This window comes from Phragmites australis, chromosome 15 (assembly GCF_958298935.1).
Source record: "Phragmites australis chromosome 15, lpPhrAust1.1, whole genome shotgun sequence".
Classification (NCBI taxonomy): domain Eukaryota; kingdom Viridiplantae; phylum Streptophyta; class Magnoliopsida; order Poales; family Poaceae; genus Phragmites; species Phragmites australis.
The window spans coordinates 29,694,163-29,766,251 of NC_084935.1; the positions used below are offsets into that span (position 1 = coordinate 29,694,163).

The window sequence follows — 72,089 nt, forward strand, 5'->3', positions numbered from 1 at the left end:
TGGATGAAAGTGGCTTATATGAATTATCTAGAAAATACTTTTATGTTGATGTACGTTCACGACGGTTGCGAACTATGCGGTTTATATTTTTGCATTTGAAGTATATCATGTGCATTGCATTTCATATGCATTGGAAGTTATGTCGTAAAGATTACGACCATACCGGTACGTATCGTACATTGCTCGAGGATGGGTGCAATGTAAAAGAAGACATATCATTGCATTCATATACACTGTTGTTTGGAATTGAATGTTGGATATGTTGAAGTTGCATTGGAGGTCATTATGAGAAGCGACGCTTCTCCGTGGATATGTTCATTGTGGAATGACTTGTGGATTTATGAAGATATTGAAGTCCTACGTGGATTTGCATTGCATAGTATCCATATGTATTATATTGTGTTGCAGTAATTTTTCATATATAATTTGGTTGTGATTAATGGTATGCAAATGTTTTGAGTAATCTTACTAATGGTAGAAGGTATGTGGTTATGAGTGGGTTATTCTTAAACCTATCATTTATTATTAATATGGCTTGAACTCTATTCATGACATCTTGGATGATGATATTTTCTTAAAGTCCTATTTAATTCTTAGCAGTTGAAGTCAATTATAGATGTTGATAGCACGTCATATGGGATAGATAGTTTTTTTTTATCTGGCTTATGTTATATTTATGTTTGCTATGCACATGTATTTATTGATCTATTTTTAGAAGTAATAGTTTAATCCTCTTAAAAATGAACATGATGAATAATATAATGTCTTTACTACCTATGTAAGTTTTAAATTGATGCTTTAAATATTATGGTTTAAATAGCTTGTTAAAGTAGTTTATTTGCTAAGATTATCCAATCTCACCCTTATATTTTCCCTCCCCATGTTGTCTTCTTAAAGCTAGCTTGGAGGAAAGAGCTTAGCAACACGTCTTACACGTTCCTGACATCACTTACACCATACAAAGTAGTGTCATAATAATAATGTACTAGATGCCGATATTATTGCTTGTCTATCTTGAAAACGTCCTAGAGAGGTCAAGCTCTTGTTCTTTTCTGTCACTAGGATATTGTTACATGTTAGTGTGATGTTCTTTGATAATATATATCTCTATTTGCTGTTGCTTCCACGTTGCCTCTCATTTCTAAGGAGGTGTTGCCGAATTTTTTTTATAGATCGGCATGCTTGTAGCGTAGTTTAGTAGTATTCCAGACTTTTTTGTTGACCCTAGGATGTTACAAGAAAGTTGGTCATAGGAAGGCAATACCTCAGAAGGATCAAGTTTGAGGTCGTTGTCGTTGTTGTTGTCATTTGCCATGAAGTAGAGGTCGATGAAGTCCTTGACCTTCTTCATACTCTTCACTTGTGGTTCCTCCTCCTTCGAGCTCTCCTCCTCACTTGAAGAGGTGTTGATGTCGCTGAGAGCCACCACGAATGCCCTAGAAACCATCTTGGCCGCCTTCTTGTCCATCTTGTCGTGGTTTTTCTTGAAGAAAGGCTTTTTATTCTTCTTATTATGCTTGTTGTAGTCATGGTTGTTGTCCTCCTTCTTGAGCTTGAGGCACTCCGTCTTGAAAGTGTGCGGTTTCATCACACTCAAAACAAGCGCGAGAAATCCCTCTCATCCGGTCTCTTCTGTTGTTGTAGAAGTGAGTAAACTTCTTCATAATGAGTGCAAGGTCCTTATAATCTGGTGTGTCCACCTGCTTTTCTGTGATAGAAATCAAGGAAGACAAAGCAAATCCACTCTGTAAAGTGTTAGCACAAGAAAAACTCTGATTGTCACCACTTGTTCCAGAAACCAACACCATGTTCTGAGACAGAGGGTTTCCAAAACCGATCCGAGCCGCATTGGCTATCTCGATAGGCTTGAGCTTGCTGAAGAGTTCATCACAAGTTAACGTATCATAACATGGTGACTCTTCAATGCTCAAGATCTTAACTTCACATATACTATGGTCAAAAACATAGAGAAGCGTCATCGCTCTCTCGTAATTAGAATAGGGCAAAACACCAGTGGATCTAAGGTTGCTACCAATTCCATCAAAATGAACAAACATAACATCTAAAGACTCTCTAGGGTTCTGTATAAATATCTAGTATTCTTGGTTGTACGTGCTCTAACGCCTAGCCTTGATCTGGTTAATACCCTCATGAAAGACACTAAGAGAGGACCTAATCTTGCGAGCAGTGCATAGGTGCTGAACTCTATCAAACCCATTACGACTCAGGCTAGTGAACAATATATTACGAGTGTTGTTGTTGGTCTCATATTGTGCAATTTGGGCCAGAGAAGAACAAGCAATAGGAATCACATAGTTGGAGTCTATAATCTCCCATATTGCACTTCCTTGGCTTAGAAGATAAACCTCAATGCGCACCTTCCAGTATGAAAAATTTCGACCATCGAAGAATGGAATCTTTCCACTTCTATCCAGGTCGTCTATGGGTCACAAAGCCGATTAAGATCAACAAGTGATCAAACCGGCTCTGATACTAATTGTAGGACCGAGATAGGAGTCTAGAGTGGGGTGAATAGGTGCCTAATAGATTTCTTGCGAAATAGATGACCTATACCTTGTTTACCCAACGCTCGTCAAAAACACACAACAGAAGCATAAACATTAGAGAGACAAAGTGAGAAGAAAAGTTTCAAGGAAACATGACTCTACATATGGAATATAAACCATATGTTCTATTCAAGACCTTTCTATATGTTTTTGTGCACAAAAGCTTGAAACTTGGATGAAGAACAAAGAAAAAAGACAGTCACCAAAAAAAGCAACTCTCCAAGTTGTTGATCTAGAGGCAAGGGGATTCGAGACCCTCTCAAATACATGAGCATATGAATGTTTATGCCTTTAGCAACAAGAAAAATTACTTCACAAAGGTGAAAAAAATAACAGCTCAAAAGGAAAACGAAAATCATAACCGGAAAAGGAAAACTTGCAAACTTGCAAGGGTACCAATAGAAGGACAGGAATTCAAACATATGCAAAAATACAAACTTTATTACTTAAAAAGGTCGACTCTATTTTAGGCGGATTACAAGTTATTTCTCTCACAAAAGCTCGAGCCTATTATAGAGACTAAGCATATCCTCTTCTCTTCTCCAAAATCTATCACTAGGCTCTCATATGGCTAGCTCACCTCTCTCTACAGCCCTACCCCTCTACTTATAGGTCTAGGGAGGTTTCTTGGCCCTTAAGTTTTCTTGTTCGCAAAATACCCCTCATCGGTACTACTTCTGAACGTAATCGTCTATTCGCAGGACCAACCAACAAAAGAGAAAACACAAATAACTAAGAACACATCAAATAATAGCAAAGCACTATAAAAAGCCTACTAACATAAAGTACTCGTTGCTACGATCGTGTGAGCGTAAGAATCATCTAAAACGGAGCTCGTATGAAAAAGTTATAAAGGTTTGAAGTTACTGGGGTCTTTTGTAAAAAGGCATGGGTTATTTAGTAAAAATAGAAAAGGTCTAGGGGATTATTTGTAAAATTTTAGGGACTTATATGTAAATAAATAAAACTATAATGGGTAAATGTAAAAAACTAGGGCTTTTGTGAAAATAGAAAAGTTTAGGGACCTAAATGCAACATTACCTAATTAAAAATTAGAAAACTGTTGTTGAAACCAGCTGAGGGGGTAAAGTGATCCGGTATTGAAACTTTGGGGGAGTAAACTGAACGGTTTTATACTTTAGCAAGTTATCCGAACTACGCCGAGTAAAATGAACTTCTTCCTAAATAATATATCTTTCATATTCAATCATGTAAATTCTCATATATCTACCCGAGTACCCTTTATTGCAGTTCAGCCTTCTTCAATTTGACGACATTCTCGATTCGGACATATGTTTGTGTCGCTTGGTCGCTAGTCGGGGTATTGTTCATGGTCGGAGGTACTGTTTACTGGTTGGAGGTACTACACATTGGTTGCAGATTTTGTTCACTGGTCAGAGGTACTGCGCACTGGTTGCACATTAAGCCAATCATTCTTGCAATGGTCACTATAAATGCTAAATCTTGTCATCAACACATACCCCTCTATTTTTTTTGGTAAAACTTGCTTGCTAAATAACACTTGCACAAAAATAGTCACGAACAATCTATAGTCCATTTTCATCTACCACTTAGGACAATGATAAACAAATATTGGTCATTCCTATTCATATATCTCTTAAAGCATCTGCCAATAGCCAAAATAAAATCTCTAGCAAGCAACAATAATAATAACCTTTCAAACATTTGCTCCTGTTCTGCCCCCAATTATTTTGGTTTTCTAATATATAAATATATATATTTAACAACAATGTTCTTGATACGGTTGTGATCACATACATGTTGCTTTGGTAATACCCAACTGTAGTGTAAATATTCACAAAATGGCATCCAAATATCACACCATAACCATGGAGAATAACAAACATACATAGGGATAGTTTCCACTATGAGGACATCGGTGGAGTAGGTAATGCATATAGATGATGTGGTTGCCAATGGTTTTGATGATCATTTGCAAACCTATAATTTCGCGGCCATTTACTGGATCCCTTCGCCTTCAACTTTGCCTCATGTGTAGTTCTAGCAATGGATGCTTGAACACCATTCTTAGTCTGAACTTGTGTGCTACCTCCGGGAACTCACACCTTCTTCGTGAAATTAATCACACTAGGACCATGCTTTTGGTTAGTCACAACAGCTGTCTTTTCACTTTATTGCTTTGAACCTGGACCGAAACACATACATTCGGCTGCATCATGTAACTTTGAGATGCTGGACCTTTTCTTTTTGCTAAGCCTAACATCAATAATTTTTCTTTTATATATTGCTTTTCCTTGTTGTACACTAATGCTAGAGCCCGAACCAGATGTGTGTTTGGCTTGATCACATGAAGCATGTGCATGTTTATTAGTCACTGGCATAGCTCCTTCAAGTGAATTCACATTTATCAGCTCCTTGGGTACAATAGTCAGCTTCTCATCACTTGAAGGCAAATCTAAATGTATATCCTTGTTACTATCTCTTTTAACACGATAAACTTGTTTGATCACTTTTATCTTCCTTTGATCTCTGGATTGATTCCTTTGATCAAAATAGTCATTCTTATCATGTGATTATTTTTTGAATACTGGCCTTCTTAGAGCTACAAACGCTGGGTAAGATTGTCCAAAATGTGTTGGAGGCATCCACGGATCATACCAGCCTCACGACGAGTAAGGGAAAAAATTAACAAAAGGAGGCCCCCACGACATTGGCATTGGCAGCCCGAGAGAAGGATATGACATTGTTGCATGGAAGTCTTCCCCTGCTAACCTCGATCTTCAAACTTACGTTTTGGAGGCATCCTTGATCACTTAATATTATTTGGTTGATTATCAGCTTTTTGACCGGCCTTACCACCTATATATTTTAACCAAAAGTTATTTGAATGTCATCTTCAGCTTTGCATTTGATGTAGTTGTAGCAATTGATGCTTATGACTGCTTATGGCCTTGATCGGTCCCTCGACGTTAGGCCAATACTTGCTCCTTCTTCATTGCATAGGTCCCTCAGTGTCAAGCCCTTTTCTTGCCCTTCTTCACTCACATGGTCCTTTGTAGTTAAGCTGTTTGCCACCCATTCACCATCTTGCCATTTTGAGTCATACATATCCTCACATCAACAATATGTATTCACTGAATTCCATTTCTTCAATAACATAATCTTTGCTTAAATATTTGCTTTTATATCAATCTTGTGATCAAACAAGCTTTCATATTGACTTTCCCTAAATTGCTAAGCCCTTGATCAATTTTCTTCTTTCTTGATTAAGAATATCATCCATACGATCAAGCAACCTATCATTGTAATTCCTTTTGATTTACCATTGCCCTTGATCACATATCTCTTCATCATAAATATACACTCATGTATTCTATTTCTTCAACTTAATCTTCATTTCAATATCTTTCTTCGTATTGATGTTGTGACCAAGTAAGCTTCCATATAAACTCTTCTTGATCAACTAAGCCTTTGATCACTTGTCTTCTTTCTTGATCAAGATACCAATTTTATGACCAAGCAAGCTCTCAACTAAATTTTCTTTGATTTGCAAATCTCCTAAAATACTAAGCCATTGATCACCTTTTTTGCAATCTTGATTAATCTTTATGCACTTTCAATTTCCCTTTGATTATGCAAGCAAACAACCAATAAGACCATACAATTGCACTTGCATCATTATCTCTTTTGCTCTTTTTAATCTTTGCTCATTATTTCTTTACTTTTGCATATTTCATATGACATAAGCTTGACTTTATTATTTGCAAGTAAACATTTATTCAAGTTCAATAAACTTATTAGTCCTTTAATTATTTTGTCATTCAACCACCAAAATCCACTAGGGGGCCTAGATGCACTTTCAATCTCTCCCTTTTTTGTTATTGATGATAACACAATTAAAGATTATAAATGATTGATAAAATTAATATTTTGAATCCTATGATATAAAGAGTTCTCCCTAAATGTGTGCATTGAATGAATTTCAAATTTTGGTCTCAAATGCCAGATACACATATTTAAGGTAAAGTGTGGGAACTCCCCCTATATCTTAGCATCCATAGGGCGCACAAGGTGTGTGAATAAAAATATCCATAATGTGTATGACAAGATATACATAACAATAGAAAGCTTAGTCTTTTTCAAACCACGGACAATCCGTAGTCAGATGTGGAGCCTCCACAACTCCAAAAGTGTGGAACCTTCGTACAAATTTGCGAACTCTCCACAAATTTTGCATAAATTAAAAAAAGGCACCACAACACAAAACATATGACCATATACTAACATGATGAGTACCTTAGTTCATAAACAAGTCCAACAAGTTTAGCACACACCATGTAAATTTGAAAAAGAAACTTATATACCTCCCCCTTACCCCTTTAAATCTACGATTCAATGTTTCCCCCTTACACTCTCTCACAAAATATCTCTTCCTTTGGCATCAATCTTCAAAAAGATCTTTCTACCAAAAGAAAAAAATTAAGGTAAACAAGTAAAAGCAAGAGTGGCGTAATGGTTTAGCATATAGGATTTCTCCCTATTTGTTCTACCAAACAAAATATGCAACACCTTAAGATAAAGTTTTGATAAATCAATAAATTTAGCTCATACCTCACTTAGATGATATTTTTAACACAAGACAAACTCATATCATCATCATAATAAGAGGTATCAACCAAATACATAAATAATTCTCTAATCGCCACCAAAAGATAAACTCATGGCGTGACTCAAAATTTTGCATACATATGCACACACTATCATATTAGAGCCTAGATGCATAAAGGTAATACAATAGTTTATGGAGCGATGCACATTTGTTCTAAGCCTCACAATCTTCGTTTAGGTGAAGACAACCCAATAACTTGTATATGATCAATTTTGAAACCCATATGCTATCTACTTTTGATATTACCTTGATTTACTCTCAAAGACAAGAGATGGCATTAAATTACACAAGCTAGACTTTCACATTTAGTGACCCTTTGAATGTGTAAGGTAAGTGGACCCTCGTAACATAGACCAAATTTTCCTTTTTTTATAATGCATACATATGTATATGGAAGACACGTACATATGTACTTTTGATCAATTAAAGTCCAAATAGGGGAATTTAAGCTATATTATAGAGCTATACAAGAGATAAAAATGTAATCCAATTGAAATCAAGATATACTTTTACCAATTTGGATTGAGTTAATGTAGTATATCCTTGAGAAACTACCTTGAGAAACTCATTCTCACCAAGAGACTATATAAATTCACTAGAAGAAAATGTTAGTCTCAAAGACACAAGATATATGATAGGCTCTCTCCTTAATATGTGCATCAAGTACTTGAATTACTTGGGACAAACACTTGATTTAATTTAGAGTCTAGAGAAGTTTACCCTACATCTTGGTCAAGGCATAAGAAATTTGCAAAATTAAAATTATGCCAAGAAACTCTTACCGTCACATAGGCATATAGATCACCATATGATATAGGTAATTTTGATAATCCTTATATGATGCTCTTATCAAGTGAAGCTTCATTTATTTGAGTGATGAATTCCTTTCACTCGATGTCTTGTGGTGAATTCGAGTTTCTCTTGCATGTCCGAGCTCCAACTTGAATTCCTACTTTTTTTTCCTTACCTAAAGCAACTCACAAAGATAAAACAAGGTAAAATTCATAAAATTTGCATATCAGAACTAATATATAGGTTCAATAGCCTTTGTAAGTATATCAGAACTATCGCAAACATCGGTCTGATGCCCAATAGCTATTCCTTTTAGACCGACACACCCAACAATAATCAGTTGTTTCTTTTCTCCTTCAAACTGATCGTTAGTTGTTTTAGCGCAAATTCAAGTGGTAACAAAAAACCTCAACCGTATCCGACCAATCAACAAGAGCCGGCTTTTGTTCTTTTTCCATATCAAATTGCCCCCTAATATTTTTATGACATATAGGTTGCTCGTTTGTAGGGCCGATTTGGTGTCACGTCAATTGATTGTTGCGGCCTAAAAGAATAGTGTTGTGGTGCATTATAAGTATATTGTGGCACTTGGTTCGGCTTCGTATATGTATATGTTACAAAGAACTATTAAAACTATTATCTGACAATAAACCATATGTAATGCCTAAATCTTAAGATGGTATGGGAGGTACGTTATATGCTACACGTGGTATGAAGGCATCAATATGCCTACTGAACTTTCATCTATTCATCTATAATTAATAGTGACATATGGAGCCAAATTAGATATACTAAACATCGTATACGGTGGAGAAAAAGTATAGGGTGTAACCTCTGATCTAATAACATTTGATGTAGCATGTAATGACTCAAAATAATTTGCTAAACCTATCATATCAATTTGGCCATAATAATTGTTCATGGGCATACTAGTTTGTAGCATTCTAGGTGATGTAAATATTGTCGATGAATTAAAAGACGCATGCTCATGTTATATGTTGCTAATAACATTGAAAATTGAAGTACACATATTGTTTTGCATTGGTTGTTGCATATTATCAATACGTTGTAATTCTAAAATTGAAGATTTAATACCCAACATATAATCTAAATTTGTAGCCGATGCACTAAATTCATTAAACATAGGCATAGCAACACCAATAGACCTATTTATTGCACTTGCAAAATAATCTTGAGAAACAGGTAATATATTTGCAAATTGTACCTCAGGCTTAGTGTAGATAGATGGCGCGATGACGTTGTCATGGTTGATCCTAAGTCCATATTGAACGAGATTACGTGGGATAGGCAAAAGATGAAAGATAATATAAATTATTTTTGATCGATTGGTCGATTATTTCAATCGACGATGATCCTTTCATATTTAAATGGCAGCAAGTCTTAGCGTATAAGATCATGACTCATAATACAAACTGAATAAAACTTACAGATATGATTCGACTATGTTTTCTGATTGCTAATCTTTCTTGTTCAATCACGTAAATTCTTATATATCTACTTGAGTACCTTTTATTGTAGTTCGGCCTTCTTCGATTCGACTACGTTCTCGATCTGAACATCTGTTCATGTCGCTAGTCACTAGGTACTATTCATGGTTGGAGGTACTATTCACTGATCGGGAGTATTGTTTATGGTTAGAGGTATTGTTCACTTATCGGAAGTACTGCGCACTGGTTGCATATACTATTTATTGGTCGTCCATTAAACTGATCATCCCTGCAATGGTCACTATAAATGTCAAATCTTATCAATAACAATAAAATAGGATTGAAAATAATTTTAAAATTAGTACATCATATAAGAATAATATTAGTAATTTTTCTGATTTTTGGAATTTATTTAAGGCCTTAACAATTATTAGAATTATAAAAGTAGTTTTTTAGAATTTTAGTTTAAATTCTACATGAACTTTTTAGGTGAATCCAATTAAAATAGGTTGCACATGAATTATAGAACACGTACAAAATGTTTTAAGATTTTTAAGCAAGAGAAGACCAATTTTTTAAATAAAAAAATTCAAATACTATTCACACAGGACGGTCCGGACGACTAAGTATTTCGACTGATTTTAGCGTATCTAGTGGTGCAACATCTAAAGGAATATGCTAGGAATAATAAAATCTCATCCTAGATGAGCCCTCTTGCGCCCAACTAAACGCACGGAAGGTTCCTCATTCTGGATGATTCCGTTCTAAACGAGGCTCGTACGTCCAACCAAACACACTCTTGTTATCGGGACCAACTACACCATGGGCTTGGCCGATGACGGCCCAACTGATCAACCTCCTCCTCCTTCCGCCACAAGATTCAGACCAACAACGGATAATGATACGGGCTAATCTATTACATATATTAAACGACTAAGATTTAGAACAATTCTAGTGGGCCAAGCTACTGTAGATACTATTTATGTAGGTCTTATATATGTGTACGTACATATATATGTGCACGTGCGTACACATATATACATATATGTATATATACATATACATATGTATATGTATACAATTTTTTTGCAAAATTCTAGAAAAATAGCGAAAGTAAAATGCATAGAAAAATATCTAAAACTCAAAAATATATAAAACAAATTTATTTAGGTTCGTATTACTGTCGTCTACGTGTTAAAATTATGTGCATGCATGTACCATTAATTTTCTTTTAATTAAATAAATGTATTAAATATTGATAAATTTATAAATAAATATTGAGATGTTCAAAATTAGTAAACCTAATTTTTATAATTTTTTTATCCCACTGTGTGTAACGAAGAAACGGAAGCGACTTAAGACACGCCAATCCACCTAATAAATAAATACCTGCTTCGCCAAGCATTCCCCTCCCCTCCCCTCCAAATCGAAATCGAAATCGAAATCAAAATCAAATCATCCCCCTTGTGAATTCTGTATCGCACCGCATCGCATCGCAATTCTGGTTCCAATTCGACTCCCCACGCCCACATCTAGGGTTTCGGCCGCCGGAGCCCATGGACCCCGCCGGCGGAGGAGGAGGCAGGGCCGGGTTCGAGCGGGCGTGCCGGCTGCCCAACACCGTCCACTCCGAGATCGCGCCGGCGCTGCCGCTCCCCACCCTCCCGCCCGCGCTCGGCTTCGACGGCCTCCGCGACGACGAGCCCCTCGCCGCGCCTGACCGCCCCGACATGATCATGCAGGCCGCCAACATCGCCCGCATCCTCGCCGAAACCGACGTCTCCCACCTGTAAGAATCACCGTGCCCTTCCCTCTTCACTCTCCTTCGTCGCTCCTCTCCACCGCGCGCTCATTCTTGCGCGCTTTCGCAGGGGCTTCACGGAGGCGGACAACGTCGACGTGGATCCCATCCAGTGCTCCTGGCTCTGGAGGGAGGTGCTCAAGCATAACCCCGACGCCTTCAAGGTCAAAGGGCCTACTCCCCCGCCGCCTTCGCAAGGTAAACGCTCTGCAAATTGAGCCTTCCTTAGCTCAACCTAGCTTTAGCATCTCAAAACGCCTGCTGCTTTTCCGCGCATTGAATGGACAGTGTAGTCATCTGGACTTTGGAGTTCCTAGCTTCTTCTTCTTCTGCTGCTGCTGCTTGTACTATTAGCTTACAAGTTTCAACTTTGGGATGCGTCTGTGAACACTACTTTGCAGTGGTCTGCTTTGGACTGAACATTTCTTAAGTTGCTGTATCGTGCTGCAGTTTAGCACTGTTTTCTTTATGCCCTAGTGCATGTTTGACTCTCCGCTCTGGTAGAGCTTAAATTGCTTTTCCCTTTTCAACAAGTACAGTTTCATGCCATGCAATCTGGTAGAAAAAAAATCCTATTCCTATGCTCGTTCGTTGAACTAAGTGAGTGCAGTGTACCATTTTGATTTTTGTGTGGGAAGCAGTTATGTGTACAACCCTCTGTTTTCTATGCCCTAGTGCATGAGGATGGTTGACTGGGCTCAAAGTTTAGTTTGATGACATTTGGTATAGCATTACCATTTCGAGACCTGTGTGCGGCTTAACTCCCCACCATGGACTTAATGCCCCTATGCAATCGTGCTTTTGAACCTGTGTCAGCCCCACCATGTTGTTTAACTCTTGATGAGGTGATCTTACAGGATGTGCTGCTGCTGTGCCTTTTGGTTTGTGCATATCTGTGTAGTAGCGCTGAGATGCTTCCAGTTCCATGGACGAGTACGAAGACATGTGCATGAATAATAGTGACGTACAGCTGAACTGTGAACACTCATGCACAGTTGCATAAACACTTGTGCATTTAGTGGTAAAACAAACCTTGTGTGCATTGTCTATTCCCTAAATGTGTGTCCATAAATAGTTCAGTAATGACCCGGGTACCTGGATATGGCATGTATATTCGATTCCGACTTAGACTTTGGCGTCTTACTTGATGGGTTTAGAGAAACAGGGTTCATTGGCTTATCTAATATAAATAGTTTCAGTGCTATAAATCAAGCTGCTCAAGTCCCAACTAAGTTTTAGGGTTACGTCCACCAGGACCACCGCCCCACTATGGCACTCAACCGCCTACATCCTCTCATGTGCTGGACTTGTTCAGAATGAAGTATTTACATGTTCCCAGATGGCACTAATCAAATGCCATCTAGTTCATTTTCGTTATTTGGTGCATCTATAGGTAAATTTTGGGTCGTTCAATGCAAGTGTCACGTCACCTATCTTTAGCATTAATGCCATACCACAGTATGCATAAATATTTCCTTTTTTTTGGGTAATAGTTAAAACCACTGGAAGGCCACTTACTGAAAATACTAACTCTTAAGGTGTGGTGGACTCTCATTCACATCTTACTGCTATATAGAACACTGGAAAATTTATTTTTCATGATCTGATAGATGAGACGTTGACACGGCATGCCACATTGCTTATAGCTGAGACAATGATTCATAAATTGGCACAAGGGCTAGTGGGATAAAAAAAGATTTGCAGACGTTCTAGGTCCCACCTGACCATCATAGGGTGGAGCTCAGCCGGAGGAAATAGCATACAATTAGGCTGCAATAGGAGTACAACAATACAAGAACCTCCAGGTTTGAGAAACAACAAGCACGCCGAGATAGATCAAAAGAACTGCGAAAAGAAGAGCAGCGCAATAGTCGGATAAGAGTCCACCACACCTTAAGAGTTTGTACATGGTGGGACCAACTCGAGCTACAATGTAGTAGTGGGGCCAACCTAACCTTCAGACTTCAGTGAAATTAGAGGGACTTAATTTGCTAGTTTCCCTTAATTTAATAGATCTATTCTAAAACTCCCTTAAAACAACTGCGCTCCTATTACTGCATCCGTGGATGTAAACTGTCTTGTACCAAGGATCATCTAGAGATGTTAATTTGCATTAGACTACTGCATCATACGCGTGCTGTTTATGGGAACACGGCAATCTATAGTTCGTAGCAGTAGGAAGTTTGAATGGAACTGTTCGGTCGTGGCCTTGTAGGTTGTGAGTGCGAACATTAATATGTATGCAATGCCAAAAGCTTGCGATGTTTTCATTACTTGCTTTTTATTTAAGCAATCATCCATGATAATCCCTATTTTTTTGCGAAACAACAATTCATAGCCTAATTAATATTCAGATATCCAATTTTGTTGGAACAATAATATGTTAACTATTTTTCTGATGACCTGAACACAAGAATTAGAGTGTTGGAAGTGTGGATACTTGCTATTGATAACCTGTTTCCATTCCCTCTATCGGACTTGAATTATTAAGGCAGAAATTTCTGAGTCCTTTCCATTTTGGCTGCTCGTATCTTGGCAATATCGTGCTAAGTTGTTATTTTCGGTCTCCTTTTTTTGTTATCATGTCAAGCTGCCAACTCAAAATCATTGTAGCAGTGCGCTAATTTATAATCTATCTGCTAGTTCTACCGTGTAATAACAGTATCAAGAAATTAATATTGTTTATATTTGAAGAGTATGAGTCAATACAGCATCTATTAAATGTTAGCCAATTATTTCTATGGAGTTGTAAATGCTCTGGATTTTAACTCTGTAAAGCTTTTATCTTGTCATATGTAATTTTTTGTTATGTTGGTCAAGTTTTTCAGGTTCTCTTGAAGGCCCAAAATATCAAAATCAAGAACGTGGGAAGCATTTTGAGCATCTTGCACCTAATCTGAATAAAGCACGGAAGGAACCTGCATTTCCTCTGGATGACATCGACACACATAGAGAGCATTTTCGTGTATGTTAGATACCATCACTTTCTTAATAAGTATGTTAGATACCATCACTTTCTTAATCATGTTAAGTTCCTTGTGCTAAGAAGCTTTCTGTTGTAGAATGAACTAACCCCGGATTCAGTTGCTTCAAAGAAGCCAAAAGTTAGGAAGAAAGAAATTAACAATTCTGCTTCAAGATCTGGTCACAGCATTCCTAATAGTCAAGGTTTATTCTCGTTGATATAACCCTGCCCCATCTACCTTCCTTTTTAATGTTAATTTTTATAAAATCAGCTGACCCTGGTTTGGATTATATATTTTAGAAGTCATTGCCAACTTCTGTGAGATGGTGGAGGATTTCTGTGGAAGAGCCGAAATTCCTGATGATGCAGATGGCGGTGACTGGTTATCAATCCCACTTAATGATGTTAAGGTTCTTGTGAATGAAATTACATCTATTCGATCGAAGAGGATATTGCATGAGGTTCCTATGGATACGATTACGAGGTTATTACATGTGATAGACCGCCAGATCCGTTGTTCTCAAGGTTTGTCAATAGACGTGAAGGAAAATGTGAGTTACTTACCATGTCATTAGTACTTCTGCATTTCAATTCAAATTTGCACTATGTGTTCTGATTGTTTTATTCTGTTTTAGAAATCGTTGATTAAATTGCTGCACATTATAATCTAACAAGTGCTTGGGTGCCTTCAGCCTGATGCTGCAGATGCTGAACCCTTGGTTTTCTCTACTTTGGAGTCCATTCATGCGGCATTAGCAATTATGACCCACCATGATATGCCAAAGCAGCTGTATCAAGAAGAAGTATGCAAATGCTGAGTTCCTCTTCCATCTTGTTATGAAACAGCATTGTTGAAGTTGCTGACTCTTTCCTTTTTTTCTTCTAAAAAAACAGCTTATTGAGCGGATTCTTGATTTCTCAAGGCATCAGATCATGGATTGTATGGCAGCAAGTAACCCAACCTTCCGAGCTCTCTACAAACCAGCTGAAAATGTCGCAAATGACGGTAATATCAAACTACATAAATCTAATGCTGATATTTCTGTATTAGGCTTTTCATGATTGTGCAGTCACATCGCTTTCTAAGTTGGTTATATATAATTCTGCGTTCTTTATGCCTTTTGTACTATAGCGTTTCCTGGGAGACAATATTGTCCAGTGTTGTTTAAGTTCATTATGCCCAACCAACCTGTGTGCAATAATTTAGTGCTCTAGGCATGATGACCATTAGTGATTACTAGATTTGCCAGTCGTGGTTGAATTATACATCACTCAGTTTTGCATTTGTATCTTTCTCTTTTGGTCAAATCTAGGAGATGATGATGAAGACGACATGGAAAATGGACCGGTTAGCAAAAAGAGACGCACCACTACTAATCTAAGCATGAGAAAATCTTCAAACAGGTATGTGATCAATTTTCACTTCAAATATTTTCCTATTATAGTTTTTAATGGGGTATTATGGGACACTAATAGAGTTCATTTTTCTTTCTCTATGTCAGAGTTTCTGCTTCTGTTTACTCTGCTGTGCAGAAACTATGCTTGATATTGGGCTTTCTTAAGGAACTACTTACAACGGTGCGCTTATCAGATAGTTGTATTCTGCAGTTAGCAAAAACCTGCTTTACTACATTCTTGGTGGACAGTATGCAGCTTTTACAATTGAAGGCGATTGGGGTTATTTGCACGGTAGTGCTTTTGCTTATTTGCTCCATCATTTTCTTCTCATCCAGTTTTCAAAGTATCTGCTCACTAAAGATTCAAATCCTTACACAGGTTTTTTCATCATACACGCAACATAGAAGTTACTTGGTTGATGAAACACTTCATCTTCTTCGTAAGTTGCAGTTTTCAAGAAATGCTGTTAGAACCTACCATCTAGCAGATGAAGAACAAAAGCAAATCCAGATGATAACAGCCCTGTTAGTTCACCTGGTTCAATTTAGTGCAATTGTTCCTGATAGCTTAAAGGGAACAGTAGATTGGAGCACTATCATTGATGCCTCAGTTGATACTAGTTATCCAATTAAATGCCATGAAGCAGCAACAGAGGCTTGTTGCCTTTTTTGGACTAATGTGCTTCAACGTTTCACTGCTGCTAAATCTCAAGATACGTCAGAAGCCAAAGGAATTATAGATAATCTTGTTCAGGATTTGCTGACGATGCTAAACTTGCCCGAGTATCCAGCTGCTGCTTCTATCCTTGAGGTAACTTTGCTCAGCACTACTGTTCCTAAATTTGAGATGTTAAATGTACGCATGAGCTGCCATTAGCACTAATTCTTGAGATTTCATGCATCACTTTTTTAATCACAGTATTTGCAATGCCCTCGAATACCTTTTGAATTTTGTACAGGTTCTCTGTGTGTTGCTGCTTCAAAATGCTGGACTGAAATCGAAAGACACTTCTGCTCGGTGCTTTGCTATTGATCTTCTTGGTGGTATTGCATCAAGATTGAAGCGTGATGCTGTCACATGTAGCAGGGAGAAGCTCTGGATATTGCAAGAGGTTGCTGATGCAGGTAGTGATGGCTCAAAGATATTGAAAAATAAATGCTGTGTTTGTCTTGGTGGAAGAGGTATAAATATAGCCTGTGATGTTTGCGGAAGATGTTTCCATTCAGATTGTTTTGGGGCTGGTATCCAGGATAACTTACAGTGCGATAGTGTATGTCCCTTGTGTTCTTGCAAACAACAGCTCAGTGTGTTACAGTCGTACTGCCAGTTACAAATAAAAGAAAACGGCAAAAGAACTGCTGCCTCGCTTAGTAAGAAATCTGGTACACCTGCTGAGGTGCCAGCAGTGGATATTGTTCAACAAATACTACTGAGTTATCTCCAGGAAGCTGGTCAACAAGATGATGGGAACCTGTTTACTCGATGGTAAGTTGTGTGGAATCTTAGTCTTATTTGTGCAAGTGTTTTTGGATTTCGGAGATGGATGATAATTTTGTATGCAGGTTCTATCTATGCATGTGGTACAAAGATGACCCACATTCTCAGGAGAAGATTATCTACTATCTCGCCAGATTAAAATCTAAGGAGATTCTGCGAGATTCCGGCAATGGTTTGGTGATATCTAGAGACTGGGCTAAGAAAATTTGCTTGGCACTTGGCCAGAAGAACTCATTTTCTAGGGGTTTTGATAAAATTCTTTCCCTTCTTTTGGTATGCGGTTGCTTCCTGATATTTTATGTTACTCTAGATGTTCTGGAGTTAATACCCAATGTTTTTTCAGGCTAGCTTGAGAGAAAATTCTCCTGTAATAAGAGCGAAGGCCTTACGAGCAGTGAGTTCATGTGTGACTTATAAAACCATATTTTGTGCATCATTCTTATTGGACACTGTTAATCAGTATCTGGCACTTAACTCCTGTGTAGGTCAGCGGTATAGTTGAAGCTGATCCTGAGGTCTTGGGTGACAAACGTGTCCAATCAGCTGTTGAAGGGAGGTTTTGTGACTCAGCTATTTCTGTTCGTGAAGCTGCACTTGAGCTTGTTGGAAGACATATTGCTTCACATCCTGATGTGGGCCTGAAGGTCAGTAGACATATGAAGCTACCTTATGACATATTCATGGATGGTGATCTGATTTACTATACATTCTCCCATTACAGTATATCGAAAAAGTTGCCGAGCGGATAAAGGATACAGGAGTAAGCGTTCGCAAACGTGCGATCAAAATTATAAGAGATCTTTGTGCTTCAAATCCTAACACGGACACAACTCATGCCTTTGTGGAGATTATTTCTCGTGTTAATGATGAGGAGTCTAGTGTACAGGTGAGCTGATATGAAAAACCATTAACTGATGCTCATGCCTTTTCATTATTATAGCAGATTTTATATGGGACTGCAAATGTTTGGTTTTCTTTCATTAGTCAATTACTGCAATTATATTGTACTAGATTGATTTTTAAGTGCATATGGGCTTTTAGTATTTGGTCTCATACATAAATGTAGATAGTGGTAGTTAGTTAGATATTTACATGTTAATTGGGAAACTCCCTTGTGTCCCTTTTCCAAATAAAAAATCATCCTTAACAGGAACATTTCTATTACACAATAGGAAAGAGATTTTATTAATACACAAATCTTTTCTTTTTTTTTTGCCTTTTTTTCTTTCACAAGTTTAGATCATCCCCATGCCCATGGAAGAATTTATAACTTCGATTTTGAAGGCACACTATCAGTCTGATAATTCTTTTATTGTGGTTTCCATGTTGATGCTGTAAAGGGTAAAGCCAAGATAAAGGTTTTAACATTATAAAAGAATGTTCATCTTTGGACCTGCAAGATTTATGTTGCTTTTGATTATCCATATTAGTTAATTTAAACTATCTTCGTTATTTTTGTAGGATCTTGTATGTAAAACATTTTATGAGCTATGGTTCGAAGAACCAACTGGGAGTCACAAGCACTTGGTTGCTGATGGTAGTTCAGTTCCATTGGAGATCGCACAAAAGACTGAACAAATTGTTGACATGTTGAGGAAGATGCCCAATCACCAACCCCTGATTACCATTATAAAACGCAACTTGAATCTCGATTTCCTCCCTCAGTCAACTAAGGCCGCAGGAATTAACTCATCCATTGTGGCATCACTTCGGAAATGTTGTGAATTGATATGTCAACGACTGTTAGAAAGAATATTGCAGGTATTTTCTGACCAGAGTCTGACACTTACTAGATGTGTAATTGAGATTGATTCTTTTACATTTTTGTTGTCAAGGTTGAGGAGGGAGCTGCTAATGAGATGGAAGTCCATGCGCTTCCTTATATTGTTGCCTTGCAAGCATTTTGTATTGTTGATCCAACCCTATGCATTCCAGTAACTGATCCTTCTCAGTTTGTTGTGACGCTACAACCATACCTTAAGATTCAGGTGAGCATGGATTTCCTTCAGTTGGACTTTAGGTTGTCATCTCCTATCAGAATAACTTGTATCTAGCATTGGGTTGACTAGCATTTGGATTAATGTTTGACTAGCATTTCTTCTATACATTGGTTATGTAATTCATGTCCATGAGGTTATCTGATTTATGGTTTCCTACTCTCCTAGCCTCATTTTTGTTCTCTGAATTTCTATATTCATGAGGATATTTTCGTAGCTCTCTAACTCAAGCCAAGCTACTGTATTTAGTAAGGCATCTTGGTGGCTGATGATTATAGTTCAGCTCCTCACTCAGAAGTGTTATTCATGGGTTCATTTTCTTTATTTATGAAAGCCAAGGGTTCATTGATGTCCTGTGGCTTCAATGCTGCACACCTATGTGTGCTCTATCGCTGCACATTTAGACCACATGCTATTTGCCATGCTCCTCTTCTAGTTGTGCTGTGTACATGAACCTATATGTCTATTCTGGGAAATTCTAACGTCTAGTGTGTTAGGTACTGGACTGTACTAAAAACAACAGCGTTAGGGCAATGCTTATTTTTTCTTAAGTACCTATATTCTTTTGTGCAGTGTGAGTTTGTATGGTCTTTTCCTGATCCAAACAAAATTACAATGAAATGTTGTCAGCTATTTTTGTTTAGTTATTTGCGCAACGAAACATCTGAGGTATCTCTTTTTATGTGAATGCAAGTTTTTTTTTATGTCTGTTAAATATCAATTATAGTTTATCATATATTTTCCCCTACCACTACCACTTGTGTCCGCTCCTGATCATCTATGCCCACAGGTTGACAATAAATCAGCTGCCCAGTTGCTTGAAAGTATAATTTTTGTGATTGATGCTGTTCTTCCGCTCCTAAGGAAGCCACCACAAACTGTGGTGGTAGAACTTGAGCAGGACCTGAAGCAGATGATAGTTCGCCATTCTTTTTTGACAGTTGTACATGCCTGTATCAAGTAATTACACTCCCCCCCTTCACTCCCAATATTCTTTGATGTTCACTATTTCTGCTTATGTGCTTAGTTTGGAATTGAGAATTCATAGTTTGCGAGGTCCTTTGTTCCTGATGTGATATAGATGGTAATTGTCTTTCTGAAGTTTTCTGATTCTTGGTGCTTTTTATTGCAGCTTCCGTAGCATTCCTTAATGTGTTATAGCGTCTGCCAACTTTCTTGTAGCAACTTCCATATATTTGTTGTCTGAGTGGATCCCTAGCCAAAATAAATAAATAATGTAAAACCAATCTTCCATTTTCAAAATAAATTGTTAATTATTATCGGGATAGACTTGGGATCTTATATGAGTTTTAGCTAAAATAAGCAAGGATGCTGCTGAGTCTTAAAGAAAAATAATAAGGTGATGACATACTTTTGTCTATTCTTTCTGTGTTGAGCATTCGTAAATATTTAACTGCAGTTAGTTATTACAAAACTTATTTGTATATGAATTATCATTTCATATGTTGGGGTCTTATCTAGTGTCAGTCAGTTATTAGGTGCAATTAAGAAAGCCTCAGTAGGTTCGAGCATCAATCATTGAGCTAAAGTAGTTTTGGTTTGATCATCTTTCCAGACTTGCCTGGAAACATTTTTGTTCATTTACCTCTCTTTGCTCAATTTGATGGACAGGTGCCTTTGTGCCCTCAGCAAATCAGCAGGTAGAGGTCCAAGATTATTGGAATACCTCGTTAATGTCTTCTACAAGCATCTGTATGGAACTAATTCAGATGGTCAGGTATTGTACTATTTTTTGATTCATAGAGTGAGCTGCAAACTTATTCATATATATGGTACAAACTTATTTGCACAAAGTAGTTTAACTTTTCCCTTCATTTATATTCTATTTTAATATAGGGTTATATGGTATTGTGAGGCCTAGAATTTATGTGCAATTAAGGACAATTGTGGAAGTGCATTTATTCTGTATGTATTGGGCATGGCTTTTACTTTCTCTCTCTACCCAGTGTCATCTGCTTGCCATATCAAGTAGTTTATACTGTTTTTTAAGCATGTAGCTTTGCTATATTTAGCTGATAGTTTTTCTTTCTTTCTGAAACTCAGCTGTTAGGTCGGTCGCTGTTTTGTCTTGGGCTACTCCTTCGCTATGGTTATCAACTGATGCTAACATCTGAAAATCAACTTGATTTCGCGAAGATTATCGACTTGCTAAAGAGAAGGTATCTTATCAGGGATGATTTCAGCTTGAAGGTTCGAGCTTTGCAGGTGTGTGTGCTGACTTGTAATTCATTAAAGACTTGAAACTCCTTAAAAGACATGAAGTGGCAACTATCTAATAACATGAAGTGGCTCTTAACATCTTTACTACTTAAAAGACTTCTTTCATATCGCTTAAAAGATTGAGTTGGTGGTGGTAGAGATTATGGTCAGTTTTCCTACCACCACCTTGGAGTATCTTCTGTGGATTTTGATCTATGCATGCATGTGCCATGGAGTGTCCTCTTGAATGATGGGATCATCTTTTGTTTCCATGTAGTTTTTGGTATGATTCTATGTGGCTTGTTGATGAGCTGTGAATTTTGTGCGTAATTTCCAGATTCAAGGATAATTATCCGTGCATGATGATTATGTTAACGTGCCGGGTTTAGAACTTGTGATGCTATTTTTTCAGATCCATTGCAACACCTGGACACCCGGCTAGTTTACATGACTGTTTTGATTTGGTTGTTTCAGGTCCTTGCATATTTATTAATATGAATTGTTCCTTATTAAATGCCAATTTTCTTCTGTGTATGCAGACTTTGGGATACATACTCATTGCAAAGCCTGAATTTATGCTACAAAAGCATATCTTGGATCTCATAGAGGCGTCACTATCTTCTGGGGTTGATCATAGATTAAAGGTATAGGAATTTTCTTGTAATGCATGCACTCTGCATATCAATTTTTTAATTTAGTCCGCCTGTCCAGATTCAAGGACTGCAAAACCTCTATGAGTATCTCCGTGATGCGGAAAGCCAACTTACTGCTGAGAGTACTGGGAAGCCTCCTGCAGAGTATGCAACAAATGGTGGAAGTGAAGTGCCTGTTGCTGCTGGTGCTGGAGACACCAACATATGTGGTGGTATTATCCAATTGTATTGGAGTTCCATCCTTGAAAGGTGCTTGGATATAAACGATCAAGTTCGCCAGAGTGCTCTTAAGGTGAATTAGGCAGACAGTATATTTATTTATTTTCACACTTCATCTTATTATTTTACAACAGAAAAAATAAATCTTCTTGTAGATTGTTGAAGTTGTTCTTCGTCAGGGTTTAGTTCACCCTATTACCTGTGTTCCACACCTTATAGCACTTGAAACGGACCCGCTGGAGGGGAACTCAAAGCTGGCTCATCATCTGCTGATGAATATGAACGAAAAGTATGGCGGTCAAACTTCTCATGTTTATGTTACTTCTTTGAATAAAATTATCTGATTGGTCGGAGTTGTTTGCAGGTACCCTTCGTTTTTTGAAAGTCGCTTAGGTGATGGACTACAAATGTCATTTAGATTCTTCGAGACCACAGTCAGCAACCATAAGATTGCAGCAAGCATGAAATCAAATCCGATTGCATTTGTCAAACCCGGCATATCTAGAATATACCGCCTTATCCGTGCAAATCGAAATTCAAGAAACAAATTTGTGCACTCAATAGTTCGTAAGTTTGAGTCTGATGGCCGGAGTCGCTGCACAATTAGCTTTCTTGTGTAAGTAATTTAAGTAAAGCTGCACCTTTAACCCTTTATTCTATGATGAGGTATTTGACTATCAAGTTGTGTTAACATTGCAGATACTGTGCTGAAGTTCTTGCCTCCCTGCCATTCACATGCCCTGATGAACCACTTTACTTGATCTATGATATAAATCGAATTATTCACTTTAGAGCTGGAGCAGTTGAGGCTAATTTGAAAAGGTGGACTTCTATGGATCAACATCAAGATATGGTGGGTATGTCAACATTGTCAAGAGACAGCCACATTATGCATGAGCCTGGAGGGTATTCTGACCATTATGTGGGAGATGTTTCTGAAAGGATGCATAACAATCCTTGCAGCATGTCAGATGTGGACACAGCCAAACTTCAGGTGCTTTAAAGAAGTTCTGGGTCGAATTATTTTAATGGAGTTCATCAGTATACTGGCGCAGTCATATGTGCAATTCTGGAATGTTTGCATCTTATCATTTTCTCACTAATTTGTCCTTTGTTTTCAGGAAGATTGCCATGATGCAATAGCGCTGCAGCTCCTCCTCAAATTGAAGAGACATTTGAAAACTGTTTATAGTTTAACTGATGCCCGCTGTCAGGTATGATTTGCCCTTTATTCGGAGATTAGTACTACTATGGTCCATTCACATGACACATGGTGTGCTTCAAATTTTCAATACAGGCATTTTCTCTAAAGGAACTACCAAAATCTGGCGAAACACTCTCCAAGCAGAATGTTCCTTTTAACATTAGCAGCACTAACGTCAGTTTGCCGAGCTGCCTGCAGGATGTAGCACGTGTGTACCAGGTAGTTATACCAAACTTTTGTATTCCTTGACAACATAAAGCTGTATTGTTTATGGTCCGGTATCTGGCAGACCCTACTCTTTTAAAATTAATGCGACTTGGGACCTGATGCACAGGATTTCAAGACATCGCTGCGAGAAGATTCCATGGACTTTGGAGTGTACACTGCTACAGTCCAGAGGAAGCGTCCAACTCCAAGAAGTTCCTCAAGAGTTAGGAGGAGTGCCACCACGACTGTTACAAGAGGCCGTGGTGGTGGCGGTGGTGACGACGACGATACTGATGACGAAGACTGGACTGGGGGGGCAAGAGTGCTTGACTTCAGCGCTCAGGCAAGCAATGGTGGCCGCATAACAAGGCAAAGGGTCCAAGTATGACTGGTCGTGGTGCTTTGTACATGTAGGAAAATTCATAGTTGACAGGAGACATAGGGGGGTTTAGGTAAGGTCGTTTAGGGCCATTAGTACATAGAAGCAGAAAGGAAAGGAAGATAGCTTTACCTTAGATGCCATTAATTTGGAGCACTCCTTTTCTTGCTGTGCCCTTCTCCTTTTTGAAATTTCTGTCGGGCTTTGGCAAAATCGAGAACAGGTAGTGCTCCATTTCTGATTGAATGGGAATGAAAATGGTTTCGTTGGCTTTATTTGTTGCATTTTTTTTTTGTCGTGTAATAATTGTTCCAATCTCTGATGCTGTATTTGTATGTTCTTGTCCGATGAAGCTAAGTAGGATCTTGGGCCAGCACTCAAGACCCCCTTCTGTGATTGTAATTGCACAATGGTTGACAGTGTATTGAGTCTGACAAGCCACTTTCTTTAGCTATGGTATTGTATCTGACTATCTGTATGTCAGTTGTATGGCCGCTTGCTCTCGGTTTCTTCGATCTTTGATGAGTTTTGCAGGATGCTTTGGAAATTGAAACAAACGGCATCTCAAGACTAGCAGATCAGAAGGTACTCTCACACCATCAGCTGCCTGACTTCCATTTGGGCTGGCTGCCGTAGAGGATAAAAGGACACAGGCGTATTTAAAAGAGTTTTAGGCACCTCCCTCTTACTCAACTTCTCAGTTCTTCAGAACTGGTAATGTCCCCTGATCCCATGCAGATTTTGCGGTTACTGGTGTAGTCCTGATCCTGAAGATGATCATCTAGATGCAATTGCCATTGTAATATGGTTCATGATTCAAGACCATCTTGATGCTACTGCCCTTATAAATTGTTATACAAGTTCATTCATGACCTCAAGCACTTGCTCAACTTTGGTCTTCACTTCTGAATCTTTCAGGCTTCAGCTAATTTCGTCAGGTGCGCACACACAATGAGTGAGAAGAGCAGCAGACAAGGGCATACACAGACCACCATGGTGAAGATCTGCTGCATCGGCGCCGGCTACTGGCGGCAGGTGGTGGCCGTGAATGACTACCAGAAGAGCCGCGTGTGCAGGTGGCGGCACGTGTGCAGGGGCCTGCTCGGTGACAGGGCCCACGTCAGCGTGTACGACTCGCTGGTGAGCGAGAAGCAGATAAGGAGGGACACGGCGGCGGCGGCGGCGAAGGTGCAGCAGGTGCGCGTGGCGAGGGACGCGTACGAGGCCGCTCAGGGCGCGCACGGGCTGTGCGTGCTGACAGAGTGGGACGAGTTCAGGACGCTGGACTACCGGCGAATATTTGTCAGCACGCAGAAGCCGGCGTTCGTCTTCGACGGCCGTAACGTCGTCGATGTCGGAAATCTTAGGGAGATCGGCTTCGTCGTCTACACAGTCGGCAAGCCGTTATGTACTTACAACTTTGCAAACTTCTTTTTTATAATAAAATTCTGATTTGCAAAGGGAAGCACATCATCTGCATGTGAACACGGGGTAGCTAGTTGCAAAATCCAGAAAGGCCCAAAGATGCAAAGTTGCATTCATATGATACCTGCGTGTGTAACTTTACGCGGGACATATCCTTTATACATCTGAGGAAGAAAAATATGCTCATTACTATATAAATATGTTTTATTATCGGCTCTAAAATCATCTTTACTATCGATTTTGAAGTCGACAGTGGATAAACGACAGCAATAATGCTTAGACTATCACTGCCAGGTTTCCAACCGACAGTGATGCCTCTTCCAGAAAACAAAAAAGGGTCGAGCCAACTCGAATCGACAAACCCTCAATCAGACAAACAAATTACTACGGAAGCCACACCTTCACCTCAAACAACAGCCGCTGCAATACAACAGTGCCGCCCTGTTGACCTCACTTGTGTATTTAATAAATCATAGAGGAACACAAAATTGAACTAATCCCTGTTGCCAATCGATGAACAAAACCTTGAAAGCGAAGGGGAAACAAACACAAAATCGATTGGTGAAGGTCGGCCCCATGGCGGCTCGGCTAGGGTTTTGGCAAGGTTAGAGGAGGATCTGGTCGGGCCTTGGGGCGATGGCGCCTAATGGAGTGGAGGTGGGCGCCGGAGAAGAAGTCCTCGCCGATGATAGCGTGCAGACGTCTCTCCTCCTGCCCCTAGTTGTTGCCTCACGTTCCTCCTCGACGATGACATGTCGGCAGCAGAGCTCGGCTAGATTTGTCGCGCTCTCTACCGTCCTTGCCTCCCCTCTTGGCCCTGCCTCCACGGCGATCGCCGCCTCCTCACGTGCAGCGTTCCCGGGGCAATCTAGATTTGGAGCTGCTGCACATTTTTACTGCTAGGTACAGCAGCTCCGCCCTTCCACGTACAACTCCGGTGGGGGAGGAGCCCGGTGGGAGAGGAGCGAGGCCGGTGGGGAGGAGGCCAGTGGGGGAGATAAGACAGAGAGAGAGCCGGCTGTAGGTAGACAAGGCAGAGAGAGAGAGAGAGAGAGAGAGAGAGAGAGAGAGAGAGAGAGAGAGAGAGAGAGAGAGACGTGAGGCTTTTGCGAGTCAAAAGCCGATTGGAATGGAATTTCGGGTCCAGCCACTCCTTCACTGCCGGTTGGTATTTAAAAGTGGCAGTGAAGCTATAGCACGGCATCACTGCTGGCTCATGGCTCGAGCCGACAGTGATTCCCCTTATCACATGCCTTTCTCAAGTTGAAGGACAAGACTATAGACATTTAATTAGCTTGCACAACATCAACGATCCAAACTTCCCACAAACTATAATTTGCATGAAAGATACATTGCAAGTTTATTCTAAGCTATATGTGATGATATACTATGACATGCCTAACTGCAAATATTAATAAATCAATAGAGTTGGAACAATAACCTTGTGTAACTAATATTTATCCAAGCCTGCTGATTGACATGCTCAATATCAACCCTATATGTGTATATATGAATTCTTCTCTCTGCTAAATCAGAAGTGGCGTCATCGCCACTTCTGGCGTCCACTCCGGTGACGAGCTTGTGAGGTACGTACTCCTTTGCCTGTTAGCGGATGAGCTGGAGGCTGTTTTAATCCCCTGGAGAGGGTTTCTTTGTACCTGGGTCATCGATGTTCTAGTTGATGGCACGGGTTTGGCTCTCTGGGTCATCAGTTCAAACACTGGCGACGCCAGATTTGCTTTCTAGGCCATCGATAGTGGTGCCGAATTTGTGCCCTAATATGTACCACAAGATGTCGACTAATGTGCTGCAGTGACTTTCTTCTCGTGCGGTCTAATACCAATGTCTGGTGCCCCCTTGCTGTCTTGTGTGAAAGATATGGTACCTGTCCTCAATATTTGTCAAGGCTAGCCCTGGGGCAGGGCGACCACCTCGGCCCCTTGAAATTCAGGGCCCCCTAACTAGGTATGTGTATGTATTTGCCTGTCATGCTACCTACCAAGCCAGCCTAAATCTGTACGCTGCATAGCCTACTGGCAAGTAGCAACCAAGCCCAAGTGAATCTCTAAATCTACAAATAGCTTAAGGTCCAACATTACCTTACCTAGTAACCTAACCTAGCAAAACCATGGATGATGGATCATTTCCAAATTAACGAAGTATCATGCGCAAGCCTAATTGTGTGGTACTTCAGTCACGCCTTCGCCGACCCTAGTCAAATCGATCCCAATTCTTAGCAGGAGCAGCGATCACGATCTTCACCCGTTCCCCTCCCCTCCTCTGGACCTCTCTGTGTCTTCGTCCAAAACGACGCGTCTGAATCAGCTCACCTGATCCTCCTCCTCCCAAAGCTCAGGATTGATCGTTCAAAATTGACGAAGGCCTAATCACCAACCTCAATCGTGGCAAGCCATTGTTCGCCTGTTCCCCTCCCCTCTTCTCCTCCTGATCGCCAGCAAGCATGGCCCCCATGCTCAATAGAATCAAGGGTTAATCCCTAACTGGATGGTTTTGTTTATTTGATTCAATACTTTTACAGCTTTGCACTAGTTGTCAACTGTTGATGATTTTTTTATTTCAATTTTCAGGACTGTTTGTACCTAATTATCATTGTGTGATAACATAACATCTAGAAAGCATGTATCTAGAAATAAACAAAGGAAAGAAAAAAGAAACGAGTTGATAGACTAACAGAAAGGAGACCTTGACAAAAAATTTTAATGCTTGGAATATTGTATTTGAAATTGATATATAAATATTCCGATGCTTATGTTCAATGAGGACCCATGTTTTAGTATCACCTCGGACCACCGAAATCTCAGAACCGACCCTGGCATTCGTCTGCGTCAAGCTCGAGCTCATCGCTCCGGCCGACGATCAGCAGTGATGAAGAAGACCCATGTTCTTTGTTTTGTAATTTCTTTGTTTGCTAGGGTCCTCTTTGCTAATTACTAGAACTAGAGAAGTAGCTGTATTTTTATTCTTCTCCAGGGTGCTTTGTGTAAGACCAGGGGTGTAAGTACTGTTTACCTCAATATATTTTAGGGCTTCGAGCCCCTTCCGCAAAAAAAAAAAAAGAAAAAGAAAAAGAACAACAACTAATCGATCAAAGTAACTAGTATTAACTGGCATGCTTAATTGTACTATCCAAATTAACTACCGCATGCAATGCATCATCTATCCATGCCTCATAGCCGGTGGCACCATGTCGCCAAGAAGCCCCTTGTCCACCGCCGGAACATTGGCCGGCGACGAGATCGTCGTGGAATGCGTCGATGCAAAAGTCATTGCCATCGTCGTCGCCCCCGACATCTGGAACACGCTTGCAGAATTCAGCTCCTGGTTGCAGTGCAACGGCCGCAGCAGCGACGGCGGTGAGGACATCGCCGGACTGCAGGCGAGGGGGTCAAGAGCGTTGTGAGCCGGGGGGAGCCGCAGCGGCGACAGGTCGTTGCTGCTGTAGAGGTGGTGCGCCGAGAAGGCCATGTGGCCGGCGAGGGCGGCAGCGGCGTGGAGGTGGGCGCGCGGGAAGGTGACGGTGTGGTGGCAGTGCTGGCCCTCGTAGGTGGTGATGACGACGGAGGGGTCGTCGGAGGAGCGTTCCACGCGCTTCTTCACCGTGCACTTGCTGTTGGTGCACCGGTAGTAGCTCCTGCCCATACAAATTAAATTCAGTTCATTATTATCAAGAAGAAATATTGCAGTAGTGCCCTAAAAACATCTTATTGGAGTATGCTACTATATACTAACTACAACGTGCATGCATTCATTGGTAATAGGATTGAACTGGCAACTTCATGTATAGGATTCTCACAACTGAAAGTATATGTACTAGAGTTGAGATGCATGTATGAACTTTCTTTTCTATTTGACAAGACCAATCACCATGTAGATAGATATTTAACCATAGATGGATACGACATTGATCTTGCCCTTCGAATCACTTGCAAGCAGCAACCACCGTCCATATGCATGCGAAAGCACCGTACCAGAGCCTCTCCTTGCATGCATTCTTAATATTGAAAAAAAAAAGATATGGATGAAACTATAGTAACAGCATGCTACATGCATGTACCCAAATGCTCATGAACTAGAGTAGATAAAGCTAACTAGCTAGTGGTAGTGCTAGTATATACTCCTACCTAATTGCAATCTGTGTAGCAGTATCGAACAATTTTCAGTAAACACTCAACAGTATGTCATCGGCCCTATGTAATTTTGGTGAATGTGTGTGTGTTGGGGGAAGGAAATTCAATAGAACTGGTCATTTAAAAGACCTCTGCTTCCAACACGACACGTGTTATCATTTTTCTCTTCTGTACGTGTCAACCGTTGAATCAGAAAAAAGACGGTATGAATCAGAGTTTTACGGAGATTTTTTTTAAAGGATCCTAATAAATTTTCTTCTAGAGTGGTTCAATCGATAGATCAAAATGCATGCAGAGGGATGCATGGATACCTTGGGAAGGGGCTGTTCTTGACGGCCTTCTGGCCGTACTTCCTCCATCGGTATCCGTCCTCCAGGTGGTCGATCTCGCTCTTGGTCATGAACGCGAACCGCGGCTGCCGCGCCCGCTTCTGGCCCTTCTTCGTCTTCCCCGCCGGCTTGCTCCTGCACATACCAACCATGATTCATACAAACATCATATGCATTGCATGTAGACACACACACACGCACTGTACTGCTATCTGCCAGCTTGCATGTGAGTGTAACATGGCAAGAACGTACGTGCAACGAACTTGGTTGCATCGTGCAGCTAGCTGGTTAATTGGATAGGATTATATATTGAAGACCAGGACCGGGCAGTTTTGATCGAATCTGTTTACGACGTGACAAACTTAATTCACAGAACAGATTCGTTTAACTTGCACATCTATCACTAGCTCCTGTACCTACACGACCACGCGTACGTACGCGTACGTACGTAAAATTGCTGAGCGGTGCAACTAGCCACTGATGAATTGTGCACATGGAGAACCCGTACGCGTTTCTATACTCAGTTGGAGAATCAACGCTAGCTTGGTTAATACCCGGCCGGCGCCTCTGAGCGATCTGTCAGTCTAGACTCAAACCCAGGTGGTCGCCTACTTCCTAATCGAACGACAGAGCTCGTGACACGTTCTTTTTAGAAAGGAATTGTGCAAATGGATACATAGCGGCAAATCTAGCTAACTATATATGTAAACCAAGTAATCGGAAATAATAAACACTAAAGAGGAGTGAGAAGAGAAGAAAGAAGAAGAAAGAGTGACTGATGTCAGTTTAGTACGCGAATCCCGGCGCAACGTCCGATTCCATTCCGACGCCAATAATGCGCTCCGTCTCGATTTCTCCCTCCCCTCCACGCATATTTACCGAATTACCCCTCGCAGTTACAAATCGGTCGACGTAGACGATCGGAAAGGCCGGCACCGACGTGACATGGATCACGTACTGACATAGAGACTCCAAACGAAAACAAATTAAACCAAAACATCGCTGGTCTGAAACTTGTTGCTACGATGTACTCCTACGATCGAAAACAAACTTAAAATTTGTGAATAAATAAAAATGGGGCAAATTTTAGGTCTGAAGTTAACTTGGCGAACTTCAAAGATAATTACGGTTTTGCCACAAGCTTTGTTGCTCGCTGGAGAGAGGCTGGGGCAAACGCAGATCAAACGTACCAAAGCTAGAATTACTAGTTCGGGCACTTACGCTGCCTCCGTCGCGGCGGCCGGCTTCCCGTCGGCGTCCTCCTGCGCGGTGCCGTCGTCGGTGGAGCTCGACGACGCGCCACCGTCCACCGACACCGGCCCGGACGGCGTCTCCACCGCCTCCGAGGCCAGCGGCGGCATGGCCTCCGGCGGATCCAGCGGCGGTAGAAGCTCCCCTGCGCCGTCGAGCCCGGCGGCCCAGCACCCCAGCTCCGCGAATATCGCCGAGGAGTCGGCGTAAGCGTCGGCGGAGAAGGGCCACTCGCCGCCACCGACGCCCGCGTCGCCGGCGCCGGCCATGGACAAGAATTATGCCTCTGTTGCAGCTGAGCTTAGCTTGTGTGCGTGGCACTGTTGCTCCGGCCGGCCACTGCAAACAAGTTGCTCTTTTTCTTCTACTACTTCTCTTTTAGGGCCCGCCCTGGCCGGCCGGTAGCTTTTTCAGGGTGTGATCTGAGACAGTGAGAGTCCTCCTCCTCCTTCTCCTCCTCCTCCTCGTCGTGTGGTTTGCTTGCGAGCTAGGAGCCGGGTGTGTATTTATTTCACTCTAGCTTGGGTTAGTAGGAGTACTAGTCTCAAATTGATTACTCATTTCATTGCTTTTTATTGTACAAATTTAATTTATTCCTCCCTCTGATCCAGACTATTGTCGCTTTACTAAGGAACTAGTAGCTACAATTAAGATAGAGTTAACATGCACACTGTATCTTTTTTACTTTGATAGTTTGCCGGACCCCTTCTCCTCCCCGCCCGAGTTCACAATATTCGTTCATCCGAGTAGAAATGGTTCAGCTAAAAATATTCACCACAAGGGAAAAAAAATGATCATAGTTGTTTCGTGGTATTTCCACTCGTTCGATCGCCGCTCTTAAAATGATGAAAAATAGGTGAAGTGATCGTACCAAGATATTTTACCGGGAATGTGTGGTCTTTTGCCATATATATGTTTTTCCTTAGTCGTTTTATAGATGATTTTTTTTCTGACACTTGTTAGTTCTTCCTTAGCTGGTGCGCATGATGAGCTTGCTCAGATATCGTGAAACTGAGGGAGCGAGCTGTTTCGAGCAGTGGTAAACTTTTCTGAAAAAAATGCTACAACTAGACTTCTCAACCACTAGATCTATCGGGGGAGTAGAAATTTTTTGTGCACATAATTTTAATGTTTTCCACACCTTAGCTATTCTAATGTATAATTGATAGCGGATTAGAGACATTAACTGGGCCTTGGGAGTATCGTCTCAGAAAATCAAGATGACAAATACTAGCGCGAGAATAGACTGTTAGGTAGTGTTAGGGCCAAAGGATTCCCGTTCAGTTCCTATACCAGCTGAAGTCTATTCTTCTAGCTACTTGCTGTCAGTCTTTCTGATTCCAATTTCCACCAATACAATCTTAGCGTCCAGTTTCTTGCACCGTTACTGCAAAAAGAAAAACTTTTTTGTCTGCCGACTCTAGTTGTTGGATTGGATCGTGTCTTGGCGTGTTTGAGGTGATATCCCTACTTACTAGTACTGCACACTAGGCAGTAGCTCTGATTTTTCTTATAACCTCCGGTCTGGGAAAAGGTGGGGCAAGATTTGTGCATGCCCATTCACCTAGGTCAACTCAAATCATTGTGACAATGTATAGTATCATCATCGACTGATCAACGTCCATATGTCCATCTCTTTTTTACTCTTGTATTGTCCTCGCGGTTTAACCACTCTGCTCAGTCCGGCCGGTTTCTAGTCCTATACGCGACATGGGTGCATATCAATCTTCATTTCATGATCGGAGAGCCAGCTTCTGCCCAATCTTGAGGGATATTATTATAGAAAAGGTACGTAATCCGTGCTCTATTATCATTGCCGATACGATTATAACCGATAGTGATAATTTATCACTACTAGTACCATTATAATCGGCAGCGATAATTTATTATTGTCGGTTCATGAGCTCAAGGGCACATAACACTACTGTAGAAAATGTCATCAATACCAGTTTAAAATTAGCATCATTGTCGGTTTTTGAACCGACAATGATAGTCTATAAATTAACATTGGCGGCTTATAAACTAGCAGTAATAGTAGTGTTATCATTGTCGGTTTCTTAACATTAACTGGTAGTGATAACTACTATCGCTCCCAGTTCAAGACATAAATTGGCAGTGATAATCCTTTCAGATGTGCGCAAAAATACTCTATTATGAACTCTTCAGTATGTGAATCTGTCTTAAGTTTGTCATACCTATGCCGAAATATTCAGAATACTTTAGACTAAATCTAAAAATAGAAACAGATGTTATGAAGCTATTGCACCAAGAGCTCTTCAAACATTCCACTTCAAAGAGCTCTTGATATAGTAGCCCTGCTCCATCCGATATACATCTTGTGTGCTAGTTGATTAAATTTACTATTCGAGAGAGTGACAATAGTAAGTCTAAACGAATAGCAAAAGCACAATCTTGAACACACAAACTTAGCTTAAAGCGATTGTGACTTTTGCCATTTCTTTAGATCTATCTATTTCCACAATCATCTTCACACAACATTCACGCAGTGGAGACATCAAAAGAGGAGATGAAGAGACGGAGAAGGTACACGGCCGCTCGGACGGTAGTCTCGGCAAACATACGTGAGGTGGCTACTTGCTCGGAGGACGGTGAGAGGAGATGGTGAGAGGAGACCGCATGGAGAGGAATGAGGAGACGGGGAAGGTACGTGTTGGCTCGGGAGACGGTGGGAACGACAGACGCTGAGCTTGGCGAATGGTGGCTATGACGAGGAGCTCGTGTGAGTGGTGTTGAAGCTAGGCACGAGGGGTAAAGACGGCTGCAGTGGAGATGACCGGTGACCATCGCTTCACTTTGCCCGCCACTACCCCTCGAGAGCAGCTTCAGGGAGATCAAAATGAGAAATGGACGCGGTTGACGTAGACGGGTTCAATTTATAGAAAAATTATCACCGCTGCTTCATTGTTGTCAATTATTGCTCTACTGATACAGCTTACGAATCAGCAATGATAAACATTATCACTACCGATTTGTAATATGAACCGACAGAGAGATACATTATCACTGTCGGTTATTAAAGGCATACCTTTTTATGCACGTCTTTTTAAGAACTGATAGTGATAACCACTATCACTATCGGTTCTTACTGGTACAATTTTTTTGTTCGCCTAAGCTTAAGAACCGATATTTTATTTTTAAACCGACAGTGATGAGGGGGCGCTGATGACTCTTTCTGTAGTAGTGTGAAAAATCAAACTAGTAAGAACCGATAGTGATAGTGATTATCACTGTTAATTGGTAACAAAAACTTTACAAACCGACAGTGATAATGAACTTATCAACTTATCACTGTCGGTGTATAGATAGAACAAGTAGTGATAACAACTCATAAAAATAAGTGCCATTAAATACCGATAGCGATAATGGCTATCACTATCGGTTGTAATTATGAACTGACAGTGATAGCCCAAAACCATTTGGCTTCTAGCCCCCGCCTGCTTAGCTTCTCCCGAAAGCCTTCATACTTAACTCTCCTACTCCGATTGCTCAGCTCCTAGCCATCGCTCCCACACGCGTGCACTCTCTTTGTTTCTCTTCCACCCTCTCCCCTCCACCATCACCGTTGTCACCGCCACGCGTGATGGAAACTCTACCACCATCTTGCTTCTGGCTTTCTTGCGTACGTCCAGCTGTTGTCTGTGCGTATTCGGCACCTTAGGTGCCGAAGGTGCCGAAAACTGCTGAGTCCATCATTTTTGGTAAATGAGGTATCGAATACACATTCTAAATTTGTAAATATATTAATATATTATCTATTTTGATAAATATGATACTTTATATTGTCTACTTTTATATTTTGGCCGTTATACTACATATATATTATGGTACAAAAATAAAGCAGTACGTTATTGTGACTAAATGTAACCCATAGATTGATCGAAATCCACATATAAATATATATTCTCCATATACTGATAGCCACCGGAATATCAGATTTTTTAATGTCGGTTTACCCTTTTTCCTCATTGAGCGGCGCCTGTATATAATATGAGCCAACATTATTAGCGGAATAATTAATTCCAAGACGATAATAAATTAAGCAGCCTACTTAAATATAACACAATTTACTCGATGATCAAATATATAGATCACCAATATATTATTTTATCATGCTACATATCGTTTTGTTTTATATATAGCTAGTATGCATGCATCTATCGAGCTTTCTCAACAATTTAGGTCAGCGCATACTGCATTACTTCTTTCTATACTAGCTAGTACTGATCGAACTACTTACTGATCCATATGGTTATATGGTCTTAATCTGTAGCTCGTTGACAGCTGATTAGCTAGTCTATACTTTGCATGTGGGCATATCTTGGGCAGGTCATATTTGGACCATAAATGTATGCATGTTGTTGCAACCTAATTCCAATCAAGTATTATATATATGATTAAGCTGGTGTAGTGGAATGTGCACACATTCATCTAAGTGTTGTTTTTCAGTTGACCTATGTCTACATGAGGTGGCCTCAGTATAATTAAATACAGTACTAGTATAATATAGTGATGAATTGAAGGATTTATTAATTAGAACGAATAATAATCGGTAGTTCCGCTATTTTAGTAACAATATATCTATTCCAATCGGTAGTTACGGATTCCGAGCTACTATATACTATCTAGGAATTGTGCTATATATTTTAATTACCATTAAGAGAAATTATTGAGACATTCTAGGTAGCCGCGTTGTACCAAATTATAATCAATTCTGTAGTACTAGCTGCGGAGTACTGTGATTAAGCTACTGCTTTAATTAAGTTAATCAGTATAGTTTTCCAATAGTAATTTAGTCTGGAATAGCTAGTACTTCACAATATGGTTTTATAGTGCAGCCTAATATTCAAAATTAGACAATATATACGATCGTATTTATCAAAATAGACAATATATTGTAATATTTATAATTTTTACATCCGTATTTGGCATCTTATTTATAAAAAATGACTTTCGGTACACCGTAAGTTGAAAAAATACGGACCCGATCATATTCGGTACATGAGGTGTCGAATATAGTACTGTAGTCTATATTTGGTACCTCATATACCGAAAATCAGGTGTATTCGACACATGATGTGCCTATGCTACAGTATCGTATTCGGCACCTGGTGTGCCGAATATGGTATGTACCGGCTGCGAGTATTTTGATGTTGTCATTTTATACCGAGAACCTCATGTGCCGATACAAATCATATTCAGCATACGAGGTGCTAAATATTCAGCACTCCATGTGCAAATACACCTGATTTTCGATATATGAGGTGTCGAATATATTACTATCCATATTCGACACCTCATGTGTTAAATATGATTGGACCCATGTTTTTTCGACGTACGGTGTACCGAAAATCAGTTTTTTTTGTAAATAAGTTATCGAATACGAATACTAAAATTATAAATACGATGATATATTATCTATTTCGATAAATATAGTTATATGTGTTATCTAATTTTGGATTTTAATCATAGATGCATGGAATTGATCTGTCACTGAAAGATACTAGTGCTATATACTGGATTAAGTGATTAGAGCCGACACATCCAGTAGAATATTGCTGTCAAGTTACACACATATTTTAGTACTGAAAAGTACTACTTCATGAATATATGGAAGAAAGTTAGAACATATGTTTGGAGGAAAATAACATGTCTTATCACTCCAGAAATTATATAGTCCATGCAGTATATGTGACGGCCGGACTATATATAAGGTAGTAGCTAGAGTGAGGCACATGACGTGCTCCCGCGGCGGTGATTATTATTTTTATTTCCTATATTTTTTCGATTAATTAAATTGATCCTGTGCGTTAGATTCGACAGGACGGGGCTCAGATATATGGATTAATTAATTAAATCGATCTTGGCGAAGAGAAGATAAACAAAAGCGAGTCGAAAGGGACGCGGGTGATTGACAGATGAGGAGGAAGGGGACGGTGATGGTGGGCCCACGACCTAACTTGCCCATCACGTAACCTCGCAGGCCAGACGCACTCACTACCCCTGTCCCCACCCAAATACAGTAGCACCCTTTATTTATTCGGATTTACTTATGTTTTAATAGATTGAAATTAGAGTTTTGTTTTACTCCACGCGTTATCTATCGGATTTACTTATGTTTTTTATTTGTACTCAGTTAGAGATTTTTATCTGGTATGTATCAGAAAATTGTATATATCTCTACTATAGAAAAGTATTATCACTTGTGAATCAGTTTTTTGTCAGCTAATAAATCTTCATCCAACGGTTGCTGTTGTCAAGTGAAATATTCCCTTATTTTCACTCGATTAAAAATTAGCAACTCCCTTATTTATTCAGAAAATTATGCGTGTTTCACGGCTAAATTTTCCCAACAGATTTATATCCTATGATTAGTAAATTGAAGAGTCACCTTTAGTAGGGGAGCAAATCGAACCCTTTATAATTTAGTTAGTTTTTCCGTGTTTCATGGTTAAATGTTTAACCATCTTATTAGGGCTAAGCAATTGGTTAATGCAGTTATTACAAATTGGTTTATTCATTTTTAAAAATTTCGGTTTTCAAAACCTAGAAACCAAGATAACCAAAGGAAAATGAAAACCGAACCTAATTAACCTACGTATTTCGGTTCGGTTTTGCACTGGAATTTTGAATATCTCAGTTAGCCTCAATCTTTCCAGAAAAATCAACTATACAAAGTGCAATGATACAAAGATGATATCATGACAAGATCAATGACTATGATCATAACAATATGTTTGATGACAGCCATAGTCAAACGGCAATAATAAACTCATTACATCATTTAGACCGATAGCTATACTAGCTAGCCAAGCTAGACAATAAACACTTAGTCTTACAACTAGATATGACGCAAATACACCTAAATAGGAACATGATAATGAAACATGAAGTAGGGGCTAGAGAGGATAAAGTTTATGTACAATATTTGAGGGATTAGATATTTAGGGAATCGAATAGCTTACTGGGTTGGGCCTTTGAGTTACACTTGATGCTGCATCTTCTCGAGCATCTTCGATGCGAGGTATAGAAAGAGGTAAAGTAATAGCTTCAGTAGAAATTCTACTTATGTGCTGACGTGAATGATAACAACGACCTTATGCTAATTTGAAATTATCAATTGTAATATTCCACTGGACACATTAGGCAAGGCTGTCGCTGTCCACGTTAGCATGTAAGTAGAATTTTTGTTAACTTTTGTAGATGTAGCATTATTCTTCAAAGTTATCAGAAAATCGTATATCAATTATTTGAACGTGGTGTGTACCTTCATTATTCAACTATTGTGCAGGTCACTGTGAAGCTACAATCCTTGCTAACACGGCAATTCTCTTCCACTTGGATGGCTAGAGTGTTTGGGAGATTGTAGGACTATCACAAATTAATACAAAAAAAATCATCATACAAATTTTACCACATAAAAGCACATGTTCACAAGTTCATTATCATTGGCACATACAATATGGGCACTAGTACCCGTACCTGCTGGTTGTAGCAGCACATTGAACAAACCCAGCTGTTAGCTAGGGCATGGCCAAGCAAGAAAATGTTCACCGGCCAGTGCAAAGCCATGCACATTTTTTTTCAAGGGATCAAATTTGGCAAAGAATGTGTCTTGAAGGAGTGCAAATAAAGGTCACTAATTTCTGTATATAAACATGGGGAATTCTACCTAGCTTGTAAATAAATTTGAGCACCATATCATTGTTAATCAGTTTTGCTATTTTTAAGTGCTTCAACCAATTTATTTTCCTATCACTATCACCATCCTATATATGTCCGTGGATCGACATGATCCAACTACTTGTGGGTGAAGACGGTTGGATGTGATCCAAAGCCTAGGAAGGTGGATGAAAAATAAGATATGCAATTATCGGTTATTTATCTTTCTACGGTTGCTGATATTAGTATTTATATTCTTTAACTCGATCCACAACCAAGTACAGTTCTAAAGAGCGTTGTAATAAACAGATCAACATGACAGCAGAATACTGCTGTTACGAGACGTACATACCTACACCCATCTAGCTATTGCATGCATTCGTGTTTGCATTGTACAGTAAAAGAATTGATATTTCGTAGGTGCATGTACGTGTGGTGTCGTTGCTCCTGATCAATGGCATGCAAGCACGCGTAGGATTTAGCAGCTCGTACCAAAATTAGAATTGTGCTAGTACTCGCGTGTCCTCTATGTGTACAGGCTGCCCAAACTTATGACAGATTCATGGCTAATAACAAGCGCCGGTAATGAATGCGAAGTACACACCGTGTCAGTAATAAACTCGAGTGTAAATTGTAGCTATCATTTCTTAGCCAACAATTGGCGAACAATTTCTTCGCCACAAGAAATACTACAGCAACAAAGCCTTTTAATCACAAGAAAATCATGATAGATTAAAGATAAAACTCATGAGATCCCAAAAAAAAGATGATGAAAAAAAAAATAAAAAATAAAAAGTACTAGCATTACACCAAAATACCTCATCAGTACTGGTTCTAAAACCTCATCAGTGCCGGTTTTGAATTCGACACTGATGAGGTTTTCCACAAACAAAAAAAGAAAAGAAAAAAGCCAGGCATACGAGCCAGCTCGATGCATTGAGCCGAGCCCGCTGCCGGCCCCGCATGATGAGCTCATCGCCGTTGAGGATGCCGCTGTCGCGGATCCTTGCTCCGTCCTACACAAAACGTGGGGCATGAAGGCCATCGCCATAGAAACCACGGGGCACGAAGGCCGCCGCCAAAGAAACTGCTGAAGCCCTTGGTGGCCATCGTCGGCGTCGCTCTTGCTCCTGCTTGGCCGCGCTCAGCCACGAACGTGCGATGCCGTTGCTTGGCCGCGTGCATCCGCTCAGCCCCGGGCTGTTGGCGAGCTCGGCGCATCCCCCTCCAGTCGGTCTCTCTCCCCGGCTCCTCTCTCGCCTCCTTCGCCCCTCTCTCCATCTTCGTGAGCCAGGCAGCCCAGGGCCCTCTAGCCCTCCCTCTCTCCCCAGCCAACTCTCGCCTCCTCCACCCCTCTCTCCATCTCCGTGAGCCAAGCAGCCCGGGGCTCTCCAAACCGAAAGAGATAAGGCCGCGCTAAAACCGAGAGAGAGATGGAGGAGAGGAAGAAGTATCAATGCCGGTTCGTGGCTGAAACCGACACTGATTGTCCTTTTCAGTGCCGATTCTTAGCAGTTTACTCATTTTTTGCGCGCGGGAGATTAAGAACCGGCACTGATACATCTTCAGTCGTGGTTTTTGCAGAATCGAGACTGATATGACGCTACTTATGGTTGGTTCTGTAGTAGTATAGTAATAGTAGATATAGTAATAGTAATAATGGTAAAAGGAGATTTGGTTGTTTGGGAGTTCCATTGAAAATATATAAGGGATAATTAGCTATTTCTCCGTCATAAATCAGGAGTAACAGTCATATAAAACAGATTAGATGGTATTACGTACTAACAGAACTTGACACCGACACACAATTCTTAGATTACCTTTTAATCTTTCGGGGAGATGTGAGTGGTGGGTAGCCTGTGGAAGTTAAGCTCTGTGATTGGAGGAGAAAGAAAGTAGGGTTTGGAAGCTTCTGCTGAGAGTGCGAGGGCATACCAAAAAGAAAGATTCCCCGTGCAAAGTTTTTACCACTGATTCCTGTCCCAACTTGCAAATTGCTGATCCCAGTTGTTCTTTCTCTGTCGACGTTTACGTGTTGATTTGACCGCGCATTTCTTTCAGCTCCAATAACCTTTGTCCCATGTAAGAGTGGAGGTGAGGCGACTGGTACGTGATAGGTAATTTATTATTTTCATTTTTTCGAGAATTAATAAGGTATATATTGTAGTGTAATTTTGTGATCCATGTTACTTATTAGCTGACGTACGTGTGTTAGGTGCATATATAGCATATAGGATTAGTATCTACAAATTATTCAATTCTTTGTGGATGCGTTGGCAGCACACCCGCACATGTGCTACATATATATATCGTTGGTTAACTATAATATTAATTGATATGTTTGTACATTGATTGTTAGGTTAATTTGGATAGGCATCATAGCCATGTGAGATGGATGCATGCGTGCACTTGTAAACGGACGAGTGACAACCAGTATATTGCGGGGTCATTGTCGTGATGCAGCCATTTGAGGTGTTCCATAGGAATTTTGGAGAATTTGTCAAGGAAATATTTTTTTTGAGTCTATATCTCTCACCTGATTATTATGTTTCTTCTCTGCTCCATTGAAACAATCATTTTTAATTTATAGTTTTTCTGTGCTTTACAATCCTATGTTTTCTGCTTGCATTGTTGCCAAAATCACGTGGTTTTTCCTATTCCTACGGTTTTTAATTCCTTTGTTACAAAGAGGCCATTATCTCCTCCTGAAAAATTAACAGGAAACCTATACGTTCTCGCTCTCGTCCCGTGGTTCCCACAGAAATTTTGTCTAAGCAGCAAGGGCGTTTTACGATTGTTCGTGCAGATGCATGCATGCTGAATTAGATAACCTCTCTTTGTGTCACCGAGAGAGAGAGAGAGAGAGAGAGAGAGAGAGAGAGAGAGAGAGAGAGAGAGAGAGAGAGAGAGGTTGCTGCTGATGACTAAGCTACTGTACTGAGCTCGCCTCCTACATGCATTTACCGATATGCTCCAGCTCCACTGCCGATCCGCCTGCAACTTGCTGTGATCGAGTGATCATACGCATATATACATCGCATCTGTATGGATGGATGGTAACCTGTATACGTAGGAGCTAGCTAGCGATATACTGACGATGACGCGCTTATGTTTCTTTTTCTAAACAATGCCATAAGCTCTTGCGTTCACTTACATGCAGCCATGTTTGAGTCCGACTGGGCGTGATGCTCCATCATGACAACCCCACAACGCCACAACGGCAACTCCTTTCCATTTGCAGAGAGAAACTCTATCTTGCTTATATTGTTGCGAATGACCCCGTACGTACTATACGTGTAACAGTGTAAGCAATGGTGGAATTTGTACTTTTTAGCCTTTTCCAAAAACATATTTTACAAATGAACCCTCCACAAAATGCTGTTCAAATTGAACGCTCGCATGGCTCTATGACTTTTTGTGCCGTAATACTATTATGGGATGCCTCCCAATCTGGCGTCGTGCAGTTATCACGTAGGATCCACGTTGGAGGTCCTGTTTGACGTGGCAGTACACGGCGCCAAATCCTTTAGCGTCGTAGATTAATGGTATGGCGCTAGGTCCTTTGGCGCCGTTGTCTGGGACTCAGACACTGATCCAATTCTTATCCCTCCTAAAAGGATTGAATGATCCAAGAGAGGTGATGAATTAGACAATTTAAAAACTTCTATCGAAAACTAGAATAAATAATAATTTTAGTCTGGATGAAAAGAAATACGACTACACGAACAAGCTAGAAAAAGGCAACTAAACAAGCAAGCAAAGACATTAAAAAAATACGGAATTAAAAGCTTGCAAGAATGTAAATACTCAAAATAAATTACGGTATAGTAAAGAAATAGACAACAGAACACCAGATTTTTTCCTAAGGTATCGAAAAGTTGGCACTCGCCCCTAGTCCTCGTTGGAGTATCCATCAAAGATATTGCTCCCCCTTGTGTCACCAAGACTCAAGTGCTCCCTCATGATTACTACTTCTATATCTCCTAATTGGCGGGTATCAAACCAAGTACATAGCTCTTTCTGGGACTCCAATAAGAACTCCAAGAGCTCACCAAACCATCACCAATCACCAAAGACCGGTTAGGTGTTGCCAACCACCAAGAGTAACATGCCAATAGCTTCACTTGACCAAGATCAAGCCTAAACTACAGCTAGATGCACACTTTCTACTCTCAAAACACTAATGATATCTTTAATCTTGAATTAGGGACTTAGAAATCAACTCAAGTGCTCTCTCTTGCTTCTTGATGACACACACAGTGTATGAACTTCACTGGGACGTAAGAGAGGGAAACGAAACCAAGTGGAGGGATATTTATAGGCTAGAGATCTAAATTATAGTTGTTGCCTAATCACCCACCTTTTCTGTTCACACCGGATGATCCGGTGAGTATCTCCTTACTCACACCGGATAATTCGGTGAGTACAAACTTCTATTTTCACTGTGCCAGCTGTCATTAGCCGTTACTGCTGATAAATAGTCTGATGACATCATCCGGTGAACATCAACCCAACAACGGACCATCCTGTGAATACAAACTAACCAAATTTTCCCGTTGCAGCCCTTTTTGGAAAATATGCTCCGATGATGATTTCATTGCCATCGCGGGACTATCCGGTGGGTTAAACTTCTTTTGTCCTCAAAATCTTCTCTCGTGGTAAAGCTCCGATGTGCATATGAGTTTATCACTGGACTATCCGGTGAGTAGAACTCCTTCAATACAACTGAAACAACCCTTTCTGAAAATATTACTTCGGTGATCCATTCTTGCCTTCACCGGACCATCCGGTGATTGAAGTTTCTTCTGCCACCAGAAACTGTTCTCTGCAAGAATTGGTCCGGTGTACATACCATCTTCACCGGACCATCCGGTGAACTGAGCTTCAGAATTATTGCCTTGGAATCGTCTCTGGAATAATTAGTCCGATGCAGTCATCATTGCATCATCGGATAATCCGGTGAGTTGAACTTCAATTTTTCCTAGCAATCCCCCTTCTACTGAAAATAGACCGGTGCTCTCACCACACTATCACCGGACTATCCGGTGTAATACTTCTAACAATTTTGCACACGTGTCACCCATAAAATCATCCGGTGATTACATCACTTTGTTCATCAGAGCATCCGGTGCATATAGAGTGTTTTCTGTCTTGAGATAACAATATGCTCCGGTGAGATCACTTCGCATAGACCGGATCATCCGGTGAAGTAAATTTTCTCTGAGCTCGTCCAATTCAAACTTTCTTGAGCTCTAGCTTCTCAATATGTCAACCATGGGCTTCTATGAGCTACCTAGTGCTAGAATTTCACAAGTGTGCATCAAACCAAGTCTAAACTTACTAGGTCAAGCTACTACTCTTAGCCCCTCTTTATAGTACGATCAAAAGACTAAAGGAAAACAATATATACTACTTTAAGTGTCCTTCATTTCCTTTGTGACACTTAGAACTAGAAGATACTTAATCTTGGTGCACAAGTCCTTTGATCACCCACATAATCGCCTTAGGGACCAAGAATACCCAATTATCATTGTGAACTAAATTTTTGATTCCCTTCGAAATAAATTTTTAGTCACAATAATACGATTTTTTATTAATCACCGAAACACTTACCACTTACTTAAGGGCCAAGATGCTATGCCTCCCCCCACTAGAGTATCAGGCCCGACACGCAAAGAACAAAGGTGCTCATCTCACCCCCATCCCCCCATCCATCAAATCCACCATGGATTGACCAATTTTTCTGTGTGGAAATCGAATCATAAAGGTAATCTCCCTCCCCTCTTACAATTTTGTCCAATAGATACTAGTTATTGTGTGATTTTTTGGGTACCCGAAAAAGGTAGGGTTTGGGACAATGTAGGGGTGGTAGCTTGGTTTTTTGGATGTCCTTTGCTTGAATGGAGTGGTTTAGTCCTTGGGTATAAAATGTATGTATTAATTCCTCCTCGAAGTTTCAATTTTGTTGGATTCATAGTGTGTCATTGTTGTAGGCAAGTAGGTCATGATAGTAATGTTTTTTTTTCTTGAAATATATTTGCAGGCTTGTACTCCCTCCGTTTCAAAATATAGGGCATATTAGAATTAAAAAAAATTCAAACTTCATAAATTTTGAGCAATAATTAATCAAGTTATGTGTATGTTTAATGTACAAAAGATGTATCGAAATATTCGTATTTCAAATATCTTTTAATAAGATATTGATTTTGTAGCAATTGATAATATATTGTAAGAGAAATTAATTACGACTTTCTCAAATTATAATATGCCCTATAAAAAGAAATGGAGGGAGTAATTGGTAATGGATTACTAGTAATATTTTTATCGTATTTTAATAGTAATACAATTTGTGGGATTATATTTATGCGGTCATAAATTAATTCTAAAAATCTTAGTATATACATGACACTCCATTCGTGCATATGATCCTATGTTTAATATAGTTGAATGGATGGAGCTTCTGTGACGTTGTATGAATGTAGTCCTAACATCAAGCCTTCCAAGAGGCACTTTCATGATGCTCAATGACATCTCAACGCTGTAAATTGAATCATACATAATTAAAAAAACACACAAAATTCACATACCCTAAAGATAACATATAGGCAATGTAAAAAGCAAAACATATACCATAACAAATATCATTCGTTCCATCATTAATTTCCAAGCCCAATAATTAAATTATCTATAACCACTATACATAGTTAAATCGCAAATATTATTTATAAAGGCTACTGAGGATGGGTAGTATAAAACTACCATATCCAAATCCCCTAGGATTTCCTATATTCTTGAGGCATATCTCTATGACTGGCAAATGAATACCTAAATATGAAAACTACTCGTATCACTACTGCAAAAGGCATACGAGTGCCGGTTGAAAAATAGTTTCACTGCCGGTTTTTCAACCGCACTCTTATACGGCACTGATACTCGGCTAGTATTAGTGTCAGTTGCCCACCCAACACTATTACCATTTCCCGTGAATAAAAAAAAAGAAAATTGGTGGCGGCGGGGGAGCGGCATCCGAGCCGACTCGGATGCCGCTCCGCCGCCACCACTCCCCTTCTTCCTCATCGTCCTCTTCCGCGCCTCCTTGTGACCCCTTCTTCCCTACCGGCTGATCTCAAACCCATCACATCGAGCTCCACATACACAAGCACGAGACATTGCAGCCCAAAAATCAAAACAAAACCCCAAAAGTCAAAATAAAACCATCGGATCTGCGTCGTCCTAGGGCCACAACTGCCGGATCTGCGCCGTCCCAGGGCCTCAACTGCCGTGCCGAACCGCCTCAACCGCCAGATCTGCGCCATCTCAGGGCCTCAACCGCCGCGCCACATCGCCTCAACCGTCGGATCTGCACTGTCCTAGGGCAGATACGGCCGGATCCGGGTCGGAGGGGAGGCCGGAGGAGGCAGGAGACCAAGAGAGAGAGAGAGAGGAGACTACGAGAGGAGAGAGACTGGACGAGAGAGAGAGACCAGAGGGGAGACCGGAGAGGAGGGCGGAGGGGGAGGTTAGAGGGGGAGGCCGGTGGAGGACTGGAGGTAGGAGAGCGAGAGAGAGAGAAGATTGAGAGAGGAGAGAGACTGGACAAGAGAGAGAAGATAGACCAGATGAGAGGATAAGATCGCCTAGAGTTGAGCCGACGAAAAAAATCGAGCCGCGGACGCGAGGTTGCAAGATTAAAATCGATTCAAAACAAATTTCAGGTTCGATAACTAGTATCAGTGCCAATTGGTATAACGAACCGGCACTGATACTAGTTTTCAGTGTCGATTTTTGTCTTTATGGACGGATGGATGACTGGTTTTGCTACCAACCGGCAGTGATACCTTATTAGTGTCGATTTTAACTGAACCGGCACTGATGAGGTGACACTTATAGCTAGTTCTGTAGTTATGTATGTACACAGGATATCTCGTAAACAGGGAAGTTTATATCTAAGAATGATAGGGAAGGTATTTAGAGGTGGTACGAAGACCCCCCTATATATACGGATCCAAGGACCCCGTGGAGGACAAAGGAATCGAAGTCCATTCACGCCATTCAAGCCTTCTACAACAGCAGCCCTCCACGACTACACACAAGGAGTCCCTTGACTAGATTTAGATTTATCTAAGCTAGCCAATACCAACTTGTAAATAGTCTCGGGGATCAATACAAGATAAACAGGATATAGGGCTATTATCCTAAGGGATGCATGAACTTGTATAAATCTCTGTATGCGCTGTGTGATTTGATTACAGGAAGTATCCCCTATCTCATTCACAAGTTCGAAAGTGTCGAATATCTAACTATAGGGTATAAGCGCATAAGGAGTATATCATACACAGACAGGGTATGTACAACACATATTAGGTAGTTCCAGATATCACGGAACCGAATCAGTGGTACCTGATACACCCAGAATCTAGAAAGTACATACTAGGAAGGTTTAGATTGGGGTTAGATTATATCCGATCTACTCCTTGTAATAGTCTTAGCCATATTGCTCGTACTCGAGATCATCAATATACATCAGCAACACCCCCACAGGACGTAAGGTATTACTCCAATCGAAGGCCCGAACCTGTATACATCGTGTGTCTCGTCTCATGATTCATTCCTGCACTCGAAGGTACTCAGTCAATTTATGGATATATTGTTAGGAACTAATCTTCGACAGTTGGCGCGCCAGGTAGAGGACTTCTTCTGTTTTGTAGGATTAATCATGCATCGGGCTCACTTTTGCGTCGGATTCTCCGACACCGGTTTCTACGATCACTTCAAGTCGATGGCGGAAATCTTCGAGTCCCCTCCCGTCGACTCTAAGATCATATTTGGAACTATGGTTTTCCGTTGGGACGATTAAAGTGGACTGATCTACACAGGTACCCTCGAGTCCAGACCATTGGATGCATACCGCGAGGTGGGACATCTCGAGTGGGATCCCCCGGAGCATAATGTTCTCCACTGCATGGACACCGATAGCGACGAAGGTGGCGATGGTGACTGCAACACTACCAAGAGCAACCGAACAGATCAATTCATGTTTATGGCCAGAGGCGACGACCCCTCACCGGCTGACCCAATGGCGGTGGACCAAACACCTTGGTCGACAATGGCGCGGAAATTCTTGAAGATCCAGCGACAACTATCGCTGTTGATGGTACTGGCGCCGAGTTACCACCGGAAACATCCGTAGCTGGAGCTTACGTGCACCCGACACGACCCTCCACTGGTGGACAGCAGGAAGGCAAATGCCTCCTGGCCTTTCCCGATGACTTCTGGTGGGTTTGCCTCCACCCGTGACAACCCACGGCTCAAGGGACAAGCTCCCTCCGAATAGTCACCATGAGGCTTCATCGGCTCGACCGCAACCGAGCCTCAGCAGCGACATATTCAATACTTTGGACGCTAACGTGCAAGTAGCTCATCTGATTCTCAGATCCCTTCCATAATTCAATTTGGTGAATCCACTAACTCCTATGGTCAATCAAGTCAAGATCCTACTCGATGCAGCTCAGATCCAAGTTGCTCAAGCAAACAATCCCCGCAACTCCAGGCCCCCAACCGGTACTGTCCCGGCTAGAGGAACCATGGGTGGGAATGCTCTCGAGTAGAGGAATCTTAGACAGGAAGCTCAGGTGATCGATCCCGAACACGACACTGTGGGCCAAACTGTAGCTGTCCGATCCATAGGAACAGAAATCAGGAAGACCTAAGGAACCGTATTCCTCACAACCGGCATGATCTACGTATCAAAGGTGTATTCAAAATTGTCTACAACCCCAAATCGAGCGCAATGTAGAAGCATATGTCGATGATGTTGTAGTCAAATCAAAAACTGAAAACGCATTGGTTGACGATCTCAAGGAAACGCTCGACAACCTTAGGAAGTATCGCATGATGCTCAACCCCGAAAAATGCATATTAGGTGTGTCATCCGGCAAGCTTATCGGCTTCCTGGTGTCAAGTCGCGGCATTGAGGTCAACCCGCGCAAAATTGAGGCTCTCGACCAGATGCTGTCACCTCGAACACTGAAAGAGATCCAGAAACTAACAGGTTACATTGCTGCTCTTAGTCGATTCATTTCCAGGATGAGCGAGCGAGGGATGCCTTTTTTCAACCTGTTGAAGAAACAAGACGGGTTCGAGTAGACAGAAGAAGAAGAGTGCGCCTTCCAGGACTTAAAGAGGTACTTATCGTCTCTGTTAATCCTTACACAGTCTAACGAAAAAGAGGAGCTCTTTTTTATATTGCAGCTACCCCACAAGTTGTAAGCACGGTACTAGTGGTCGAACGGGAATGTCCTAAGAAAAAGGCCAAGGTCCAGAAACCTATTTACTATGTGAGCGAGGTTCTACACGATGCTAAGCTACGAAACCCACAAATACAGAAACTGATATATGCAGTCTTGATGTCTTACCGAAAATTATGGCTCTACTTTCAAGCGCACAAGATCACCGTCATGATGACGTACCCACTAAAGGATGTAATACACAATCGGGAAGTTACTGGACGAACCGCGCAATGGGTGGTAGAACTAAATGAGTTCAACGTAAGCTACACACCACGCACAAGTGTGAAATCCGGAGTGTTAGCGGACTTCATCGCCGAATGGACAAGCGTTGAAGAAACAAGGCCAAACATGGTCGAAGATTATTGGATGCTCTTCTTTGATGGATCGCTCACGCTCCAGGGCCCGGAGGCTGACATTGTACTCAAATCTCCAACGGGCGACAAACTCAAGTACATTGTTCAATTAGACTTTAAAACTTCTAATAATGTTGTAGAATATGAAGGACTGGTAAACGGGCTCCACATAGCTTCATCGCTTGGAATTAAACAACTTCTTATGAAAGAGGACTCACAGCTAGTTGTGAACCAAGTTCAAAAGGAGTACTAGTGCTCAGACGACAACATGGCGACTTACTTACTCGATGTACGAAATCTCGAGCAAAAGTTCGAAGGGCTAGAAATAACGCACATCAGAAGGAGTGATAACTCTGGTGTGGATGAACTTGCTAGACTCACTTCTTCTCGAGCACCGGTACCCATAGGGGTCTTTGTTGAGAAACTCCTTAAACCATCTGTCCCGACAGTTCAGTGAACGGATGCTGCCCAACCCGACCAGCAGTCTAGCTAAGTCAGCGAGGCAGAACCCGCAAACACAGATGCTGCACTACTCGAATGTAACCCGACTTGGATGACTCCGTACCAAGCCTATCTCGAGGGTTGAGACATCCCTGATGACGATGCGTTTGCAGAGAAAATTGCTCGTAAATCCAAGCTCAACGTTTTGGTAAACGGCAAGCTCTACCGAAAGGGGAGTAATGAAATCTTAATGAAGTGCATCACTCAAGAAAAGGGCAGTAAAATATTGATCGTGTAACACCCTAATTTTTCAAATTCTAAAATTTCTCAATATTTGTTAAAGTTCAAATGAGTTTAAATATTTTATTTAAAAAGAGAGAAAACCCTATTTTATATGAAAGAAGAAGCAAATGACATAGGATATAAGTGAATATTTTGCATTCATGCTGAATTAGGCAAATAGTATTTTATTTGATTTTTGATGAATTTATTTGAATAGTTTTGCATGGATTTTGAATTTGAATTTGGATTTTGAATTCATAGGAAAAAGAAAAAGGAATAAAACTTCTATCGGGCTGCCTTTTCCCTTTTCGGCCCAGTTTCTCCTTGGCTTCGGCCCAGCCGCCGCCGACTTCCCCTCCCACCCGGGCCGCCTGCCTCAGCCCATCTCCGCGCGCCAGCCCGCGCGCCGAACCACTCACTCGAGCCGCTGACATGAGGGTCCCGCATGTCAGAACCTTCTTCCTCCTCAGTCGGATTGCAACGCAAAGACGGGAACGCGCCAGTCGTCGATTTCCGTTCGAATCCGAGGCCAAACCGAACCCGAGAACTTCTAGAAAGCAGTCAAATCAAATCCCCGGGATCTCTTCTATCTTTAGCTGGCCTTATCTCTAAGGAAATCGCGGATTTGAGCTCGGATGCATCTCCCCGCCGCTGTGTCCGAGTTGATCTCGCTGCGCCGTCGCCCTGGACACCCCGAGCTGCCTATATAAGTAGAGCCTCCCTCCCCGAACGCATCTCAACCAGAAATCGCCAAAACCCGAGCCTTAGACGCCGAGTTCAGAGCTTGCCGAGCCGCTCTCGCCGCCGCTTCGACCGAGCTCGCCGCCACGCCGTTCCAGGGCATCGCAGCGCACCCCGAGTCCACCATCGCGAGTGCCTGCCACCACAGAAGCTTTTCCCGCCGTCGATTTGGTCTCTGCGCCACCGGAGCACCCTCTCCGACGAGTTCCCAAAGCAGCCGCCGCCCCCTTCCGTCGCCGACCACCTTCCCGTGTCGCGCAGCCCTCGGTAAGCTCCAAAACGAGATCGCCGTTACCTTCTTGTCGTGTTCCACCACTTGTCGTCGTGATCCGAGGCCGGCGACGAGGTTTGTGCATGTCTTTGACGAGCCACCGCCATGCCCGAGCTCGGCTCCGCCGAGAACCACCCTGCTGAACGCCCGATCTGTTCTGTGCCATCAGATCTGTCCTCAACGGCCTAGATTAGATCGCATCTATACCACTTCGCTGACCAACCAGAAGCTGCCACGTGTTGCCACTTAACCCAGTCAGCAGCCATGCCATGTCACCCATCCACCTGAGCCGCCACCTCAACCTTTCTGCTGATGTGTCACCCCTGTCACCATGCCACGTCAGCCAGAGCTACCCAGTCAGTAATTCAAACCTTTTTCAGTATTAAAATAAATCTAAAATTTGTTTAATTGGTAATTTTGCAATTCAGCCCCTGAACTTTTCTGAAATAACAAAAAGAGCCCTGTCCTTTTGCAGTTAGGTCCCTATACTTTTTCATAATTACATTTTGGTCCCTCTGTTTTTACAAAAAGGTCCCTAAACTTTCTGTTAATTCAATTTAGGTCCTTTTCTTTTTCCAGATTTAACCCTAGATTTGTTTTAGCCCCAACTTTTTCATCGTAACTCCGATTTAAGCGATTCTTGCGCCGATGGATTTGTTTTTCAGTGTTCTTTCTTTTTAGCTAGTCTTTATCTCGTTGTTCTTTTGTTTTATACTCTGTTATTAGTGTATCTTTTTTGTTTGTTTGCCGGTGATTGTGCGATTAGCCGATAACGTTCCGGATTAATTTGAAGAACATCAAGACCAGGAGCAAGAATACACTGAGCAGCAGCAAGGAGAAGGCAAGTGTCCTTGATCATATTGAACCTACGTTTTTAAATGTTTTGTTTTACAAAACTGCATGCAATATCTGTCAATATGATGGGTAGTCACGTATGTTAGGATTTTCCCTAGATATTTCCTTATCATCCCTTGGAACCTAGATGGTTTATGGTTAGTAGTCTTTTATGGATAGATTACTTAGCCTTGCTTTTGGGATGTTGGGAAGTGTCATAATTTTGACTAATGAACATATGCAGTAATGATAGTTAATATGATGATGTTTTAGCAACATGGAACCTTAGGTCTTGAGCATAGGGATGTTGGTGATAGTTGTCATGGTTATGACGTTGGATTAATGTTTGCTCAAGTAACCTAAGTAAGGACCGGTTCGTGGAGCGACAACCCAAGAAGTAACGTACCAACCACGAGGCTGATATGGGTAAAGCGTGACATACTGATTAGAGTCTGTCCAGTGTACGTTGGGTCAGCACAAAAGGGGGCTTCTGGGTAGGAGCTTTGCTTGCGTAAAGCCTGGCGGTGAAACCTAGTGGGCAGACAAGCACTGGATTAGTCTCTAGTTAGTGGAAAGTGTCATACAGTGATTCTTGACGGCACACCACTGGCGTGTGTTAAGTGTCTTGCAAACACGGCAACATGGAATTCACTGACTCGTGGGTAAAGTTGGACAATCTCTGCAGAGTGTAAAACTGTTATAACAGCCGTGCTCACGGATATGAGAGACTTGGATCCTCATATGATTAGATGGTGGATGGTTTTGGTTCTGGTACAGGGAGTACTAGATGGTTTGGTTTTGGTCTTAGTACAGGGAGTACTAGACGGTTGAGGTATGCAGGGTGGGGAACCTTGTATGCTAGATGATGGATTGTTGGGTTACATTCATTTAATACTTGTCTAATGCTTTTGAGTCCAAATATGTTTTCATTACTCGCATTTACGCAAATAATACCTTGTGTCAGCCTATTCTTGATATAAGCCTGCATGTCATTATTTTCCCACACTTGCTGAGTACATTATGTGCTCACCCTTGCTTTCTCCTACCAAAAACATATGCTGCTCAGTGGAAGACTTTGAGGATTTCCAAGACGACGACCTGGTGTTCTAAGGAGCGTGTCTTCCAGTCGGTGCCTGTGGAGTTTTGGTCGCCAGTGCTTTCGTCCCGCTGCCGTCGTTTAGATGATGTCGTTTAGGTTAATATTGAGATTTGCTTAGGTAAAGTCTTTTATTGTAAGAGGTGAACGTTTAATGAAATAAAGTATTACTTTTGTTACTTCACCTATAACGTCCTTATATGTGTTAAACTTCCTGGGCACACATAAGCCGCACTTGGTTTTGGCCGTTAAAACCGGGTGTGACAGATTGATATCCTTGGAGGTATGTATGGTAATCATAAGTCTTCTCGCACCTCGACTGTCCTACAAGATGCTTCCAAGATGCTCAAAAAGTACGAGAACTGCTAATTTTTCGGAAGGCAAACCACTTGGCCAGCCCAAGCTCTGCAAAATTCCTCTTTCTTTGCCTTTCTCCGTCTAGGGCTTGAATATCCTGGGACTGTTTCCAAGGGCCCAAGGTGGTTACAAGTTCCTATTTGTGGCTATCGACACGTTCCACGTTCACCAAGTGGATAGAGGCCAAACTCGTAGGAAAAATAACTGCAGAAGCAGCCAAGAAGTTCATGAAGAGCATAATTACTCGATTCGGCATTCTGCATTGGATAATTAAGGATAACGGTAGCAAGTTTAGAAGTGGGACCTTTATTGCGTTCTGCGAAGAATTCGGTATCAAAACCTGTTTCGCTTTAGTAGCTCACCCGCAAAGTAACAGTCAAGTTGAGTGTGCTAATGGTATAGTCTTACAGGGCATCAAAACTCGGGTCTTTGATAGGCTAAAAGCCTACTCGAAACTTTGGGTAAAAGAACTTCTCTCAGTACTATAGGCCGTTCGTACTTCAACCAATAGAGTCACCGGTGAAATTCCGTTCTTCTTGGTTTATGGAGCGGAAGCGGTGCTCCCGACTGAGTTGCAGTTAGGATCACCTCGAGTGGAAGGTTACTGCAAAGAAAGACAGGAGCAATTATGAGCGGATGCCATAAATCTACTCGAGGAGTACCGAGATCGAGCATCTATTCTTGTAGCTAAGTATCAGCAGGCGTTGTGTAGATATCAAAGCCAGAGAATTCAACCCAGGAAACTCGCTGTTGGAGACCTCATCCTACGGAAGGTGCAAAAACAGGCCCAGCGCCACAAGTTATCGCCTAAGTGGGAAGGACCTTCGAAGTCACTCGACCTGGATCAGTATGGCTATCTACTCCAAACAACGAGATACTCGAGCACTCATGGAACATCGACCAACTCTGAAAGTTTTATTCATAGAAAAGGTAGGTTATAGGTAAGTCGATTACATTCGATTCGGTTAGCTACTCAATTACATAATCTTTTATTTTTCCTCTAATCCGTGGGGCTAGTGCAAAATTGGCATAAAGGATCCGCCTAGCTCTTACAAATAATGAAGATCCACAACCTCCAAAAGTTTGGAGGCGTATGGACCCTCATTAACCCTTGGACGAGTCGAGGAACCTTTTATACTCCTCCCTCGGGCGACAGCTGATCACTCCAGGAACCGGTCACCGACCAGCATAAGGACCAGGAAAAGTGGCCGAAGTGAAGACCCAGCTGGAGCTACTGACTGATGACGGTGATACCGAGTGGTCTTCTGCGTGGCGCAAAGGCGATCTGGCAATTGTCGACGGATAAAGGGACCGCGCCTCCTTAGCCGGTGATGACTCGGGGGCTCCACCACCAAAGACCTCAATGGCGGCTTGGTCAATGATCCGGTCAAGATCACCACCATCCTCATTCCTCTCTGGTGTGGAGCGCTGCACCGTCTAACCTAAAGCATATGGCTTGATGTAACGACGAACGCGTTAAATGAGGGGATGGCGACGATCTACAGTGGGCGCTTCTTCCCTCTCCTTCTTAGGCCCGCCACTCGAGTCCTCGTCATCGGAGGAAGTGATGATGATGACCTCAGGAAGTATCGACAGAAGTCAAGAACATCATGATGGCCTTATGGCTTGTCCCGTCTCTGCAAAAAGGTATGTGCGGCCATTACGACGCATCAAATCAAGGTTGAAACGAGAACAAATAGGAGTGGGGTCTTTTAATGCCCACCTACCCGGCGGTTCGAGTTTACTCGATAACCATATTGCAGTTAAAACCATAACACTCGGGGGCTTGCATTCTTGAGTACTCAATCGAGAACGAGCTTTACTCTTCGTCCGACTCAGTCATCGAGTACATAGTCGAGAACGAGCTTTACTCTTCGTCCTACTCAGTCACCGAGTACATAGTCAAGAACGAGCTTTACTCTTCGTTCGACTCTGTTATTGAGTACATAGTCGAGAGCTATAACACTACTCTCCGATCAATGGTACAGGTATGTCCTTTTCTACTCTCTAATCGACTAATTTCTTCCTCAACCATAGAGTCGGGGGCTGCATCACAATACCATATTTCTTTTATATGTTTTTTTGCAAAATTTTAGCTGGCTCTACGTCGATCACGTTAAATAGAACCAACGGAGGCATGTGTTGGGTCGATGACGGGCAACTATACCTCAGGAGGCATAACGGTATAGAGATTGTCAGACATCTCACGCCTAATGGCCAAAAGGGTTCTGAAGTACTAGTTTTTCTCGCGTGTGCTCTCTATCGAGTTCATGTTTGTATGCTGATCGAATGCGCAAATTGATAAAAGTTCGCAGAAAATTCGATATGCCCTTTCTTTTTCTAGTTCTGTATTAGTCTTTTCCTCATTATTATGGTCTTCTCGAGTATTCGAGGGCCGCACATCTAATGACTTATCTAGTTAAGATTTAAAGTGTTGACAGATGCGTAATCGTATGGTCTTGAGAACGATGACAACATGCACCTATCAGTTATTGCATCTACTTATGCTAATCCTATTTCATCGACAAGGGAATAGCAGACAAAAGCATGGTAGACTGGAAAAATGTAGTATTGTTACGGGCATTCTCAGATCATAAAAATATGTTTTACAAGTGTCAGAGCAGAATGGATCATCAGTCTGAGGGACTTCCCTCACTATCATCACAAGGAAGACTAAGCCTTAACGACTCGACAATGGCTAGAACCACCGGCTGAACGCTTTCAACAAGTTTTGCAGCCTCCTCACTAGTACAATTGAACCCGAGGTATCAAGCGTGGGATTGTAAATCTTGAGGATACCTAGCAATGTGGTGGCGCTTGCAGAGGCTGCTTGGGACATAAGGTCGAGTGTCTGCTCCTTCAGCTCTTGAAGAGTCAGGACAGTAGCATCCCGCTGAGCGATGGCAGCTTCCCGTTCAGTTATCATGGCCTTCTTTTCAGCTTGCGTGATGTTCACTTGATTCCTAAGTTTCTCCCGATACTTGATGTCATCGTCAATTTTGTTCATTGCGTCAGAAAGAAGTTTTTCCTTGTTGTTACAGGAGGACTCAAGGCCTGAAGAAGATAAACCGGAAAGTAATTTTTGTTAGTCACCCAATAATCAAATCGTGCACTTGTGATCGGGGACAGACTTACGTTCGATTTTCTCCCTCTTAGCTTCTAGCTTCTTGTGGTGGTTGGCCTCGGCGGTAGCTACCTGAGCGCATGTAACTTGAAGAAGAACCTTTATTGGTGCCCATAGGTCATTGGTTGGGATCGATATTGAAATTTCGTTTCCCTTGAGCTGCGGGTCTTCTTCGGGCACATTCGAGGCAGGATCTCTAGTCTGAGGAATTGGAGCCGAGGCTGAGTCAACCGAGGAAGTCAGTCCCGGATGACTGGTCGAGACGCTGGCAGCCTGGGTTTGTGCCTCTGTCGATAGTCTGCAATCAACAGAATAAGGGAAGAGAAAAAGACTACCAGTCGAGATCAGGATCCAGGACAAACCTCTTTGAACTTGGGAAGTGCGAAATGATGCTTGACTTTGGCCTTTTGGTGGTCACTTTCTTCGTTCTTGGACCGGCAGGCGGAGCCGATGGAGGAGTTACACATGGACCAGGCAAAGCCAAGGCATCTGTAGCCTGCAAAGAACCAGATGATAAAAATTTATTTAAAGAGCGATAATTCGACTGAAATTATCTATCTGGTCGAGTCATCAGGCATGACAGTCCCTCGAGTTGTCGATTGTGAGGACGTGCCAGACGTCCCCTAAAAAAGCCACCCACGCAAATTCGTCATTAGTAGAATGATCGAGAGAAAATCGATAACTCGAGAAGAGTTACCTTTTCGGCCGAGTCATCGAGAGTGGCGGTTGCTCAAGGAGGTGATTGGGCAGGTACGCTCATAGTTCCCTAATAAAAGGCACTCATTCAAACCGAACGCATTCAAGTATCCACTTGATAATTTGAAAGGAAATAAGAAGATAATGAGAATTTCGATACCTGTGGGCTCCTTCGCTTGCGCTTGAGAGGGCTCGGATCAGGCAGTAGGTGAGAAGATGAGGACGATCTCTTCGATCGAAGAGACCCCTCAGCCTCCTCATTGGCTGATCATTTCCCCTTGTCGACAGCATCAGCAGAAGAAGTGCCGTCGAGATCAAAGACCTCGCTCGAAAGGATGTGCTCTTGGTAGAAGAATGGAGCCTGCAGTCATACAGACAAGTTAGATCAAATAGACAATAACCGGTCCTACTTTTCCATTAAGAAAATCCTTACATCTGGTCGAGGATTCGCTAAGGAATAAGGCAGAATGCCACGCTCCAGTGCTTCGGAAGAGAAGAGCATGTTCAACCGGGCGGTGACACCCTTTGCAGGCAGGGCTAAAAAAGAGAAGAAAGGTTATTCAACAAAGCTAGAAGGTCATAGCAAAAAGAAAAGGGCGAAGTGCTAACTAAGCCTTACATATGGCCACGTCCCTAGATGCATCCTCATCCCCACCATATTCCCAAGCCAGGCGCGTTTGCGCTTTCAAGGGGCTCAATCTCTTGCTAATAAAATCTCTAACCATATTCCACCCAGTTAGGCTAAATTGCCTCAGCATGCCAATCCTATTGGTGTAGTAGGTGGTGTGGTCGGATTTTCGGTGCTCTTGTGTCCAAGATAGATTTTGGATGGGGAAAAGGCCTCTATACACTAAAGGAAAACCAATTAGGTCGGGATTGGAGACGTAAAACCAAAGTTTTTTCTAATCCTTCGATCAGGAGGAGGTTAGGGGGAACCAACATATACGAATTTTTTATTCCACTCCTCAATTGGAAACCACACCCCTAACACATTTATTCTCTGTAATCCTCTTCAGTTTATAAAAGTACTAAAAAAGATTTAAACTTGGCTCAATGCCAAGAAAATCATGGTGACAGAGTTGGGTTTTAGATGGTGAAGTTCAATTTGATATCGATCGAGCAAATTGAGAAGAAATTTTGATGGAGTGATGTTAAATCCGCAACGGAAGAAAGACTCGAAAACTACAAACTCGTGCTCGATCTTGTAGGAAGGGAATCTCTCACCAGATGTTGTCCTCCATTCAACCAAGCTGCATGGCGACACCACTCCTTCCGCTTCGAGTTCCACCAGCCGAGACTCTTGCATCGCTGAGGGTGTCCAGGTCTCGATCATGAACCACGCTTCATCGCACTGATCGGGCAAAGTGCCCCTGGCTGCTGCGTCTGACCGCTTCTCCGGTGAGGAGGAAATCGGGATGTTTGAAGAAGAATTGGGATCCGTGGATCTAAACTTCCTTTGGCGATGGTGCGTACTGGGGCGGAGAAAGCCGAGGGGCTTGTGCAGGAAGACTGGTGGCAATGACGAGGAATGGCTGCTAAAATTCCGGGTCATATGGGTAAATTACCAAAAAGTTACCGTCTCTTCAACCACTCCCACCTTTACAACGCTTCGACCGGCACGAAAAGAGGAACGATGATGACGTGAGAATCTCTGCACACCCTTTTCCCTTTTGCCCGCATTAAATGCGCCTATACCCGCTGTTTCAAATTTCGAAAGGTTTTTTTAACTCTACTCGGAGTCGGGTGTCGATCAGTTGAGTTCTTTAATCTTTTTCTTCAAGTCTCGAGTGCGGTTAGCCGCAAGGCGCTCGACCCGACTGAGCTTCCACTCGATACTTGAGGAAGGATCCGTCCATACTCAATTCTTTCTATTATGAGCCTGATCCACCTTACTCGACCAAGCTTAAACTTGGTGGCATTCGAGTGGGCACTTATGGAAACTCCTCCTCCTGGGTAGAGTTAGAGGGCTACTGTCGAATATCTAACTACGCGGTATATGCGCATAAGGAGTATATCATACATAGACAGGATATGTACAACATATATTAGGCAGTTTCAGATATCACGAAACCGAATCAGCGGTACCTGATACACCTAGAATCTAGAAAGTACATACTAGGAAGGTTTAGATTGGTTACCCAACTCGAAATGATCAGTATCCAAAATAGATCTATCTACTTGGACGTCAAGGAAGACAACTCCCTATCGACCATGACTGGATAGGGGTTGATACCTCACCCCTATATAGGGCGGAAAGGCTGAGGGGAGGAGGACAAGAGAGAAAGAGAGAGAGGCAAACATCAAGACCCTAACATAGGAGCTACTCGGCAACTTTAGCCCTAGGTTAGATTAGATCCGATCTACTCCTTGTAATAGTCTTAGCCACATTGTTCTTACTTGAGATCATCAATATACAGCATTAATACCCCCATATGATGTAGGGTATTACTCCAATCGGAGGTCCTAACCTGTATACATCGTGTGTCTTATCTCGTGATTAATCTCTGCACTTAAAGGTACCCAATCAATTTATGGACATATTGTCAGGAACTAATCTTCGACAGTAAGATCAACTGTTTACAAATCGTCGACAGCTACCAAAACAATCAAGCTAATCCTTGTAACATCTCATACATCAAATTAAGATCTAGGAACTTGTTTCAAGGAAATAATCAAGCTAAAACCATTGCAATCCCAAACCTAAGTGCTCACCTCAAACCTAGGGTTTCCTACAATGCCAACATTATCTCTCAAATTCAATTGGTAGAAAGGAGGGGATGAGAGGGAGAGTACCTCAATCCGTTGAATCCTTGTGAAAAAACCACTCCAACAAACCATATTTGAGGGAAAATATGTGGGGGTGGTGAGGGTAGAGAGGAGGAGCTTAGTTTGTATTCTATAAGTTGTGCTATGTGCCAGTGGGGAAAAGAGAGAGGGGAGGGGATGATAAAAAAGACGCGGACCCGTACTTTACTGACCGATAGCACGACGCCAAAACCTACGACATCGTGCCTCTTAACCATGGCGCTAAAGGGTCTGGCGCCGTGTTTTACCATGTCAACCAGCCCAAACATGCACAACATATGTGGCGAGGACATGACGCCAATTCAGACGGCGCCTTGTAATGAAATTACGACGTCAAAGGTTATGGTGTTGTGCAAAGGGTTTATTTCTGAACAATATTTTTTGAATGGTCTAAAATATATTTTTAAAAAGACCAAAAAGTAAAAAAAAAATCACTTAAGGAATGAGCGCTTGCTTGTGGTGAGCCTAACAACCATTCTTAGTGGATCGGCTATTACATCGATCAGGATAATTAAGTAGCTAGTGTTACATCAGTTCTCTCTCTTTAAACAGTAATCCTTCATCAGGATATCTCTGTGGTTAATTAAACACGTACGTACGTCTCTTCATGCATTCATTTCTTGCTCACGTGGATGCGCCTGCCGCCCAGCTCGCGTGGCCCCCACACGCACGTGCCTGCCCAGCATGATTTTTTTCCAACTGTCGTCCGATTATATCAAATCTTGGAGGGTTCTCCTTCGTGGATACTCTCTCTACCTGCAACGTGTCTGCTCACTGCGTACAAAGTCAATATCAATAGTAGATTCTTAAGCTCTCGGGCCTCTGCTACTGTTGCTACTGTAGCAGTGAGTTCTAGATATGTATATATATTTATACATATGTATATACGTATATATAAATATATGTATGTATATATATACATAAGTATATATGTATACATATATATGTAATTTTTTTTCAAAAAATTCTAGAAAATATCGAAATGAATATTAGTTATATTAATAAATTAGTTAAAAAAATCTAAAATGCAAAGAAAAATATTAAAAAATAAAATTTTTTAAGTTAGTATTACTTTTACCTACATATTAAAACTATGTGTATGAATAAAAGTACTATTATTTTCTCTATAATTAATTAAATGTGTTTAACATTAATAATTTCATAAATAAATATTGAAATATATAAAATTTCTGAACCTAATTTTTTTAGTCTTCTTTTGTCGTGCTCCATATAAAAAATAAAAAACAGACACGGTGTAGACGCGCTAATCAGACTAGTTGTAACAAAAAGAATACTCTTACGAAACAAATGGAAAAACACAACTGCAACACCGTATAATTGACTTTATAGCCATCTTTCTCTCCACATCCGGAGCTCACTGGACAGCCCATGAAGCATCTTGCTTGTCAAGTGCTCCTAGGACAAAGCTTACGAGAGAAGTACGGGTGGAGAGAGAGAAATGAGGCTCCGGTAGAGAGACACTTTCAATGAGCAGTACTGTGTGTTGGAGGAGCAGAGGATTCTTGAAACAAGCATCTCTCCCTCTCTTCTCTCCCCTCTCTCTCTGTAGTGAGCTCTGAGCTCCTTTAGAGCGAGGAAAGGAGACTTAACAGAGTTCTAAGGATTGGAAGAAATGAGAGTGTGAGAAAGAAATGGAACACTGACAATAATAAAAATTTATTCAGTAGTTTATGTCAGTAGTATAAATAGTTATCAGTAGTGTTAATAGTTTTGTTCAATAGTTTTTGTTTAGTAGCTTTTGTTCAGTAATTTCAGTAGTTGTTTAGTAGTTTTAAGCTATAGTTAAATTGTTTAGTAGTTTGTTCAGTAGTACTAAGTAGTTTAGTTCAGTAGTTGTCAGTAGTTGTCAGTAGTTTTGTTCAGTAGTTATATCAGTAGTTGTCTAGTAGTTTTAAATTATACAAAAATTGTTCAGTAGTGTGTAGTAGTTGTTCAATAGGAGTCAGTAGTTTTTCAGTAGTTGTTCAGTAGTGTTCAATAGTTCAGTAATATCGGTAGTTTTTGTTCAATAGTTATTGTTTAGCAGTGCCAATAGTTATTTAGTAATTCGAAATTATAGTAAAAATCGTTCAGTCAGTCCCCTTATCAGTCATTGCATCCTAGAAGAAAATCAAGTATCTTGGGGCAACCAACCAGATGCTGGTTAAGGCTCTTCGCACCTCCACAAAGCTTGTAAGCCAGCAACTGCTCAAACATTTGCTACTGCAACAGGCGATATATTCTTCTGGTCGTTCCATTCACAGAGAAGTAACAATAGAACCTTTTTTAAAAAAAATATGAAACCAGAATTTGTATAGTCTAGTCTGTACATGAGCAAAAAATGGTGACTAACATGAAAATAGAGCTTGCATATCCTGTAAAAGAAGAACACGAGAAGAGATAAAGAATGTCTCAGCCCAGACAATAGAGCTTTTGTACTCAGCCTGCTCCAGTTCATCGTTCCAGAACACCAAAAACGAGATGCGTCTGGGTGGCACCAAAAATTAGATGGATACGGCTAAGCTACAGTACCTAAAACTTGTCATGCTTCTTCACTTCTGACATAAACATCGATTCCCCCTTTATCTTCTCAGTGGGTTCATGTACAATGTCTATTCACTGATGAAACACAAGGAAGAACTCCAGATCAGGGTTGGCGGAGGCGCACAGGCGGCGGTGGGGGAGGCCGGGGCACATGGGCGGCGGCGACGCACATGAGGCGGTGGAGGCCGGGGGCAGTAGATGAGCATAGGCGGCGGCGGAGGCTGGTGATGGTGGCGGTGGAGGCACCCAGACGGCAGTGGAGGCCAAGGGCAGCACACGACGGAGGAGGCGATTCGCAACAACGGGAGGAGGACGCGTGGTAGGAGGGCGTGCGCGGCTCTGGCTGAGGGCGTGCTGGCGCATGGGGAGTTATTTGGGCTAGTCAAGCGAAGAAGAGAAGAGAAGGTATAGGGGTCGGTGGGGAGGATGGCGTGCTAGTCAGGTGGTGGGTTTGTTGGCTCGGTCAGACAGAAGGAAGCCAGGTGTTGGAACCTAAGTCCCCAACAAGGAAGGCCTTCGTCTGGAGAGAAAGCCGAAGGCTCCTAGGTGTGACACGTGTTTAGAGGGTGAATAATCTTAATTCTCTGTCACCTCAGGTACAATATGACCCTATTTATAGCCCGTACTCAACCACTTCACGCTAGAATTTACAGTTTCACCCCCCTCAACTACCACATTCTCAGTATATTCGGAAGCATTATGGTACTATCAAGTACATTTGCATAATTACAACTGTACCTTGAGCGACTATGTGGGCTTTGATGTCCACTGGGCGCCTTCGGCCAGTCTCGTGACTGCGCCGTGAGTCTCCCTTCGGCCTCCAACCGAAGGCTCGCTACGACCTTTGCTCCTCCTGCTCTCCGGCACCACGGGTCGACCTTCGGCCTCCGACCGAAGGCCCGTCAGAGCCTTCGCCTGCACGGACAGGTGAAGTCGCAGATCAACCTTCGGCCTCTGACCGAAGGCCCAACATAGCCTTCACCTGCATTTCCTGAAACACAACTGCAACATCCATCATTGCTCAGTCACCGGCGGACTTCGACTTACCATCCGAAGGGGTACGGGAGATCATGCCCTAACACTAGGGTCGGTTAGACTCTAAGGTGTAGAATAGTTATTTTGCACTATGGTGTAGAATAGCGCTCCCGTATGTGTGTATATATATATAATGATATTGTACGCCTGGGAGTACGTACTCCCACATCTCATATACCATTTTTACATGTGTGTTATACTTCTTTATTGTTTTGAATATACTTCATTAATAATTATAAGATACTCCAAATCGAACCCCATGAAAAATTTCTTGAAATTCCTTGATTTTTTTTATCGTAAATTAGGTATATACACCTTTTATATATAAAAAGGGCATATATATGTATGTATGGAACATTTCATTTTTCCTAGCTATACCACAAGCTTCATTTTGTTTAGTTCAACTGAAAGATCGGTCTCACGTCGTCAGTGACATTGGCGCTCATCTAAACACGTACAGTATAATCCAGCGTAGAGCCATATATACGATCGAGTAGGTGGTCCATTAGTACTGGCATGCATGCTCACATCGCTACAACAGCTAGTAGTATATAAGAATATATCGTACGTACGAGCAGGACGTAAGCTGAGACCACGTACGTACGACGTACATGGTGCCTGACAGATCGAGAGCAGTTAAAAATTGGAGGACAATTTTTTTTCTAGAACTGATCATCTCCGAATTTTATTACTCAGAGCAACAAAATTACGAAATTATAAACTGTTCCAACATTCAAATTACAGGAAAACAGCTAAAAGCAACGACTTCCGAGATTACCAACGCAACACATAGGATTGTTCCCAACTAAAACCCACCAAAAAGACCAACACAGGTGCTCACTGAACCACATATGGTTATGGTCAGCATAACACAGTTCGTTATGTACATAAAGTGAGCCTATCCAGGCAGCAACCCCCCCCCCCCCCCCCAAACAAACATCAAAAGAGACCTCAGACATCCAACTGCACTCAAAAGCCTACCATCGACGGTCCTATCAGCTAAGCCTGATGCTTGTTCCATCTTGAGCTCTATTCCTCTAGCTAGACTTGATGATTGCCACCTCATCTTCCTGTTGCTTGGGATGGAAGAGGAGCACCATCTCCTGCAGGGTACCGGCCAGCAGCATGCCGCGGTGTTGTCCCTCTTAGAGCCTTACCCAACAACGAAGAAAAGAATAGTCACACATACTATCTTAATAGGAGATTGAACTGGGTTTTTTATAATAAAAAATCACTTTGTTCCTCATTTTCTAAATAGCCCAGATAATTGCGGCTAAGCCCACCATATAGAGCTTTTTCCCTCCAGGAAGAAAATACTTAACCCAAAGAAAATACCGATTGATGTTCGCTAGCCGGCAGGTAGCCCCAATCACCCACCCAACCAAACTCCACATATAATTAACCATGGTGCAACCAAAAAACAAACGGTTGATGTTCTCAAATTCGCAACAGAAAACACATCTAGGTCCCCTTTTCAGTTCTTCCTGGTGAGGCTATCTTTAGTCAGAATAGCATTATGATGTAACAACCATATGAAGATTTTGATTTTCAAAGGAATTTTGGCTTTTCAGATTATATTATATGGTAAACCATTCTGGTTTCTACAAAGATGATTGTCCATAGACTTTACAGAGAACTTTTATGAGTTATTCCAATTCCAAATAGACTTGTCCTTGTCAGGGGACAAAGCACAAGTCATTAGAATATCTCTCAACCTTGTTAATTGGCATTGAAGCTCTTCATTAAACCATCTCCTATACGAAAAATTCTAATGTTTCAAGGCAGCAGCTGCCACAATTATATTTTGATCATTATAAATCTCAAGAAGATATTTAAATTTGTCAAGGAAAGACACTTCACCACACCAAGCATCTCTTTTAATAAATCATTTCACATAGAGGAATATTTAGAGTTAAACTTTAGCTGGGAAATACATTTACCTTTAATGTACCTTTTCTCCACAATCTATTGCCATAGTCCATTTTCATTTTCAAGCTTCTACCACCATGTGCAAAACAAACTGATGTTTAACCTGCTGAGATCCTGAATTCCCAGACCACTATTTTTTGGCTACAAACTTTAGTCCATTTTATTAGATGATATTTTTTTTTTGATTTACCTCCCTATCGAAAGAATTTCCTCCTAGTTCTGTCCAGCTTGGCGTGAATAGTTTTAGAAAGAAGATACATGGACATGTGATAAATAGGAATACTACTCAGACTGGAATTGACTACAGTGGTTCTACCCTGAAGGGAAAGGCAGCTATCTTGTCATCCATCTAGTCTTTTTATTAATTTCTCATCCAAAGTTAGCCAATGTATTATATGGAGTCTACCGCTGGCTACAAGGACTCCAATGCATTTAATTGAGCAATTACCAATGGCATAATTAAACATTTCAACATAAAAATGTTTCTTTCCCTCCTATTGACCTATCATGAGGACTTCACTTTTTAAAAAATTAATTTTGAATCTAGAGATGGCTTCATAATTGTATAGAAGCAGTTTTAGGTTAATTGGAGGACAAATTAACACGCATGAATTTTGATGCTCCAGGCTGTAGATATATAATTTGTGTGTGTGCTTGCCAGCATGTCGCTCTTGCTCTTGCCCAGGAGTCGTCCTTCGCATGCATGCTCTGGGAATTTGTCAGGAGGTGCGATGCTGTCTGCACGTACTGCAGGCCAGTCAAGATAAACATGGATGCCACAAAATACTGCATCAAGCTTAAAAGGAGGTAGCTAGAGTCCTAGAGAGGTAAAATAGGAGTCAAATTAAAGTTGCAGAGCAAGGATCGTTGGATGGTTCACTCACTGGAACATTTTTACTCTAGTACTGATCTACAGCAGTACTGTGTGTCTATAGATGCTTTTTCACGGCAGGCTTCATGGCACTCTTTCCCCCAAATAGGAGCCGTCGTCCGGAGTTTGCGTGCATGGTTTCATGAACGATTATTGGATTCAATCAAGATCAGGATGCCATAATTAAAAGATCTACTGAATTTTGATCTCTTCCGAGGGCTATGTGCAAGGGACTCGGGGGGCGAGGGGTTATTATGTACTTTATAGAATTTTCTCGTATAGCCAAAACTATTTCTAGTGTAATTTGGAAATTTTATGATAGTGAAAACAAATCAACAACCAAGAATTACAGACCAAGAATTTTCAAACAAGACTCTAATATATTAATAAATATATAGAAAATATACTAAACTGGCCCCTTCTTAATATAACCCTTAGAAAATGTTGACGATCTTGTAGGCACTGTCTAGATTTTTTTTGGGGCACTGTCTCTGTTTGGGCTTTGGAGGAAGAATGGGTTCATTGGGCTTTCGAACGATTATTGGATTCAATCAAGATCAGGATGCCATAATTAAAAAAATTACTGAATTTCCATCTCTTCCGAGGGTTACTGCAAGTGACCGGGGTGGGGGGGGGGATTATTATGTACTTTATAGAATTTTCTCGTATATCCCAAACTATTTCTAGTGTAATTTGGAGATTTTATGATAGTGAAAACAAATCAACAACCAAGAATTCCCAAACAAGACTCTAACATATAAATAAATATATAGAAAATGTACTAAACTGGCCCCTTCTTAATATAACTCTTGGAAAATGTTGGCGATCTTGTAGGCACTGTCTAGATTTTTTTGCGGCACTGTCTCTGTTTCGGCTTTGGAGGAAGAATGGGTTCGTTGGGCTTTCGAGTTTTGACCTTTTAGGTGGGTGGGCCAGGACATCAAGTCAAGCAAAGCAAAGGCCTGTTCTATTCAGTGGTAGTAGTAAGTAGCAGTAAGTGCTCTCGACTGTTCACCCTTCTCCCCTAGCAGTTTTCTCCACCAAAACTCTCCTGTAAGGCCAGATCCGACCCCTCCTCTCCTTCTCTGGCTATTTACAGGAACCCATCTCCTGTGCAGCAGTAGCTTAGGTTTTGTTTTTTTTCCTTTCCATAGTTTTAGTTTCTTGTTGTTCGTCATTCATCGTCCTTTAGTGACGATTTATCTTCTTCGGCACCGGTAAGTACCAGTGCATATGTTTTTTTAGAGGAGTTAGGCGAGATATTTTTTTATTTCGCCATTGGATTCTTCCTCGGCGTGCGAAATCCTCTCCTCCTTTTCTTCGTGCTCCTATTTCTAGGTCTCCTAGTTGCAGTCCTCAATCTAAGCAAAAGACACTGATTTGGAGTTCTTGATTCCTACTTGGCCGGCTTTATATACGACGTCTTGAGCTCGCCAACGGTGATCTTCTCCGGCCAAGGCTTCCTCAACCTCCTCGGTGGAGGCCCTCAAATCGAACGGTATTTTCAGCATTCTTGTTGTTCCTACTACCAAGTCCAAGAGAAGGCGCCCTCTTCCACAAGTCATCGGTGGCTGCCTGGTGACCTTAGGGTCTACGCCACCCTCCAACGGCATTTGGCACCGGAGATAATGGAGTCGTTGTCTTCTTCTCCAATTTAAATTTGTAATTTTCTTTCGTCAAGGGTATTTCTGTAAAAGGGGTTGTAAACTCTGTTCTATATTCTAGAAATAAGGGAGCACTCTAGACCTTTCGGGGTCGTTTCCCTAAAAAAAAAAAAGAAGTAGCAGTATAGTAGCTAGTGCCTATGACTTCCTCTCTCAAAGGCTAGTGGTATGGCTACATGCTTGAGAAATGTGGAAGTCATGTTTCAAAGCACGAAACTAATGACTAAGTGGTATATATATAAGATCTGGTTAACCATACTTATTAGACGAAACTAACACACAAGGTGATGATCATCCATTGCCCTGATTGGCCGTTGGGAGCTAGATCAACGTCTTTGTAAATGGCAAATGCATCGGTACCTCGCTTTCTTTCTTTGTTCTTGCCGCAATGGAAGCCGTACCGGAAAGAGAAATAGAGCGATATATGTCGACGGCTGTTTGCTTCATACGCATTGCAATACTATTTTGACTTGAGGAAACGGCCGGGGAGATGGTTGACGACCATGCAGTGAAAACGCACAACAAATGAACAAATGGAACTCGTATGAAAGTAGGATGTGATTGATAAATAAGTAAGAAAGAGCGAATGTCAGTTAAAAATAATCGTGTAGGGATGATCTTCTGATTTGAAACTCAAGGTAAGTACAATCCAGTTAATATTTTTGTCTTGTTTATATAATCTTTGGGATACTGGAAGAAAACAAAAGAATACTACTAGCACCAATATAATGTATCGTCGTCAGTCAGACTCCACAATCACCAACATTCTTGATTCATCTCATAATATGCTGTTCACGCCTCATGCTCCAGTGCGAATGAGGAACAGGCATGTCTATGTCAGGAATAAGGCCAGAAGCTACCGATAGAGCTGCAGAAGTCGGAGGATGCAACTGTTGCTACCGATAAGTGGTTGGTGCGTGCTTGTTGCTATTCATCGCCACATTGTGACTGTCACAGGAAGATGGTGAAATGGTTGATCAGATGTACATGCTGTGGAAGCACGAAAAAGATGATGACCAGATCATCATGCTTGTATAAAAGGTGGAGTTGGAAACGGGAAATGGTTGTACACTTGTAAAGAGATCTATAAATAACGTAGCCATAGATAGAATAAGCCTAATACTTTTCCCCTCTCGATGGAAGTGTGATGATCTGGACGGATCAATCATTCATGCATGTACCGAACTACCGATAGATTAGGAATTTAGGATATTGGAGCAAAACAAGGATCCAGATGAACAGATTCCCCTACAACAAATCTATCCAGCTGAGCTATGCTCAGTTTATCCTCTATGGAGCTCATAGTTGGAGGAGAAACGAAGTATCTGTTGATTCCGGCAGTCAGGCTCATAGAGGAAGACCATGGAGATAACTCGGATGCGAAAGACCTCTTGAAGCATGGAAATGGCAGAATCAGCATCAAAGATCCTCATAAGGCTGAGACGCTCCACATGGTGATTGTATGAAGCACAGTTCGTCCACTCGAAAGTTGGAGACGATGATACGAGTATGATCAAAATGAGGATGGAAAATAATAGGCGACAAAGGTTTCATGTGAGCTGCCAGAGGTTTGATTTGTGAGCCATCTTTCTATCTTTCTTTCAGTTTGAAACCAGTCGGGACCTCCACCCTTATCTTTTTCTGTTGTGAAGAGGAAAAAATGTAGGCAATGTTTCTTTAATTTAATTTTCTACCCCTCTCATTTTACCGCAAGCTTCATACGGATACGCAAATCGATCAGTAATTAGAACTCACTTGTCGATGTAAGGCATTTTTGAGCAAGTTATTTCGTCTGTGATATGCTGTAACAAGCTGTTGATGGTCTCTTTTCTTCAAGTCGATCTCCAAAAAAAAATTCAGATTCTTAGTACAGGAAACCATGAATTTACACATCCAACCTTTTATTTCAACAACTTGGCTGGTTTGATCAACGAAGACCTTAATTTTCCCTTGCGACCTAGCCATCGTTGGCAAGTGTGGTCAGTGTCTTGCCTTTTGTAACATAAACTCCTCTTCTTCTTAATTGAACGGTAGATATTACATAGCATATTAGTGACTTGTGTCACAAACTCGTCACTAAATTAAGTGTGTTCTATTGAAATTCAAGCTAACAATTAACATTTAAATATGATACAAATTATCTATAGCGAAGGATCCTAGTTTCTACCTAGACAAAAATAGATCGGAATCTCATTCTTCAAGGATATATGACTTGAGTAGCTTTCTATATTCTTATATGATTCTAGAAAAATTTCGCCAGCATCTCTTCGTTGTTTTTCAAATACACATCTCGACAACGAGCTAAGAGGGTATGTATTCGGAGAACAACAATGAGATGCCACCGAAATTCTCTCTAGAACTATACAAGAGCACAAAACCTATTCGGGCCTCTAAAACCATACAAGAGCATAAAAACCTATTCGGATCACATATTCTCGAACTGTCTAAAATTCGTGGACAATTCAGAGCATCTTCTTATAAATATGATATGTTAATAAGTTATATTTATAAAAAAAATCTCGAACGGGAGATATAGGTGACGCAAAGTAAAATCACTTTTAGTAATATAATTAATATGATTATACAATATACATATATCAAGATTTGGAAGAAGGAGCATAATTGTTGATTCTAACTTAAACCTTAGAATCCACCAAATAGGAGTCAGAGGAGGAGGAAAGAGGGGATGCATGCAAATCTTCAAATACTAAGGAGGACAATCCACGTGTATTAAGATTTGGAAGAATGAACAAAATTGTTGATTTCAACTTAAACCCTAGAATATGAGCAAGAGAAGAAAGAAAGGAGGCAAACTTTCAAAGTCCAAAGGACAATTCCAGCTTCAAATTACCAAGATTATTTGGTTGGTCCTCAACAGAATCACCAAAAAATCGTCTCTCTATGCCAAGCAGCCAGCAGAAAGACACTGTCTGGTCGAGCTGCTCGGCGCAGAAAGTAGCGGTAAACATCACTCATTAGTGATAGGTAATAAGGACACATGTCACTAATAAGTGGCTCTGGTAATGAATCGTCCAAGGCTACATTTAGTGATGTGTACCATCTCTATCCATCACTAATGACTTATAATTAGTGATGAGTTTTGAGATGATCCGTCACTACTATCTTTAGTGGCGGATCGTTCCCTCGCCGTCATTGATGACCTCTCTTTAGTAACAAGTCTTGATCGGGCTACACATTAGTGATGTATTATCACTAGATCCATTATTAATAATGTATTAGTGACGTGTTCACAGTGCCCGTCGCTAATACCATATCTCCTATATTCGTTTATTACTTAGTGTGAGCTCCCGCCTTTTACGTTAGAATAAAACTTGGCTGGTTTGATCATGAACCGTTGATTCGTTTTACAGTAGCCACAACCAGGTCTCTGTCACACCACTAGACATGCATGCATGCATGCATTTGGAAGAAGAAGAGGTGGTTTGGATGGTACTTTACTTGCTGCTAGCCACTCATGCATTGCGAATTCGCGATGTCGTGACTGTGACAGGGGAAATGGATGACGAGATGGTGTGTTGCCAAAGCATATAGCATATCTCTGTTTTTTTAAAGGGGTGACTTTATTGGATCAAACGTAGTAGCATTCGAAGTAATACAACTATAAACTTGGAAAATAAGAAGCAATACAAATATAACTCTCGATCATCAACACCCCAAAGCTTTTCCGGATGCCCCCACCAAGATGGATCCAAGGAGCCGACGCTGATACTTGTATAACCGATGAGGTAGGATCATTAGAGTCTATTAAATTTTTTTTGTAGCCACCACGAGCAGCGCAATGAGAACAATAAATGAATCAGCAACCCGTCAAACGGAGTATGATGCACCTTCCCCTTTTGAAGGAAGTAGAAGCAACAACACTACTGGGAGCTAACACGGTAAGACCAATAGGTCCGAGGAAGCCT

General features: G+C 41.4%; 3 protein-coding genes across 4 annotated transcripts; 2 read left to right on the forward strand and 1 right to left on the reverse strand.

Annotated features, from left to right (window-relative positions):
• Positions 1 to 10,844: 10,844 nt before the first annotated feature.
• Positions 10,845 to 24,273, forward strand: LOC133893524 (sister chromatid cohesion protein SCC2-like). 2 transcript variants are annotated; one of them, XM_062334554.1, is made up of 28 exons: positions 10,845 to 11,247; positions 11,330 to 11,457; positions 14,088 to 14,224; positions 14,322 to 14,427; positions 14,525 to 14,775; positions 14,917 to 15,027; positions 15,119 to 15,230; positions 15,541 to 15,628; positions 15,727 to 15,913; positions 16,001 to 16,432; positions 16,581 to 17,107; positions 17,185 to 17,392; positions 17,463 to 17,513; positions 17,605 to 17,763; positions 17,841 to 18,005; positions 18,581 to 18,880; positions 18,955 to 19,107; positions 19,907 to 20,076; positions 20,749 to 20,854; positions 21,181 to 21,342; positions 21,876 to 21,980; positions 22,048 to 22,281; positions 22,364 to 22,497; positions 22,573 to 22,824; positions 22,908 to 23,202; positions 23,330 to 23,422; positions 23,506 to 23,631; positions 23,747 to 24,273. In XM_062334554.1, the coding sequence occupies exons 1-28, from the start codon at positions 11,015 to 11,017 to the stop codon at positions 24,005 to 24,007; spliced, it is 5,286 nt and encodes a 1,761-aa protein (XP_062190538.1). In that variant the 5' UTR covers positions 10,845 to 11,014; the 3' UTR covers positions 24,008 to 24,273. The 2 variants fall into 2 exon arrangements, with proteins under 2 accessions (XP_062190538.1, XP_062190537.1); XM_062334553.1 differs by having other exon boundaries at positions 10,846 to 11,247; positions 15,538 to 15,628.
• A 235-nt stretch (positions 24,274 to 24,508) lies between these two features.
• On the forward strand, positions 24,509 to 25,450 carry LOC133892301 (UDP-glucose 6-dehydrogenase 5-like). The gene has a single exon (XM_062332985.1). It carries the CDS (start codon positions 24,950 to 24,952, stop codon positions 25,448 to 25,450), a length of 501 nt encoding a protein of 166 aa, XP_062188969.1. The 5' UTR covers positions 24,509 to 24,949.
• Positions 25,451 to 28,439: 2,989 nt separating this feature from the next.
• Positions 28,440 to 31,640, reverse strand: LOC133891953 (probable WRKY transcription factor 57). Its single transcript, XM_062332673.1, has 3 exons — positions 31,122 to 31,640; positions 29,883 to 30,035; positions 28,440 to 29,075 (listed from the first exon to the last, which is right to left on the reverse strand). Exons 1-3 carry the CDS (start codon positions 31,418 to 31,420, stop codon positions 28,601 to 28,603), a joined length of 927 nt encoding a protein of 308 aa, XP_062188657.1. The 5' UTR covers positions 31,421 to 31,640; the 3' UTR covers positions 28,440 to 28,600.
• Between the last annotated feature and the right edge of the window lie 40,449 nt (positions 31,641 to 72,089).

Coding starts and splice junctions, on each gene's coding strand:
- LOC133891953 (XM_062332673.1), bottom strand. CDS start 31,420: ATGGCCGGCGCCGGCGACGCGGGCGTCGGTGGCGGCGAGTGGCCCTTC. Junction 30,036..31,121: donor GCCGCCGCGACGGAGGCAGC/GTAAGTGCCCGA, acceptor TGGTATGTGCAG/GAGCAAGCCGGCGGGGAAGA. Junction 29,076..29,882: donor AAGAACAGCCCCTTCCCAAG/GTATCCATGCAT, acceptor TTGTATGGGCAG/GAGCTACTACCGGTGCACCA.
- LOC133893524 (XM_062334553.1), top strand. CDS start 11,015: ATGGACCCCGCCGGCGGAGGAGGAGGCAGGGCCGGGTTCGAGCGGGCG. Junction 15,028..15,118: donor AGCAGCTGTATCAAGAAGAA/GTATGCAAATGC, acceptor CTAAAAAAACAG/CTTATTGAGCGGATTCTTGA. Junction 17,764..17,840: donor ATCCTGATGTGGGCCTGAAG/GTCAGTAGACAT, acceptor CTCCCATTACAG/TATATCGAAAAAGTTGCCGA.
- LOC133892301 (XM_062332985.1), top strand. CDS start 24,950: ATGAGTGAGAAGAGCAGCAGACAAGGGCATACACAGACCACCATGGTG.